The sequence below is a fragment of the Chlorocebus sabaeus genome, chromosome 2, assembly GCF_047675955.1.
Source record: "Chlorocebus sabaeus isolate Y175 chromosome 2, mChlSab1.0.hap1, whole genome shotgun sequence".
NCBI classification, from domain to species: Eukaryota; Metazoa; Chordata; class Mammalia; order Primates; family Cercopithecidae; genus Chlorocebus; species Chlorocebus sabaeus.
In genome coordinates, this window is record NC_132905.1 from 25,657,993 (window position 1) to 25,718,320 (window position 60,328).

The 60,328-nt window shown below is 47.0% G+C and overlaps 1 long non-coding RNA gene and 8 other non-coding genes across 10 annotated transcripts; 5 read left to right on the plus strand and 4 right to left on the minus strand.

Moving 5' to 3' along the window:
• Positions 1-971: 971 nt before the first annotated feature.
• Positions 972-5,139, minus strand: LOC103246238 (uncharacterized). 2 transcript variants are annotated; one of them, XR_012089447.1, is made up of 5 exons: positions 4,775-5,139; positions 4,193-4,350; positions 3,090-3,158; positions 1,446-1,552; positions 972-1,360 (listed from the first exon to the last, which is right to left on the minus strand). It is a non-coding gene; the product is annotated as an uncharacterized lncRNA (long non-coding RNA). The 2 variants fall into 2 exon arrangements; XR_012089450.1 differs by lacking the exon at positions 4,775-5,139 and having other exon boundaries at positions 1,446-1,627; positions 4,193-4,232.
• Positions 2,306-2,439, minus strand: LOC119618660 (small nucleolar RNA SNORA71). The gene has a single exon (XR_005235030.1). It is a non-coding gene; the product is annotated as a small nucleolar RNA SNORA71 (small nucleolar RNA).
• On the minus strand, positions 3,604-3,735 carry LOC119618662 (small nucleolar RNA SNORA71). The gene has a single exon (XR_005235032.1). It is a non-coding gene; the product is annotated as a small nucleolar RNA SNORA71 (small nucleolar RNA).
• A 4,438-nt stretch (positions 5,140-9,577) lies between the features above and the next one.
• LOC119618664 (small nucleolar RNA SNORA71) lies at positions 9,578-9,693 on the minus strand. Its single transcript, XR_005235034.2, has one exon. It is a non-coding gene; the product is annotated as a small nucleolar RNA SNORA71 (small nucleolar RNA).
• An 8,103-nt stretch (positions 9,694-17,796) lies between these two features.
• Positions 17,797-17,930, plus strand: LOC119618658 (small nucleolar RNA SNORA71). Its single transcript, XR_005235028.1, has one exon. It is a non-coding gene; the product is annotated as a small nucleolar RNA SNORA71 (small nucleolar RNA).
• Positions 17,931-22,023: 4,093 nt separating this feature from the next.
• Positions 22,024-22,157, plus strand: LOC119618659 (small nucleolar RNA SNORA71). Its single transcript, XR_005235029.1, has one exon. It is a non-coding gene; the product is annotated as a small nucleolar RNA SNORA71 (small nucleolar RNA).
• A 2,246-nt stretch (positions 22,158-24,403) lies between these two features.
• Positions 24,404-24,537, plus strand: LOC119618661 (small nucleolar RNA SNORA71). Its single transcript, XR_005235031.1, has one exon. It is a non-coding gene; the product is annotated as a small nucleolar RNA SNORA71 (small nucleolar RNA).
• A 2,045-nt stretch (positions 24,538-26,582) lies between these two features.
• LOC119618657 (small nucleolar RNA SNORA71) lies at positions 26,583-26,716 on the plus strand. The gene has a single exon (XR_005235027.2). It is a non-coding gene; the product is annotated as a small nucleolar RNA SNORA71 (small nucleolar RNA).
• A 3,340-nt stretch (positions 26,717-30,056) lies between these two features.
• LOC119618663 (small nucleolar RNA SNORA71) lies at positions 30,057-30,184 on the plus strand. The gene has a single exon (XR_005235033.1). It is a non-coding gene; the product is annotated as a small nucleolar RNA SNORA71 (small nucleolar RNA).
• The last annotated feature ends 30,144 nt before the right edge of the window (positions 30,185-60,328 follow it).

The following is a 60,328-nucleotide window of genomic DNA, read 5'->3' on the forward strand; positions in this document are numbered from 1 at the left end:
TACAGTGGTGTAATCTCAGCTCACTGCAACCTCCACCTACCGGGTTCAAGTGATTCTCCTGCATCAGCCTCCTGAGTAGCTGGGAATATAGGTGCCTGCCACCATGCCTAATTTTTGTATTTTTATTAGAGACAGGGTTTCACCATGTTGGCCAGGCTGGTCTTGAACTCCTGACCTCAAGTGATTCACCCGCCTCAGCCTCCCAAAGTGCTAGGATTACAGGCGTGGGCCACCGCGCCTGGCTTAGTCACAGTGATTTCTATTTCAACTGAAGGAATGGGACCAACAGACCCCCCACTTTCTCCCATGGCCTTTGGGAGCTTTCTTGCGTGTGAAATTTACCTGAAAAACAAGGACAGGGTAATATGTGCGGTGGTGACACACATACACACTAAGCACATCACTGCGATCGCTGCTACCAAAGAGAATCCCCAAAGACCAAATCTATCTCATGATAACAGAAGCCCCAGCGGCTGGCACTGCCTGCCGCACCCCCAGTGCTCTCCAAGGGCAGCTGTTCCTCATACATTCCACTCTCTCCTCTGCTCAAAACCAACTCCTACATTGACCTGCAATCCACCACCTGAGCTCAGGGCACTCTTACATTCCTCAAGGACTCCAGCCCCTGCCTCCATCCCTAAGTCATCCCATCATAGTCTTCCCTCCCAAAGCTCTGGCTCAAATGTTTCCCCCGCCAACTTCATCCTAACAGTTCCCCTTCTTTCCTAAGCCTGAACCCCTCCTCCAACCGCTAGATGCACTTAGGATTATGGTTCAACCCCAGTCCAAATCCCATGTCCCATCTCACATTCCCTAGGTCAAGCCTTGGGTGTGTGTCAAGGGGAAAGTCTTAATGAGTGAGAACCAGAAAACCTGCCCTTGTGACGTAGTCTCTATACCCAGTCTTGCTGGCACACGGAGATACTGATAAAAAAAACCAAATACACAAAAATGAAAGAACAAGCAGCAGGGCATGTTTCAAGATTTATTGAGTGCGTGAGAGGACAATGGTCCATAGCACAGAAAAAGTCAACAGGAACAAATTATTGGTTTTCAGAAGTCACACCAGGAGCAGGCGGGAGGACACAGAGGATGGCCACTGGATGGCCTGGCCTAGATGGAAGAAAACCAGTCTTCCTGGGCCATGGCACTCTGTGGCACTGGCAGGGCAGAGCCAGCTGAAGGGTCTTCGACTCTGGATCCCAAGTCACCAGAGCCACAGGGCTTTTCCTCTGCCCACCCACGCTGAGGGAAAAGTCAATTAGTGTTGTGCTGAGACAATAGGGGCAAGAAGGTCCGGCCATGTGTCATGGAGTGACATCACTCATCACTTTTGGTCTGTGATCAACCCTCAAACAATCTAAAAGAGAAGACAAATGAAGCCAGCGGCTTGGAATTTCCACCTGGGGAACATAGGCCGACTTAACCTCTTGGCATTCACTTACCATGAGGAGACCCCTTCAGGGAAGCTGGGACTCCATTGTCTCGAGAGGCTCAGTGCCTGCACCTCTTGGGGTTTCCTCCAACAGTCTCCAGACCCAAGGCGGCATCCCTGGAGTGAGGGGGGGGCCACAGAGCAGGAGGCTGCAAGTGCTTGGTCGCCAGTGTTCTGCCAACTTTCTTCAAGCTGATGTCAATGGGAATGCCCCCAGTTAATCAATCGGGTATGAGTTGCCAGTTTCTTTCATACCAAACTCATCTCAAAAAGGAATCTCAATGCTCCCAACGAATAGTCAAAATAAAAACTTAGGAGTCTAGCAAAACTGTCCTAAGAGTCTTGACAGGCAACCGAGCAGATGTGCAACTGGCAGAGAGACAGCTGGAGAGACCTCTCAGGGCCCCTCCCATAGATGTCCCACCTCGCCGTGCTGGGAGCCAAGGACCACCCCAGCAGCCATCCCTCCATACTCTCATTACTTGCCTACACATCTGTCTCACTCTTGCTCACCCCAGACTCAAAGACCTTCTCATGTTGCTACCCCTCCCTGGAATACCTTTCTATTGCCCATCGCATCCCACTCTTTGAAAGACCTGCCCAGGTCCACCACCTCCAAAAGGCTGCTTCTCTTTGAAAATCTTAAGGCAGTGACTGTATGCCACCCAACATCACACTTATTTGTTAAAAAAAAAATTCACACAGGCTTTTCTCACCATCTAGTACCCAAACCTTGACACTGAGAGAGACTGTTCTCTGATAACAGGAGGCTAAGCTGAAAAAAGCCACACTAAAGTGTCTCCCATCACTCACTCACACAGCATCCTGCAATGCTCCTGAGACCAGAAGGTGCTGGCAGGAGAGAAGGAGTGTGTGAAGGCGCCAGCATTTGAAAGGGACAGGTGTGAACCCTCCAAACACGGGAAACGGCTTTCAGCAATTCCTCTCCCTGCGTTATCGATGACCAGAGCACAGGCAGCCCGTGATCATTTTTGAATGCAGGTGTATACAAGGGCAGAGAGAGATGCAGGAGGAGAAACAGATGCCAGCAGCCTGTGGACTAAGTCCAGTCCAGGAAAACAATCCAGCCCAGCACAGGACCCCAAAAGTGGCTCTGCTTTCCTGTAAAAGCCCCATAGAACTTCCCTGCCAGGAGGAATCAAAGAGAAGTCACATGGGGCAAAAACAGTGGGAAAATATTGGTTGGTAATGATAGGAATCATGTGGTCTCAAGTACCACAAAAGTCACCTCTATCAGAACATTATTTTCCAAATGAAGAAAATTAGGTTCTGAATCAGTCCTTGACTGGGATAGTGGCAGAAGGGGATTTAAAGCCAGAGGACCAGAGTCTCTGAAGCCTAGGTCCACCCATTTTCCATTACAACATCCTGCTGCCCAGGGAGAAAGGGCAGAGACCTCTTATTACCAAAGTGGGACTCTGGAGGTTTCCGCCCAGCAGCAAGTCCTAAAGGCACATGAAGGGCCAGAGGTGATGTGGGTTGGCTGGGTGGACAGCGGATCTGGGGACCCACAGTGCCATTCTCATCTCACCTCTCAACTCCCCTACACCAACCCCAAAGCCCCTGGGAACATGTACAGGACTGTGCTAGATACAAGCAACCAACATTCCAGAGAATGAACCAGAGATCTTACCTCAAGGACACTGAGGTCTAGCATGTTCCCGACATGACAATTCCCATGCCTCTGCACACAGTGGACTATCTGCAACAGATAAGATGCCATGAGTGAGCGCCCCGCTTGTCCCTGCTCACAGCAGCGATGGCAAGCAACAGGAAAGGGCTTAGCACAGTAGTTACCAGACAGTAAACATTCCTAAGCAAACACACTATTTCCTCATAAAAGAGAAAATAGTTAACTCTACAGAGGAAGACAGTGGATGGTCTATGGCAGGGTGAGGGTGGCCAACGCTGATCAATATGTAGTTAATCAGCGAAAGATTGAAAGGAGATCAAAACCAGGTTTACAGGAGTGTGCCGTGGCTGAGAGGCAGTGACTCTGCTGGTCATCAAGGGAATTTAAGCAACACACCTAATCTGGTTCCCAACAGCAGGGAGCAGGAAGTGAAAGCTCTAATCATGACATAACACCCACGGCAGCCCCCAATCTCCTGGATGCCCCAGGTGTGTGCAGCTTTGAGAAGCAGGAGTGTAGGAAAGTTCCCAGGACAGGAAGGTGAAGATGTGGACCCTCCAAACACGACAACCTTTCCCACATTTTCTCTGCCTGCACTACCAATGACCAGGACATGGGCAGCCCGTGATCACTTACGAATGCAGGCACAGGAAAGAGCAGAGGGCAATCCAGTAACAGAGGCCAAAATGAGCTGCCTGGAGATTGCCAAAGCGCCAAGCCCAAAGGACCTGAGCGCTATCCACCTAATGCAGTACAAAGATCTCATCTGCCCCCATCAAGAAAGTCACAGAAGACTAATTTTTGGTTAAAAAAAAAAGCTACATTGTTCATTCATCCCACAAATATTAAGTATCTACGGGTAGCCAGACATCATGGGTTCAAAAAGGAAGAAAAACGTGCAAGATGTCCCCCTTACAGAGTTTTCGCAGTTTCATTACATTACAGAAAGTCAAGCTCAAGAGAATGAAAGAACTTAGCCAGGCTCTCCTCTGCACCCGGCTTTGCCAGACAGTTCTCGGAATTCATGACCATGCCCTCCGCTGGGGTCCCCCAGAAGGGAATCTGAAGGGTCCCCCAAGGTGCTCATGACCAGCACCACTTACCCAGGGACATCCTCACCGCGCGGACAGTGGGAGCCCCTCAGGGAGTGCAGATCAGGGTGCTGCAGGAAAAACGGGGACTCTGGCTGGTGCGGAACCAGCAAAGTCATCCAAGGGAGAGCTGTCATCTGTCTCCAGGAGAGCCGCACAGCCCACGAGGCCTAGGCAGGGAAAAGCGTAGGGAAGGGGCTTAGTACAAGGTCCTGGCAAAGGAGTCTAGAATTCGCCCCTCTGGGGCCCTGGGCGTCCTCTATTAAAACCTCAGCCAATTGGTCTGTAAAGTGGAGGTTTTACAGGTTATTGAGGAGAAAATGAGTTAACGGTTCCAAGGAGGTGGCACAATGACTGACACTCTGTAGGCAACCGACAAGCAGATTTGGGGGCTTCCAAAGTCAGGAGTCGGAGATCGGGGTCCGGGGAGTGAAAGTCGCGAGGTCTCTAGCGCCCCTCAGCCCGCGAGCAAGGCCCCGGGCTGCACGTTTCTCAAGGGGCACTAAGCCTCCCCGCATAGAGACTGTGCGGACCGGGGGTCTGACGTCCGCATGGGGTCGGCTCAGCCCAGCGAAGGCCGAGGGCGCGGCTCACCCGCCAGTCTCTTTCCCGAGGACACGCGAATCCTGAGGGGCCCACCCCGGCGGAGGGGACGGAGCACTGCACCAGGGGCTGGGCCTGACGTCCGGCCGGCTCTTCCCAGCCCATCGGGGCCTCAGTTTCCCCTTTTGTCAGGAAGGAGGTACACAGCACCGGCCTTGGGAGGCCACCGGGGGTTCTTGGGAAGACCACGCCTCGGGCGCTGCCCCTCAGTGACTCATCCCGGGCGTCAGGATGGATGGCGGCGAGTACAGGGGTAACCTCGCGGAGGGGGGCGAATGGCAGTCCGCAAACCGCAGCCACAAGACTCTATCTCTGGTGCTCAGCGCCAGCGGAAATACGGCTGGGGGCGCGGCTGCAGCCTAGAGCGGTGCTTCCGCCTGGCCCCTACCTGCGCAGACGTGCCTGCAGCGCCCCCTGGCCGGACGCAGCTGCAATTCTGTCCCTCTACTAACGCCCTTTATCCAAGCGTTCATCTAAAGGAGCGTCCCTTCCATGAGTTCACCCACCCATCCATTTACCCAGAAAATATTTGTGAAACGTCTGCTTCCATTTGAGGACACAGTGAGAAGACAGCCATCAGTCTATAAACCAGGAGGTGGGCCCTCACCACTTCCTGGTTTACCAAATCTACTGGTGCCTTTGATCTTGGACTTTTAGCCTCCAGAACTGCGAGAAATAAATTTCTGTTGTTTATAAGCCACCCAGTTGATGACGGCACTTTGTTACGGCAGCCCAGTCGGGGGTCGGCTGGCAAATAGGTCAGCTTGGACCATGGCCAGCCTAGTGTCCACACACCCTCCTCTCCAAGCAAAAAAATAGAAAAAAATCCGCTTCAAACATGCATCCCTTCTATCATTGGCAAGAGTGTGTCTGCAGTCTTGTTTTGTTTTTGACGTCAGCAGACAAAGGGTCAGTCATTGAGAACAGACTGTTCTTTGAATGCTGTAACAAAGGCTGTCACAACACACTTATTCAAGAACTCAACATGCTGCCCTGTTTGCTGGAATCCCTCACTACGTAGGCCAGTGTCACAGATGGGAAAGTCAACCTGGATAAGCAAAATGCCCACAAGGCTGTATGCAACAGCCAAACCCTCAGTGGAATTTCTTAATAACTGGCCATTTAGGACAAGTTAAGGAAAAGACTTGGGCTTTTAGATAGAATGTGTTGGTGATAGAAACCTAACTTATGCTTCAAAAATAAAATACATTATTGGAAACGTATATAAGCAAGCGAGGGGAAGGGCAGAGGTCAAGCTGGGCCTCCAAAACAACGAACACCAGAACTGGAATTCCATCCCTGTCCTGCACCTCTGCCTCTCTCTCTGGGTGGACTTCTGACTTCACACTCGCTCTAGTTTTTTGCTTATAGTGAGGGACATATGCCACATTTACCCAGGGGAACAGCTCCATCCTGCTTCCACTGAGGGTAGGCAGGACTGCCACATACAGTTGTGCAGGTCGTGTACTGCACTACTCCTGGGAGCACCATTCACATCATAGCCTATGGTTGAGAAGCAGAGATGCCAGGGATGCTTGGGCAAGCCGATGACACAGAAGACACTTGACTTAAAGGAGAGAAAGTGTTTTCCCTAGAGTGTTCTTCTCTGGTGCAGCAGAGTCACCCTGTGTCATACCATCTAATCCTTAAATGATGATCCTTCTAATAAAGGCCTTTGAAAATATCTCTGAAGGGCAACACTTTGAGGAATTTTTTCTCCAAGCTACTTGAGATCAAGCAGAAGAGTTTAATTAAACCTGTGACAGTGAAACCTGTGCAGGGTCATTAAAAAAAAAGAAAGATTTGTAAGCAGTAGCGGGGCTTTCTGAGAAATGCTATTCTGAACTCCACAAACTTTTTTTTTTGAGACAGAGCCTTGCTCTGTCACCCAGGCTGGAGTGCAGCGGCGCGATCTCAGCTCACTGCAACCTCTGCCTCCCAGGTTCAAGGGATTGCCTGCCTTAGCCTCCTGAGTAGCTGGAATTACACCTGGTGACTAATTTTTGTATTTTTAGTAGATTGCACCATATTGGCCAGGCTGGTCTTGAACTCCCAACCTCGGGTGATCCGCCTGTCTCAGCCTCCCAAGTGCTGGGATTACAGGGGTGAGCCACCATGCCTGGCCTGATTTTTACAACCTTTGACACTCAAGCTCTCAATTCTCAAAATTACCTTCTGGGCCAAGGATAGGCACTTCCACCCTTTCTGGAGCTCTTGGAGGAGTCACCCATCTCTAAGATCCCTTGTCTAATTTGTCTTGAGTGTGGGTTAGGACTTGTTGAGGCTGCACACCCCTCAGGGTGTCTATGCTTTGCTCGTTCATGGGATGCTTGGCCGAGTCCCCACTCCTTCCTGAGGAAGCTCACCCGACAGGCCCCATCCAGCATGGCAGGGTGTGTGGTAGGGGTGGGAAGGTGGGCTGCAACAGAGGTAAAGGAAGGAGGAGTAGGTGTCAGGGAGCCTGCAGGTGGTCACATCCAGCTGTCACCATTGATAGATGCAACTGATTTCCACTCTCGTGTCCACCTCTCCCCAGTGGTGGGGTCAGAAGGCATTCACAGGGCAGAAGCACCACTCCTGCCCTTCAAGGGCACTGGGACCAAGACTTTCCAACTGAAGTCTGCCAACTTTTTTTTTTTTTTTTTTTTTGAAACAGGGTCTTGCTCTGTCATCCAGCTTGCAGTGCAGTGGTGAAATTATGGCTCACTGCAGCCTCGACCTCCCAGGCTCAAGCAATCCTCCTGTCTCAGCCGCCTGAGTAGCTGGGACTACAGGAGCATGTCACCAGGCCCTGCTAATTAAAAAAAAAAATTGTAGAGATGGGGTCATACTATGTTGTCCAGGTTGGTCTCCAACTCCTGGTCTCAAATGATCTTCCTGCCTTGGTCTCATATTCAGTCCATAACATCCTCCAAGGGTTTTTGAGATGTTGCTCCACGACACCAACATACATTTCCTATTGATATACTTTCATGCTGGGATTACAGATGTGGTCCACCAGGCCTGGCCCTATGCTCATTTTCTGCTTTTGTTATTTCATTAATTTATTTGTTTTGTTTTTTTAGTCAAAGTCTTGCTCTGTCACCCAGGCTGGAGTGCAGTGGTGTGATCTCAGCTCACTGCAACCTCCGTCTCCTGGGTTTGAGTGATTTTTCCTGCTTCAGCCTCCCGATTAGCTGGGATTACAGGCGTCCGCCACCACACCCGGCTAATTTTTGTATTTTTAGTAGAGACGGGGTTTCACCATCTTGGCCAAGCTGGTCTTGAACTCCTAACCTCAAATGATTCACCTGCCTCAGCCTCCCAAAGTGCTGAGATTATAGGCATGAGCCACTCTGCCTCGCCCTAATTTTATTTTATTTGAATCAGTTAAGTTGTCCTGTTTTTTCTTTCTTTCTTTGTTCCTTCCTTCCTTCCTTCCTTCCTTCTTTTTTTTTTTTTTTTTTTTTGATAGAGTCTTGCTCTGTTGCCCAGGCTAGAGTTCAGTGTGGCACGCTAACTGCAATCTCCACCTGCTGGGTTCAAGTGATTCTCCTGCCTCAGCCTCCCAAGTAGCTGGGATTACAGGCGCCCGCCACCATGCCCAGCTAATTTTTGTATTTTTAGTAGAGACGGGGTTTCACCATCTTGGCCAGGCTGGTCTTGAACTCCTGACCTCAAGTGATCCACCTGCCTCAGCCTCCCAAAGTGCTGGGATTACAGGTGTGAGCCCCATGCCCAGCCTTTTTCATTTTTTTTTTTAAGCCCTCAGAGCCAAGAGCAGACGGACACAAGGAATTTTTCTTACATGTCAGAATTAAGTGAGCCCTCTCCTGTTGCCACAATGAACATTTCCCTTTCTTCTTTTGCATCAACATTTAAAGATCATCTATTACAGGCCACACAATGAGATGGGGAGATACTGCCCCCTCTGGTTCCTAACTTATCCACATACCAGCACAGGTGTCCACTCCCCATCCCTTCCTCCTCTTCAGCTTCAGAGTCTTCCTCTTTCTTCCCCCCAACCCTTAAGAGCCTTCCCATTGCAGCTTTAAAGGACTCCTATTTGAGTACTTCAAAAATCCACCAAGAGCCAGACACATTGGTGTGCACCTGTAGTCCCAGCTACTGGGAAGGCTGAGGCAGAAGGATCCCTTGAGGCCAAAGAAGCATATAGCAAGACCTCGTCTCCAAAAAAAGAAAAACCCACCAAGGTCCAAGCACGATGACTCACACTTGCAATCTTAGCACTTTGGGAGGTTGAGGTGGGAGAATCGTTTGAGCCCAGGAGTTGGAGACCAACCTGGACAACATAATGAGACCTCATCTCTACAAAAAAAAAATTGTTTTAATTAGCCAGGTATGGTGATATGTGCTTGTAGTCCCAGCTATTTCAGAGGCTGAGGCAGGAGGATCACTTGAGCCCCACAGGTTGAGGCTGCAGTGAGCTCTAATCATGCCACTGCATTCCAGCCTGGGCAACAGAGAAAGACTATGTCTCAAAACACAAACAGAAAACCACCAAAGCATACCACCTCCAAGAAGCCATCTTTCTTTGGAAATCCTATCATAATCAGGATCTATACCCAATTTTTGTACAATTCTCCTGGCTGGTGAATGTTACCTCTTCTGTGCAGGGCTCATGCTCTGTGAGCCTCAGCCATCCCTTGAGTAGTTAACCTCGTCCTGGGGAACAAATAGTCCCGGATATACACAGCCTAATGTTTGCCAAGAAGTCAAGCTGAGAAAGGCCAAACAAAATGACAGCGCACAATGCCCCAGAGGCTTGAGAGTGTTCACAGAAGAGAAGTCGAATGTGAGAAAAGCATCAGCGTTTCCAAACACGGAGAATGCTTTCTGCAGTTCAACTGCCTGTACTATCAATGACCAAGGCGTCAATAGGCAGCTGATGATCGCTTTCAAATGCAGACACAGAAAGAGAGCACAGCATGACACAGGGCGGGAGGCAGATGCCAATGGCCAGCATGGGAAAGAGCAGCCTGGTGAGCACGGAGCCCAGCAACGGCCACCCTGTTCTCCAAACCCGGGCAAATTTCCCTGCTGGGGAATTAAAGGGAACACGCTGCTGGTAAAAGAGAGGAAAAAAATCTTGGCTTTGGAAGAGATCAGGATTGTATTTATAAGAACAATGACAACAACAATAGTGGAAATTCCTTTCCCTCACAGCTTTGTTTTTGGGATGAGTAAATTGAGATGAAGAGCAGGGCCCAGAGCTAGATCGTGGCAGAGGGGATTGGGACCCGAGCATCTCTGATGCTCCTTCATTTTTATTTTATTATTATTTTATATTTTATTTTTAAATTTAATTTACTTTTATTATTTTATTTATTTTATTTTTTGATACAAGGTCTCGCTCTATTACCCAGGCTGGAATGAAGTGGCACAATCTCGGCCTGCTGTAACCTCCGCCTCCCAGGTTCATATGATTCTTGTGCCTCAGCTTCCCGAGTAGCTGGGATTACAGGTGCCCACCACTATGCCTGGCTAATTTTTCTATTTTTAGTAGAGATGGGATTTTACCATGTTTGTCAGGCTGGTCACAAACTCCTGACCTCAAGTGATCTGCCTGCCTTGGCCTCCCCCAGTGCTGGGACTACAGGTGTGAGCCACCTGGCCCAGCCCATCTACCTGTTTTCTATCACAGCATGCTGCTGCCACACTCCATAGATGCCCCCATAGTGCCCCCAGAGAGTGCTCATCACCCAAATGGACTCCTGAAAGACACAGTAACAGAGGAGCAGTAAGAAGCCGAGGAGGAGAATGGACAGATACAACGAAATCTGCAGCACGGTGGTCACTCTTGGCGCGGAGATGCGTCTGGAGCTCCCATAGGTCTTGCATGGTCAGTTGCTGACTTCTCACCTAGACTCTGGGCACCAACTCCTTGGAAGACGCTGTCCAGCCGGCCATGATTCCACCTCTTCTGGTGAAGGGGCTCCAGGCCCCGGGGATTTCTCAGCCACTATGAGGTCACAGACTTCCCGTGGTAGAACCTTGTCTTCTCAGCTACAGTCCAATCCTTTGCAACCAGTAGGTTGAAAGCAGGACTCCTGATATGTCTGCTTAGACTTGCTAAGTGGAAGTGTCTCTCCCCTATCCCTAGAAAAATATCAGGGAAAGCCTTATAATTTTTCTGATCATTCTTAGGTAATAAAAAGTCTTGCAATCACTAAAAATGGAAAACACAGTTTCCATTCAACAATTTTATTTTATTATTTTTTAATAATACACCAGTAGGGTCAGGTGTGGTGGCTCACGCCTGTAATCCCAGCACTTTGGGAGGCTGAGGCAGGTGGATTACAAGGTCAGGAGTTTGAGACCAGCCTGGCCGATATGGTGAAATCCCATCTCTACTAGAAACAAAAAAATTAGCCAGGTGTGGTGGTGCACACCTGTAATCCCAGCTACTCAGGAGGCTGAGGCAGGAGAAGTGCTTGAACCCGGGAGGCGGAGGTTGCAGTGAGCCGAGATCGCACCATTGCACTCTAGCCTGGGTGACAGAGCGAGACTCAGTCTCAAAAAAAAAAAAAAAAAAAAAGTCTGGGCATGGTGGCTCAAGTCTGTAATCTCAGCACTTTGGGAGGCCTAGGTGGGTGGATCACGAGGTCAGGAGTTCGAGACTAGCCTGACCAACATGGTAAAACCCCATCTCTACTACAAATACAAAAATTAGCTAGGCATGGTGGCATGTGCCTGTAATCCCAGCTACTCGGCAGGCTGAGGCAGGAGAATCGCTTGAACCCAGGAGGCAGAGGTTGCAGTGAGCTGAGATCACACCACTGCACTCAAGCCTGGGTGACAGAGCAAGACTCTGTCTCAAATAAACAAACAAAAAAACCGGGATTAGTTACGGATCTGCTGAATCCATTCAACAAGTTTAAATGTTAGTCTAATGCATTATTATGTTTTCAATGATCTTTCATAGGTAAGACATTTCTCCACCAGCTGGGGCGACGTACAGGATGGGCTGCTGTCTGCTGGGGTGGGGACATGGGCCTTCTCTCTTCATGTATCCAGATATGTTTCTCTTCAATAGGAATTTTCTGTCTATTTACCCACTCTCAATACTTTCAGGATCAAAACAGGTGGAGTAAAGGGTAAGGAGAGGGGAGACGTCTCATCTGGTGCTTTTGCAAGAAGCCCGCACCATCTCCAAGCTAGGGAGATGTTTAATCCTGATAATTTCTCTCTTTTTCTTTTAAGTTATCTCCTTCCTCAGTTCTGCATCTGGTCCAGCACCTTCTTTGGAAGGCAGCTGCTATTTTATCACGGAACCTTCAAAAACTGCCAATACTCAAACCAGTTTTTGCCTATCACAACAGCAATTTTATTGCATTTTAAATTTTCTTTCTTTTCTTTTCTTTCTTTTCTTTCTTTCTTTCTTTCTTTCTTTCTTTCTTTCTTTCTTTCTCTTTCTTTCTCTTTCTTTCTCTCTCTCTGTCTCTCTCTCTTTCTTTCTTTCTTTCTTTCTTTCTTTCTTTCTTTCTTTCTTTCTTTCTTTCTTTCTTTCTCTTTCTTTTTTTGGATGGAGTTTCACTCTTGTCACCCAGGCTAGAGTGCAATGGTGTGATCTTGGCTCACTGCAACCTCTGCCTCCTGGGATCAAGTGATTCTCGTGCCTCAGCCTCCTGAGTAGCTGGGACTACAGGCACCCACCACCACACCTGGCTAATTTTTGTGTTTTTAGTAGAGATGGGGTTTCACCATGTTGGCTAGGCTGGTCTTGAACTCCTGACCTTGTCATCCACCTGCCCTGGCCTCCCAAAGTGCTTGGATTACAGGCATGAACCACCACACCCAGCCTCATTTGTTTCTTGAGATGCAATTGTATATGGTTATTCCCTCTATCTTGGTGCCTCCTTTCTCCTTTCCTTGATGTGTCAGCTGAAACTTCCTTTTTTTTTTTTTTTTGAGATGGCGTCTCCCTCTGTTGCCCAGGCTGGAGTGCAGTGGCTCGATCTTGGCTCACTGCAAGCTCCCGCCTCCCAGGTTCACACCATTCTCCTGCCTCAGCCGCCTGAGTAACTGGGACTACAGGCGCCTGCCACCACGTCCGGCTAATTTAACATCCTGTTCCACTACTGTGGAACAAGCATCAACCACTCCTCTTAGGTGTCGATCCTGCTATAGGTACTGGGGCTGCAGGAATGAACCTGCCAAGGTTCCCTCCTTAGTGTTATGGGAATAAGGAGTTCAAAAGAAAATCTGGAACTACAGAAAATCTGCAGTTCTGCCTGTTCCCAGCTTTCTGAGGGCACCTTGGCCTTAATTGCTAGCTCAAAAGATTCAGCTCAGTGAGGCCTCAATCTGAATATGCAGGAGGCCAAGCCCTTTCAGGCTCATAGGTGGGGCGGCAGAGGCGGGCGTGGGTTGTGGTTGCACTCAGCCTCCTGTTTGCTGTGTCTCTTCCAGCTCCAAAGGGCTGATGAGAGCCAGATTGCCTTAGATCTGTGCTGGGGAGTAGAGCAGCAACTAGCCACATGTGGCTACAGAGCACTGGAAATGTGGCCAGTTGGAATTGTAATGTGCCATAAATGTAAATCACACACCAGATTCCAAAGACCTCATACAAGAAAAAGAATAGTAAATAGCTCATGAGTAATTATAAAATATTGATTACATGCTGACATGATAATATTTTGGTTATATTCAGTTAAATAAATTATTAAAATTAATTTTACTTTTACATTTTATCTTTTTTTTTTTTTTTTTTTTGAGATGGAGTTTGGCTCTTGTTGCCCAGGCTGGAGTGCAATAGGGAGATCTTGGCTTACTGTAACCTCCGCCTCCCGGGTTCAAACGATTCTCCTGCCTCAGCCTCCCGAGTAGCTGGGATTACAGGCACGCACCACCACGCCTGGTAATTTTGTATTTTTAATAGAGATGGGGTTTCTCCATATTGGTTAGGCTGGTCTCGAGCTCCTGACCTCAGGTGATCTGCCTGCCTTGGCCTCCCAAAGTGCTGGGATTACAGGCATGAGCCACCTCAGCTGGCCTACTTTTTATCTTTTTAACATGCTCTTGGCAAATGTAAAAGTACATATGTGGCTTGCATTATCATTATATTTATGTTCTTCTTTTTTTTTTTTTTGAGATGGAGCCTCGCTCAGTCACCCAGGCTAGAGTGCGATGGCATGATCTCGGCTCACCGCAACCTCTGTTGCCCAGGTTCAAGCAATTCTCCTGTCTCAACCTCCCGAGTACCTGGGACTACAGGCGCAGGCCACCACGCCCGACCAAGTTTTGTATTTTTAGTAGAGACAGGGTTTCACCATGTTGGCCAGGCTGGTCTTGAACTCCTGACCTCAGGTGATCCACCTGCCTCAGCCTCCCAAAGTGCTGCGATTACAGGTGTGAGCCACCGCGCCCGGCCTTGCATTATATTTCTATTGGACAATGCTATCTTTCTCTTTTTTTTTCTTTTTTGAGACAGGGTCTCAGTCTGTCAACCTGTCTGGAGTGCAGTGGTGTGATCTCGGCTTACCGCAGCCTCAACTTCCCAGACTGAAGTGATTCTCCCACCTCAACCTTCTGAGTAGCTGGGACTACAGGACTGCTCCACCATGCCTGGCTGACAATGCTATCTTAGAGTTTTCAAACACAGCACATTTCCTCTGCTTCATAAATAATCCCAGAGTCCTTACAGTGACAGAAGCCCTCAGCTTTCTCAGAATACTACAATATAGCAACTACTAGGCCTTGGATATTTGTTCTGTGCTACGGTCTTGATATAAATCACTTCATTTAATTCTCACAGTAACGCTATGAGCAGGGAACTATGACTGCCTATTTTCCGTAACTGGAAACTAAGGCTGGGTAGAGAAGTTAGGTTATTTAGCCAAAGTCACATGGAGAGTAACAGCAAGAGTAGGAGGCAGAAGAGGACACCAGGGTTGTGTGGCCACAAGTGTGCACACCTGACCCCCCTGCCCAGTGTCCTCTCAGTCACAGCATCTGTATTAGTCCATCCTCACGCTGCTATAAAGAACTGCCTGAGACTGGGTAATTTATAAAGGAAAGAGGTTTAATTGACTCACAGTTCAGCATGGCTGTGGAGGTCTCAGGAAACTTACAATCATGGCAGAAGGGGAAGCAAACATGTCTTTCTTCACATGGTGGCAGCAAGGAGAAGTATAGAGCAAAAGGGGGAAAGCCCCTTATAAAACCATCAGATCTCACCAGAACTCACTACCACAAGAACAGCAGCATGGGGGTAACTGCCCCCATGATTGAATTACCTCCCACGACAGGTGGGAATTATGGGAAGTACAGTTCTAGATGAGATTTAGGTGGGGTCACAGCCAAACCATAGCAGCATCCCACAGCCCCCTCCCCATCACAGGGACTCCCAATGTTCTTACAGTCTTGGAATCCCATAGGCCTCTCCCAGGTACAAAATATGGAGCAGATCTCACTTCAAGGACCCCATTTCCCTCATGATCGCATAGGTCAGGCCTGGATTTTCTTATCCTTCTGACCTATTGAGTACCAAGAATCTGACTGGAGCGGAGTGTGTGGGCTCCTCATCAGGCCCAAGGGTGGGCTGCTTGCACTCCAGAACATGGGCAGAGTCAGTAGCAGGGCTGTCTCAGGCCCAAGAGGCACACCCTGCCCAGGATGCAGACAGTGCCAGTGCTTATGAGAATTTGTGGGCCATTAAGTCCCCTCCCAAGATTGTCTCCAGTATGCTGCAGAGAACATGGGACATCTGTCTATAGTCTCTGTCACTGTGCAAATCTGATCAAGTTCCTCAAATGCAAATCTTCAAGTTCAGAGACTCTTTCCACCCTCCATCCCGTGTACTTTGAGGCTGGAGTTTAGCAAAGCAGTTACCCGCTGTGCTCTTCTCTTGGCTCATCTTCTCACCCTCACATTCAGTCTCTGGCCATGACTCAGTCATCTCGGTCTGACATTGTTCAGAAAAAAATGAATGGGGTGGGGGTGGAATTCATTCATTCAAGGGTGCTAGCCACTGAACTGGGTACTGAGTACAGTGGTGAATCAAAGACAGACGCCTTTGAACCCTTGCAGAAAGAAGTTCAAACTAAGCACAGTCCCCTCGTCGTAGTAACAGCTCCTATCATGGAAAATTGGCCATTCCTACAGATTAATAAGAGTCAGTGACCAAGGAACATCTTCAGAACAAACAGAAAAGCAAAGCAAGTGGGAGAATATTACCTCTAAACTTCCAGGCTGTTTTCGAAATTTATCCCAAGTCCTCCAAGAGTCTGGAGTTGAGCTCCGCTCCGCCAGGGGACGCTGTAGGGCTGCTCGCGTCGGTTCCTTCCGCTCTAGGCCGCAGTTCGCGCTCTCGTCTGTATTTCCGCCAGCGCGAAACCAGTGTGGCTTTCTAGTCGCGTGGCCTCGGTCTTTCGCGGTCCCTCGCCATCGCACGCCATCACACACCATCACACACCATCGCAAGCCACCGCACCTCATCGCTCGAAATCTGCAGACATCTTGATTTTTCCCGCGCCGTCTGTCAGCTCTCCGCCGCCACTCGACGCCAGGGCGCCGGGTGAGTCCACAGCAGGGCGCATGGTCTGCGACACTCTCACCATCGGGGAAAACTGAGGCCCCAGGGAAGGCGGCCAGAGAGGTCAGGCCCGGTCCCTGGTGCAGTGCCTCGTCCCCTTTGCTGGAGTGAGCCCCCTGGGATTCGCGTGTCCTCGGGAAAGACACTGGCGGGTGAGCCGCGCCCTTGGCCGCCGCTGTGCGGAGCCGGCCACGTGCAGACGTCAGACCCCTTGTCCGCGCAGCTACTCTGCGGGGAGGCTTAGTGCCCCTGGATGACGGGAAACAGGACTCGGCGACTTTAGGTGCCCGCCCCCGACTCCTGGCATTGGAAGTCCCCAAAGCCACTTGTCTTTTGCCTACAAAGTGTCAGTCATTGTGCCATGTCCTTGGGACCGTTAACTCGTTTTCCCCTCAATACCTTTTAAAAGGTGTTAGAACCTTCATTTTACAGACCAGTTAGCTGTGGTTTAAATGGAAGACGCTCCCAGCACCCCAGTGGGGCAGAGTCTGGACTTCTGTCCCCGGGCCTTGTCCTAAAGCCCCTTCCCCGTGCTCTTTCCCTGCCTAGGCCTTGTGGGCTGTGCTGCTCCTCGGAGGGCTTGGCACCAGCCAGCGCCCCCTCCTGCAGCACTCTGATCTGCATCCCCTGAGGGGCGTCCACTGTCCGCGGGGTGAGAACGCCCTGGGTGAGTGCCGCTGCTTCTGCGCACCGTGGGGGAGGACCCTTCTGTGGGACCCAGTAGAGGAGATAGTCAATGAGCTCAGCCAGTTCTGAGTTCTGAGAACTGTGTGGCAAAGCGGGTGCAGAGCAAAGCGTGATTTAGGAGACAGGGACTGGATTTGGGGGTCACATCCTGGCTAAGTTCCTTCGTTCTCCTGAGGGTGACTTTCTGTGAAGTAGGGAAACTGCAAAAGCTCTCCGAGGGCAGAGGCCTTGGCTGTTTTTCTTTTTTTTTGAGACGGAGTCTCGCTGTGTCCCAGGCTGGAGTGCAGCGGCCCGATCTCGGCTCACTGCAAGCTCCGCCTCCCGGGTTCACGCCATTCTCCTGCCTCAGCCTCCCGAGTAGCTGGGACTACAGGCGCCTGCCCCCGCGTCCGGCTAATTTTTTTTTGTATTTTTAGTAGAGAGGGAGTTTCACCGTGTCCACCAGGATGGTCTCGATCTCCTGACCTCGTGATCCGCCCGCCTCGGCCTCCCAAAGTGCTGGGATTACAGGCGTGAGCCACCGCGCCCGGCCGGCTGTTTTCCTTGATTTTAAACCCATGGTGCCTGTCCACGTGTAGATGCTCAGAATTGGTGGGCTGAATGTACAGCCGAGGCATTTTTACCAGAAGTCGGTTTTCCTGTGGACTCTGGGTGGGGACAGATGGAATCTGCCTGTGAAGTGATGATGGCTGTCAGGGTCCTGAGTACCTTTCTCTTCCCTGGGGAGTGAGCACCCCTCTGGAGATCTGGCAGCTAACACGCGAGCGTGGGCTCACCTGCCCTTTTTTGCACCTGTATTCGAAAGTGATCGTGGGCTGCCTGTGCCCTGGTCATTGATAGTGCAGGGAGAGAAATCGCTGAAAGCGCTTCCCCGTGTTTGGAGGGTCCACTCCTGTCCCTTCCAAACTCTGGAGCTTTCTCACACCTCCTTCTCACCATCTTTCAAATGCCTCCTGGTGCTTGGTGTCTGATGATTATTGAGTGTTCCCTGTGCAAGGCTCAGTGCAGGGGTCTGGAAGGCGTTCACCAAGGTGTATGAGGGTGTGTCCCTGCCTCAGGATTGGTGGTGGAACCACAGTTACAGCTCTGCTAGCCACACCCTGTGGCAATTACTGGCTTGATTGTCTTTGCCTCTCTATTGTGACCTTGAGGGCAGTGTCTTGAGCTTTTGTTTAATATTTTATTGTATTTGTTTAGTGACAGGGTCTCACTCTGTTGTCCAGGCTGGGGTGCAGTGTGCAGTGGCGTGATCATAGCTTGAACTCCTGTACGCAAGTGATCCTCCCACCTCAGCCTCCCAAATAGCTGGGACAGACAGGGTCTCGCTATGTTGCCCAGGCTGGTCCTGAACTGGCTTTAAGTAATTTTCCCTCTTTCTTCCAAAGTGCTGAAATTACAGGTGCGAACCACTTCGCTTGTCTCAGTATCTGAGTCCTGTCTCTTGACTTACCTGGTGCTTGACAGATGGTTGATTTTCAGCAGTTAAGGAACAAATGAAAAACAGGAGATGGGCCGAGCACGGTGGCTCACACCTGTAATCCCAACACTCTGGGAGGCCAAGCCGGATGGATCACTTGAGGCCAGGAGTTCAAGACCAGCTTGGCCAACATGGTGAAACCCCATCTCTACTAAAAAATACAAAAACTAGTAGGTTGTGGTGGCACATGCATATAATTCCAGCTACTCAGGAGGCTGAGGCACACCAGAATCGTTTGAACACAGGAGGTGGAGGTTGCAGTGAGCCAAGATCATGCCCCTGCACTCCATCCTAGGCGACAGGGTGAGACTATGTCCCTAACAAAAAACAAAACACAGGAGCTGGAAAAAGACAATTGTGGCTGGCCGTGGTGGCTCACACCTGTAATCCTAGCACTTTGTGAGACTGAGGTGGGTGGATCGCTTGAGCCCAGGAGTTGAAGACCAGCCTGGGCAACATGGCAAAAACCTGTCTCTACAACACACACATACACACACACACACATAGACTGGCCAGGTGGCATGCGCCAGGAGGTGGAGGTTGCAGTGAGCCGAGATTGTGCTACTGCATTCCAGCCTGTGCTGCAGCCTGGACTGTATAACAGCCTAAAGACTTAGAATTGTAAGGCAACAGGGCTTTGCATGTCACCTTGTTGCATGTCAGTGGAATACTTTTGAGCGAGGCAGCCTGTGTGGGGGTGGTCAGAGCTATTTCCCACTGGCCCAGTGGTCATCCCATGGTGTTCCCCTTGACGGTCTTGTCCGTGGGCCACCAGGATGAATTTCCCCACAGGATTGTCATTGTGATATCAAGAACCAAAGCCAGAGGTATAGGTAGGCATGGCTGATAGAAGAGTGAGATGTGTAATCAGCCCTGACCCACAGATGACAGATGGGCCATCCTGCCCGAAATAGCCCTTACTGTGTATGCCAGACTCCGCCACGCTGGTGTGCCACACCAGAACCTGTCCTAGGTTCAGAGTCCCCTTCAGTGTACTGCTTTAGGATCACAAATTCAACAATATGTGCATAAGATGAGACTTAAGCTGTCCCTGATGTGTGGTTCTTCTCTAGACGAACTCTTTTCGTGTTGCTGAGACCGTGAACCACTGTTAACACCAGCCAACTTTTAGGAAACGTTTACCACCTGGTTCTGTGCCAGTATTCTCCTTGTCCTTTCCAGAACAGGTTTGACCAGGTGACATCTAGATAGCTCATCCAGGGCTTCTTGATTCTGGCAGAGGAGGTTCATTGGTGCAGAGGGGCCCATGAGAGGTGTCTCCGCCCTGCCAGGAAGCAGGTGGACCATGGTGTTCCACGGGGTCTGTCCTCTGGAGATCTGGGGCTTTGTGTCCCGCAAGAGTGGGTGTGTGCAGGTTCCCTGGGCGTGACGTCTGGGAAGTAGAGAGAAGTGAGGTGAGGGTGTCTTTGTGCTGGCCCCAGTTTTACTCTCTTTGGGGCCATCATGAATGCATTGGGTTTCTCTTGTGCCTGCTGAGGTTTAGTGTCTTCAGGGATCCTTTATCATTGTTGTGTCTTGGAATATCTGACTCAAAAGCTGGAGGGCTTTGGCCTCAAACCTACTTGTATCCTGGTCCTGAACGCCTTACCACCACTCCCTAGCTTTGGTTCTTTTTATGATCCTCAGTTTCCTCATCTGGAGAACAGGAGTACACTGAGGTGATTTTTCTTAGGATCACACAGTCCCTGTCTTCCACGTCCGAAGAACTCTGCCAGCTTCTTATCTGGAGGGTCTTTCCTTTACCTCTCCTGGTTGGGGCAGGTTCCATTTATGTGGGACAAGACGGAAGCTGCTTCATCCTGTGCTCTGCTGTGCCACTGTCCCGGCTCAGGCCATTTTCCAGGCTTCTGACACTGGTCTCCGATTTCAACAAGCCCTGGATCTTTTTCTGCCCCTGTGTGCAAAGTGATTACAGGCTGCTTGTGTCTTGGTTATTGGTAATAAAGGAAAAGTTACAAGGTTTTCCTCTTGTGGAGAGGAACCATTGTCCATTTCAGACGGGACGACCTCAGGGGACTGTGTCAGTGACCCAAGATGGGCTAGACAAGCTGTCAGTACATTCGCCTCCTGAGACCCTGATTCCCCAGGTGTGTTTTCTGTGGGTGAATGTTGTGGTTTCCTGGACTTGCCATAAGCAGTGTCAAGTGCATCAGTCACATCTTGGCTTCTTGTGCCCTGCAGGAGTGTCACACGACTGCTGCCCCATGTGTGTGAGAGGTGTCCTCTGGGAGAGCATGGATTCTGAGGTCCCAGGTAAGTGGGGTTCTGCTCGGTTCTCTAGAGCTCAAGTTCTCTGCAGGCTGTGAGGCCAGAGGTGGTTGGGTGCTGAGGGGTGGGGAGCGAGGGCACAGGTGAAGGCTGCTTCGCTTTGCTCCCGTCTTTGCTTCCTCAGCAGGCAGGGACAGGTTTGGACCCTCTTCTGCCTTCAGGGGCTGCTGCCGAGAAGGTGCTCCCTGAGCTTGATTTGGGCTCTGAGAGTCCCTGAGAAAGACCCTGTGATGTTGAGAGGAAAACCGTGTGTTGGAATGGACAGAGGGGCTGCGTTTCTGATTCAAGCCTGGATTCATACCCAGTGGCCGGCTGAGTGGTCTTCTGTGAGCCTCAGTGGAACAGATAGCCAATGTTGCTACCCTCCAGCCCTGTCTGTTTGTTTGTTTGTTTGTTTGTTTGTTTGTTTATTGAGACAGAGTCTCGCTCAGTCGCCCAGGCTGGAGTGCAGTGGCGTGATCTTGGCTCACTGCAACCTCCGCCTCCCGGGTTCAAGTGATTCTCCTCCCTCAGCCTTCTGAGTAGTTGGGATTACAGGTGCCTGCCACCACGCCTGGCTAATTTTTTGTATTTTTAGTAGAGATGGGGTTTCACTGTGTTGACCAGGCTGGTCTCGAACTCCTGACCTCTGGTGATCCACCCGCCTCAGCCTCCCAAAGTGCTGGGATTACAGGCGTGAGCCACTGTGCCCGACCAATTTTTATTTTTATTTTTATTTTTATTTTCTTTTGAGACAGAGTCTCTCTGTGTCACCCAGGCTAGAGTGCAGTGGCACAATCTTGACTCACCGCAACCTCCGCTTTCTGGGTTCAAGTGGTTCTCCTGCCTCAGCCTCCCGAGTAGCTGGGATTACAGGTGCCCGCCACCATGCCTGGCTAATTTTTTTTTTTTTGTATTTTTAGTAGAGTTGGGGTTTCACCATACTGGACAGGCTGGTCTGGAACTCCTGACCTCAGATGATCCACCTGCCTCGGCCTCCCAAAGTGCTGGGATTACAGGCATGAGCCACCGCGCCCAGCCAACCCAGTCTTTGAGAAGAGCCCCGGGATTCTCGATATTTCTGCCCGTGTTTACCTTCCTTTCAGCTTCTGGCAGGGAGTGGTAAGTGATCTCGGGGAATCAGAAGTCGCACCTGTAATCTTAGGCTGTAAGTCTGCTCGTTGCAATGTCAGCGGTTCTGTTCTAGGTAAGACCATTGCCCAGAATGCTGGCATTGGCCTCCTTTCTGGGCTTGCCCTCTGCGCTTTCTGACCCTGCATTCGAAAGTGATCATGGGCTGCCCGTGCCCTGGTCATTGGTGGTGCAGGGAGAGGAACTGCCGAGAGCACTTCCCCGTGTTTGGAGGGTGCGCTCCTGTCTCTCCCAACCCCTGGAACTTTCCCACACCTCCTCCCTCCCACCACCTCTTCGATGCCTCCTGGTGCCTGGCATCGTCTACTGAGTTGTGTTGCTCTTCTCCCTGGCCCAGGGCAGGTTAGTGTGAGACATGAGGGAAGGGTGTGAGGTGATGGGTTTGGCCTCAAGGAGCAGAAGGGCTGGTTGCGGAGCTGAGACTGGGCAGCCCTGCTCCTTCCTCCCGGAAGCTTTCTCTGCCTCCACACCTCTCCTTCCGCGTCCTTATCCAACCCCCTCTGCACCAAGCTGACCCCGTAGAAATTGTTGCCTGACTTGTCTCCTGGCCCTCTTTGCTGTGGTCTTAAGGGTAGTGTCTGAATTTTGTTCCCTACTTTGTTCTGTCTGCCAGATGGTCAGTATTCTGACAGTGTGGGACAAAGGGTAAACTGCAGCCTGAGCAACCCCGCCTCTATAAGAACTAAAAATTGGCCATGCGTGGTGGTGCCTGCCCCTGTAGTCCCAAGTACTTAGGAGGTTGAGGCAGGAGGCTCTCTTGAGCCCAGGAGGTCAAGGCGGCAGTGAGCCATAAATCGTGCCACTACACTCAGCCTGGGCAACAGAGTGAGACCCTGTCTCAAGAAAGCAAAACAAGAAAGGGAGAGTCCCTCCATTGTTAGGAGATGGGTTCATTGCATTTTGTGGTGTTGGAGAAAAATACTGAGTCAGCACCTATGTGGGATTGGTGGGAGCAGATTTGGTGTTTTCCACCCCTTCAGAGGATTCTGAGGTGACTCAGTTCTGTTGACCTTGACCTTATATGGCCACTGGGGAGGATTTTCGCCCCAGCTTGTGGGGAAAGAAATCAAGGACCAGAGACAGGCAGGGGAGAATATCACTGAGGGATTTATGGCAGCAGCCTCCACACGGCTTCCCCACTGCCTCCTCGGGTGCTCGTCAGACGCTGCTGGAGAAACAGCACAGTCAGTCCCAAGAACATCATGGCCCCAGCATCCTCTTGAACTTAGTGGCAGTTGGCCTGACAGAGGAAGCGGTTGTCATGCCTGCCTTAGAAGTTCTCCAGCCCCTTTCTTAGAGATGAGCTGCTGCTTCGTTCCGGCTATTCAGGTGAACACAGTTTAGTCGGCATTTTCGCAACACTGTGTAGAGAGGCTTGGTGAGAGGTGTTGGGACGCCGGAGAGTGGCAGACCGCAGGGCCCAAGGTAAGGTTTCAGGTCCATCTCTGGAACTTTGGCTTTTTCTCCCTGTAAAGTCATGTTCCCTTTTTTCTGGTGCTTTGGTGGTGATGTAGGGAGAGGTGAGGATGAGAAGAGGGGCCGCATCCCATGGATTCCCAGATCCAGACTCCTCTTCCCTGGGAAACCTGGATTGGAGCTGGCCCTCCTGTGCCTTCAGGGACTGTGGAGAAGGAGGCCCCTGCAGGGACCTGCCTGGGGCGAGCGCTGGGGCTTTTCCTGCAGTGTATCAGCAGCAAGTCATAATGGAAAATGGCTGGATTAAGGGCTGTCCGTATCTGGCCCTTAGTTCTTCCTCTACCACCACCTGGCTCTGACCATTTTCTTGCCAGTTGTAATCAATGGTTTAGATTTATCCTAGCGACATTGTAGGGGTCCACAGCCAAATGACTCAGGAAAAATGATGCAGATTGAGTCTGGAGGAATCCCTGTGCTGGCTTCCTCATGCTCTCTCCCTGCCTCAGAAATCACGTGGAACCCACTCTCCCCTCAGCAGTGAAAATGCATTCGGCCTGTGTGCAGTGTTTCTGCCCAGGGAAGCCCAGTAGGGACTCCATGCCCAGGGTTTTTACTGGGAGCTGGTTATGTAGACACCATCGGCCTAGCATGCACCAAAATTCCAGGCTTCCAGGAGGAAAACAGGCGCCTGTACCACATTATTTGCATAGAGAGACTGTGTCCAGTGAACAGCTCTGATCAGTAAACTGTTAACTGAGAACATCTCCAGAGCCAAATTCCCAGATACCAGCAAAGGGCCATCTGACCTGTTTGGAATCTCAATTTCCTGATAGAGAAAACAAAGGTAGGGCAGAATTGATTTTTACAGATGTGACCTCATGATCCTGCTCTCTAGTCCCCAGATTTTTCCAGGGCTTTTGTCAGTGGTGTCTCCCCTTTGACTCCCCTTGGTGGTTAGGTTTTATGGGATTTTGCAGGACAGATGGCAGCTGCAGGAGTCTCATACTGTCCCTAACTTGGGTCATCCCACAGGCCCTGGTGCCATCCTCCTGCTCTTCCTGACTCTCCTTGGGTCCTTTTCTGCTCCTGCATCCGAAAGTGATCATGGGCTGCCTGTGCCTAGGTCATTGATAGTGCAGGGAGAGGAACGCTGGAAGAGGTTGTCTCCGTGTTTGGAGGGTCCACCCTATCCCATCCAAATCCTGAAGCTTTCTCACACTCCTGTTTTTCTCCTGCCAGCCCTTGAGGAGTCCGGTGCTTTCTTGGCTGTCACATGAGTGTCAGTGCTGGGGGACATCATGCTTAGGTCTTTCTCAGCTTGACCTCTCTTTGCAGAAACCAGGCTCTGTGTATTGAGGGGTGGATCTGGGTTGTAGAGCATCAGTCCGGCTCATGGGAAGGGAATGTGATGTATAGTGAGTCGTGGTGCATCGCGGTGGATAGCACAGTTTTGAATGAGTGCAATATTGGCATGTACAGTGATACCCACAGAATTTCCATGAAGTAACTTCCTGAAGGTGGTTTCTATAGCACTTGAATAGGAGGGGAGGTGAGGAGCACATGTACGAGGGAAGAGGGGACAACATGAGGGAGACTTTGAGGTTGGGGTGAGCAGGGCTGACCGTGTGTATGTGTGTAACTTGGGGACAGGATAGGGTAATATCTTTACATCTTTACATGTCATTGGCCTGGAATAGGGGGTCCTGAAGGGTTTGTCATAAGAAAGAGAAAGTGTTCATTGCTGCAAGGGTAGCATAGCCGGGTTCTGAGAGACAAAACACTTCCCTCACTTCCCACCCAAGAGTTTCGCCTGCTTTCTTGCCCCTCTGAGGTGTGCGTTGGTGTCACTCACTGGCCACCGTTCCAGCTCTTAATTCCTCTGCCTTTTGTGCTAGCCTTCAGGGCTCTCCTGAGGGTGACTGGTTCTCAGGTTGGCTGGAGGAATGGGTGGAGTTGTAAGATCAGGAATAAAGCTAGAGAGGGAGGACCAAGCGGAAGTCACTGATGCAGCCGCCTTCTAGCCTACCCGACCCTAATTGAGAGGTCGCTTTTTCCTGTTGAACATGTTGGATAGTGGGATGTGTTATAAGAAGTGATGTGTGTGGCTTCTTGTCATTGCAGGATTGTCAGCTGACCTCTGTCCTGTGGGCCAGGTGGCCCCAGGTCACATTTCTTCAAGAAGAGGCTGAACTGTGGTGCTTGTAAGGTATGAATCTTGGGTGCTTCTCTAGAGAATGCACTGGTGTTCAGGCTGCAAGGACGAAGGCTTTGAGGTCACTAGAGGGGAGGCAGAGGCTGCTTCCCATTGCTTGCTCCTCCACTGAGGCCCACAGGGACATGTGACACCCTCTTTTCCTCCTCTGCCACTCCACTGTGTGAAGCACGGTGAGGTTACAGAGCTCCCCTTGGGCTTTGAGTCATCCTAGTGTGGATTGGCATCGTTTGTTGAAGTGGGAGGAGTACTGCATTTTGGAGGCAGGCAGTTAGCTAGTGGTTTTCTCTGGACTTGGTGGCAATCTTTGTTATCAAGTGATTTATGGATTTTTTTTTTTTTTTTTTTTTTGAGACAGGGTCTCACTGTCACCCAGCCTGGAGTGCAGTGGTACAGTGATGGCTCGCTGCAGCCTCGACCTGGGCTCAGGTGATCCTCCACCTCAGCTTCCCGAGTCGCTGGGACCACAGGTACATGCTGCTGCACCCAGCTAATTTTTAAAATTTTTCCGTAGAGGCGGAGTCTCACCATGTTGCTCGGGCTTGTTTTGAATTCCTGGGCTCAAGCAGTCCTTCCACCTTTTCTTCCCAAAGTGCTGGGATTATGGATAGTAAGCCCATGCCTGGCCGACGTATGGATAGTAGTATCACACAATCCTAACTTCCTAAGCCAGTGAATTCACAGCATTTCACCCAGAGTTGATCTTCCCTCTCATTATCTTATGAGGGACTGTGGTCCCAGAACCAGGCACCATCCCTGTTACTTGGGAACTTGTAAGAAGTGCAAGTGCTTAGCCCTGTCCCGACCTACTGCATCAGAAGTTTTGGGGCTGGAGCCAGCAATCTGGCTTCACATGCTCTCCAGGTGATTCTTACTCATGCTCAAGTTTGAGAAATCAAACCATGTTAGAAATCTTTGAGAATCAGAAGCAGCTGCTGCAATTCTAGGCTGCGAATCTGGTCACTGACTTGTTTCCAGGTCTCTTAGTTTGGGTTCTTCCTAAGCTGCTGGCAATGCCTCCCCTCTCAGCTCACTCACTGCCCTGTTTTGCCCCTGTATTCGAAAGTGATCATGGGCCGCCTGTGCCCTGGTCATTGATAGTGCAGGGAGAGGAATCAATGAAAGCGCTTCCCCGTGTTTGGAGGGTCCACTCTTGTCCCTTCCAAACTCTGGAGCTTTCGTACATGTCTTTATTCTCATCAGTGATGTTACCTCCTGGTTCCCGGTTGTCGTGCCAGACCCCTGTTTCCTCATTAGGGATGGCGCCAGGTTCAACAGGCCGGAGAAGAGAGCCAGTGAAGGAAACAGGATTTGGGGGAACTTAGAGGGCAGTCGGCAGTCTAGTGGTGGTGGTGCTGGATGGGAGCACCTCATCCGCTTGTAAAAAGCATGCAGATTATATAGCACCTTCCCCCAGTAACCTCCACATGGCAACCTTCGTTTCCTAAGGAGCCATTGTTATGTGCATCTACCATACACTGGTGCTGTATGGCTCAATGAGTGCCTCTTGTGCCCAGCATGGTGGAGGGTACTCAGAGGCTAAAGGAAAGGACGGTGAAGCAGAGACCTGCCTCACTGAGTTTATGTCTCTGAGCTAGTTTGGGAGCCACAATAGTGGTTACCCCTTCCTAGAGCTACACGCAGAAGCTCTCTCTGCCTCCCCATCACACTCCTTCCCACCCGTCAGCACTGGTCACACTGTCTGGGGATTCTTGGTTTGCTTCTCATGTCCCCTCTGCTGTGAGCTTCCTCAGGGCAGTGCCTCTGTCTTGTTTCACGTCATGCCTGGTAACTGACATGTTGCACCTGGACACAAAGTAAATGAGAAGACACATTGTTGTAAGGTGACAAGGCTTATCCCATTGAGCAGTGCTGGGGTTAAAAATGTCCTAGAGCAAGCCAGCTGTTACAGTCCACCTTCAGTCCTGGCCGTGAGCAGCGTCCGTGGTCCACCAGGGGTGGATTTTCCCTCTGGCCTTAGATTACAGTGGCAAGGGCTGGAGTAGTAATTGAGGGAGACAATGTGCGGTATAGTCAGATGTATGAACACAGCTCTTACACACTAGATGGTAGGCGTGGGGCTCTCCCACCCCACCTGTTCGTTACCCATCCCAGGTCTGTGCTGATCACTGCCAGACATAGCCTGCTCCAAAAGCCTTCTGGCCTCGGCATCCTTTTGTTTTTAATTTTTATTTTTAAGACAGTCTCGCTCTGTTGCCCAGGCTGGAGTGCAGTGGTGCAAACACAGCTCACTGCAACCTCTGCCTCCTGCGTTCAGTGATTCTTGCGCTTCAGCCTCCCGAGTAGCTGGGATTAAAGATGTACACCACCACACCCAGCTAATTTTTGTATTTTTAGTAGAGATAGGGTTTCACCATGTTGGCCAGGCTGGTCTCGTGTGATCTACCTGCCTCCCAAAATGTTGGGATTACAGGTGGGAGCCACCACACCCAACCTGTTTTTAAAATTTTTATTGTCTGTATTTGAAGTTTACAACATGATGTTATAGAATAATGGGATGGATATAGATAGCATGGTGGTTACTGTGGTGAAGCCGATGAACATATCTGTCATCTCACATAGTCACCGTTTTTAGTGTGTGTGAGGAGCAGCTGAAATCTACTTAACAGAAATCCCTTATGTTGTGCATGAGCCCTCTAAACTTACTCATCCTGTATATCTGCTACTTGGTGTCCTTTGACCTACATCTCCTTATTTCCTCCAGCTCCTGCCCATGGTAATCGCCATTTTATTCTCTATCTGTGTATGCTTGACCTTTTAAAATTTTTTTTTTTAACATTGCACACATAAGTGAGATATGCACTGTTTGTCTGTGTCTAGTTTATTTTGTTTAACATAGTATCCTCCAGGTCCATCCATGTTGTGGCAAATGACGGGATCTTTCTCTCTCTATTTTTTTTTGTTGTTGTTGTTGAGACAGGGTCTCCCTCTGTTACCTGGGCTTAAGTGACCCTCCCACCTCATCCCCTGGGTAGCTGGGACTGCAGGTACATGCCACCATGCCTGGTTAATTTTTGTATTTTTTGTATAGATAGGGTTTCGCGATGTTGCCCAGGCTGGTCTCCAACTCCTGGGCTCAAACCATCCTTCTGCCTTGGCCTCCAAAAGTGCTGGGATTATAGGCATGGGCCACCATGCCTAGCCCAGGGTCGTCATCATCGTCTTCTTTTTTTTTTTTTGAACTAGAGTTTTGCTCTTGTCGCCCAGGCTGGAGTGCAATGGCGCAATCTCAGCTCACTGCAACCTCCGCCTCCCAGGTTGAAGTGATTCTCCTGCCTCAGCCTCCCGAGTAGCTGGGATTACAGGTGTGTGCCACCTCGCCTGGCTAATTTTTTGTATTTTTAGTAGAGATGGGGTTTCACCATGTTGGTCAGTCTGGTCTTGAACTCTTGACCTCAGGTGATCCACCCGCCTCAGCCTCCCAAAGTACTGGGATTACAGGTGTGAGCCACCGCGCCCGGCCAAGGGTCTTCTTTTTATGGGTGAATAATGTTTTGTTTTGTGTGTGTGTGTGTGTGTGTGTATGCCACATTTTCTTTTTCCATTCATCTGTTGATGGTGACTTAGATTGTTTCCGTATTTTGGCAATTGGGAGCAATGCCGCAGTGAATATTGGAATGCAGATGTCTTTGTGAGGTGTGATTTGATCTCTGTTGAGTATGTGTCCAGAAGAGGGATAGCTGGGTCTATTTAGTGTATACTGATAAGCAGCACACAGCAGGCACATTGGATAGCATAAATGCCATTTCTCTCACAGTCTGCTGACCCCTTCCTAGAGTTAGGTTTTTCTTGTTCCTGAGATAATAATGTGGCTGTAAGTACTAATAGAGACAGTGGCATTTGTGGGATGCTTATGATCTGCCAGCCCCTGTGTTAAGTGTTCTCTGTGTCTGTTTCAGGTGGGTCCGCTGTGTGCAGAGGCTCCATGGGATGTGTTGTCTTCATAGCAGCAGGGCGCTGGACCATGGGTCCCTAAGGTGAGATTTTTAGACTGTTGTCTGGAATATGTTTTTTCCCATCCTTCAGAGTCATATGCTATTCCTGGGGCTTGGATGATGTAGGGGAAGCAAGGTAAAAGTGGTATCCCGTGGTTCCCCGTTCTGTCCTGCTGTGAGGCTGTCTCTCACATGCCTTCAGTGGCTATTGCAGAGGAAGGGCCTCCAGAAATCTGGATGGGTAAAGTGAGTTCCCTGGGGGAACCTTCCTCCCTGCTTGAGCGCTGGTGTGTCCGCAGTATGCTGTGATCTGGATTAACCGTGAGTTTTTCTTTCGGGGTGTGTGTGTATGATGTTAGGACCACATGCTCCTGACCTTTTCCCACCCAAAAGCATTTCCATTTTTTAAATGCTGGAAGTGTCTTGACTCCTTTTGGGGTCTTAGAAGTACACATGGTGGCCGTGGCTGGGCCTCTGCTCAGCTCACCTGCTCTCCCTGTCTCAGGCCATTCCTCAGGCCCTTGACACCAGCCTCCCTCCCTTACTGGCTCTCTTCTGTCCTTCCCTGTTCTTGTATCCAGAAATGACCATGGGTTGCTTGTGCCCCGATCATTAATAGTACAGGGGTAGGAGTGCTAAGAGGCGTTTTCCCTGCGTTGGTCCAGCCTTCCCTTTCAAACCCTGGAGCTTTCCCATGCTGCAGCCTTTTTCCTGCCAGCCCTTCAGAGCTTGGGCCTTTGTAGGCCTGTGTGATACGGTGACTAGACCCACCCGCTGACTTCTGAGGGTTTTTGTCTTTTCATGTTAGGGATCCTCCTGCCAGAAACCAGTCTGCATTTCTCTTTGGGCCCCATGCTGGAATGAGTTCAGATAGCAGTGAAGGGCACATGTGAGAATTGTGAATCATGGACTTTGCTTCATGAAATGTGAAATCCATATTGTTTCTCCAGGCGCCATCAGTAATGTCGAATAAATGGAGAAAGTTGTAGGTGGGACTAGGAAAGCTGTATTCCTGTGGATCACTCTAGCTGGTCATTTGCCCCGATTGTGAACTGTTTGAAAGAAAAACAGAACTAAGATGTTTGTCCTTTTGTGTCCTTTCTGCTGGGATTTTTAATTTGGTGTGCCTGAATGAGGAGCTTGGCCCTGCTTGAATGGGACCCCTCTCCGTGGTGTCAGCTTGGGGAGGAGGAGATGGCCCTGGAGACTAAATACTTGTATGCTTTCTTACCCTCTTAGGTCTCAGCCTTAGATTCAAGGACAGTCCAAGGAAGTCCTAAGACCATGGAGTTGGTGACCTGGGATCTGGGTTTGCTGATATTTCTCACCATGGTGAGTTGATGCCAAGAACCGGCACCCACAGCCAGAGGCCCAACTGGTCTGTGCTTATGCAGATGGGAACTTCGAATCACTGGTCTCACTTGTTCTCTGTTGCAGAATCTCTTGGTTGTGTTTATGGACACCAGAGGGGCAGAGAATAGAGAGTGAGGCTACCACATGAAGCGTCACCAGAGCTGCTCCCTGCTGCCTGCTCAGAGCACCTCAGATCCACTGTTCAATCTGCACAAGATTCGGGGTCCAGACATGGGAGACTTCAGCTGCCTCGGAGGACCGTGGACAGGGAAGGCCAGCCCCGCATCCCTCTGGCCATGCCTGGAATGACTTTAATAACTAAGAGTTTTATTCTTGAATTTGTAGCTGTCGTTCACTTTTTACCCACCCATTCAATAAACCTTACAGAATTGCTCCATCTGCCTCTTAAATCAGTGACAACCCGTGAGCCTGCAAGACTGGCTTTGGAGAAGGTAGGCCATAGGCCAGATCTGATTTTCACTCTTTGAGCCTTTCCTATTCTTAATGCATATATTCTGGAAACTTGACTCAGGTTATTGTTCGAGGTGTACATTTGGAACTAGGAGGTGAACAAGTGCTGGTAGTTGGTTCACATTTAGGCATTTAGGACCCATGAGAATTGAGGGCATTGCAGAATAGTCAAGGTAGATTATGGAGTGAGACAGGTCTGATGTCATTCAGGAAGGCTGGAGTGTCCTGGATGACCTGGCTCATAAGTAAATGCCTACTTGTGAGATCAACTATCCCAGTTTGCCTGAGATTGAGGGGTTTCCCAGAAAGTGGGTTTTTCATTGCTAAACCCAGGGAGATCCTGAGCAAACTGGGGCAAGTTGGTCAGCATGCGTGGGATGTAAAATCCATGGTGTCAACTTGAGAGCCAGGTTAATGGGGTAACAGTGGGAGTAGGGTGAACATGGAGCAGCTGCCATTGATGGAACTGAGGGGTGCCCTTACAGTCAGGCTTTGGAGATTAGGGTACAGTCAGTTATTGCAAGGGCTAGGCATGGTGCCTTGTGCCTGTATTACTAGCACTTTGGGAGGCCAAGGTGGGATGATTTCTTGAGGCCAGGAGATCAAAACCAGCCTAGGCAACAGATCCCGTCTCCACAAAAATTAGCCAGGCACGGTAGTGCACTCCTGTAGTCCCAGCTACTCAGGAGGCTGAGGCAGGAGGAGTGCTTGAGCCCAGGAGTTTGAGGATTCAATGAGTTAATGATGGCACCACTGCAGCCCAGCCTGGGTGGCAGAGTGAGACCTGTTTTTAAGAGAAAGAAAAATTGCAACAATGACATTATCTAAGGATGTGCATGTGTGAACTCTCATCTCTTGATTTACAGAGGGAGGAATCTACACATGTCCCAAGGGCCATGGTGAAAAGGTGCAGTTAATCTCCCCATTTGAAGTTAAAACCACCTTGGCTGGAGCTGGGGCAAAAATCAGGCTGGTAAGCCTGTCTTGATGAATTTGGCACATTAATGGTCTGCCAGGCATTCTTTTTTTTTTTTTTTTTCCTCCTTGTTGTTTTTTGTTTTTGAGACAGTCTCACTGTTTCCCAGGCTGGAGTGTAGTGGTGTGATCTTGGCTCACTGCAACCTCTGCCTCCCAGGTTCAAGCGCTTCCTGTGCCTCAGCCTCCTAAGTAACTGGGACTATGCGCATGTGCTGCAACGCCCAGCTAATTTGTGTATTTTTAGTAGAGACGGGGTTTTGCCTTGTTGGTCAGCTGGTCTTGAACTCCTGACCTCAAGTAAACTGCCCGCCTTGGCCTTTCCAAAGTGTTGAGATTACAGATGTGAACCACCATGCCTGGCCTAAGAGGCAGGCATTCTTGATGTTTAAAGGCACCACACCACCAGTCGGTTCCCTGCAGAAGGATCCAGAAATCACAGGTCCTTTTTCTGCGTTGGCCTTTGAGGACCATCCTCTGACTTCTGTTTGCCACCTTTAGCTGTGTTTGCTTGAACAGATGCCAGGGGAAGGAATCTGGGTCCACTTGAGGAAGCTGTAACTGATGACTGATGTCTGCCACAGTGGAGGGGATAGCAGTAGAATACAGGCCAGTACCTAAGTCTGCATATTTCATCTGGCATTAGATCATCATGTGTGCCTCTTGCCACTGTTGCATGTGAGGCAGGAGCCATCCCAGGTCTTTAGGGCCCGAAGAACTCTGAGAAGGGCAGTCCATTGACCAAGGTGGCCCAAGAGCCAGGATTAGGTCAAGGAGGCGTGGCCTTGCTGGGCTGTGTGCCGAGTATGAGGGCCTGGGGAAGCAGCTGGTGGGAGACTCCACAGCAGAACTGAGAGGAGAATGGAAAGCTGGGAGAGTGAGGCTCATTCGCTCAAAAAGCATTGTGCATTTACTTGGGAGCCAGATGCTAAGCTAGAGGAAAGGATACTAGGTGAGTAAGGCAGTTTGTGACCTCAAGGAGATCCCAGCCCAGATAAGTATATGTAGCTGTATTTTAGAGGCTTCGTTCCAGACCACTGCAATAAAGTGAATTGCACACATTTTCTGGTTTCCCACTGCATTAAAGTTATTTTAGCCAGGTGTGGTGGCACATGCACCTGTAGTCCCAGCTACTCTAGAGGCTAAGGCAGAGGATTGCTCGGGCCCAGGAGTTCAAAGCCAGCCTGGACAACATAGTGAAGACCCTTGTGTAAAAAAATTAAGTTTATACTATAGTGTAGTTTATTAACTGTGCAATAGCATTATGTCCAAAACTATAAATACCGTAATTTAAAAATATGAAAGAATGCTAATGGTTGTCTTTAATCTCAACTGCTTGGGAAGCTGAGCTGTGCACCAACATGCCCAGCTAATTTTTTTTCTTTTTTTGAGATGGAGTCTTGCTCTGTTACCCAGGCTGGAGTGCAGTGGTGCGATCTTGGCTCACTGCAACTTCCACCTCTTGGGTTCAAGCAATTCTCTGCCTCAGCCTCCCAAGTAGCTGGAATTACAGGCACTCATCACCATGCCTGGCTATTGTATTTTTAGTAGAGATGGGGTTTCACTATCTGGCCAGGCTGGTCTTGAACTCCTGACCTCGTGATACACCCACCTTGGCCTCCAAAAGTGCTGGGATTACAGGTGTGAGCCACCATGCCCAGCTGCTTATTAATTTTTGTAAGAGACAGGGTCTTGCTATGTTGAGACCCTGTCTGGTCTCAGACTCCTCCTAGGCTCAAGCTATCCTTTCACCTTGACCTCCAAAGTACTGGCATTACAGGTGTCAGCTACCACGCCTCGTCCCCTTTCTGGAATTTTAATGTCTCCAGTCCTTTGCCTCCAGAGCTCTCCGATGCCTTTAAAACGATGGTTTTCTATTTTATCCACCCTTTCCAGTTCTTAGCAGAAACATTGGCCTGTCAACTACTCCCTTCTATTTAGAGGCAGAAGTCTTGACATTAGCAAATTTTATTTAAATTTTTTTTTTCTTTTTTTTCCTGTTTGGAGAATGGATTATACCAGGGCAAGAGTGGAAGCAGGGTGACCAGTTGGAAGATTATGGCAGTTGTGTAGGTGAGAGATATTGGTGACTTGGACTAGGGAGATAGAGGTAGACAGCAAGATAGATATCTATGTTCCAAGAGAGAAAGGTGAAGATACAATTTTAGGTGAATGAAGCTCAGAGCAGGGAAGTATGTAAAATGTGATATACCATTTTTTTTTTTTTTTGGTTAAAAGAAGATTTATTTGAAACCAGCCTGGCCAACATGGTGAAACCTCATCTCTACTGGAAATACAAAAATTAGCCAGGTGTGGTGGCGGGCGCCTGTAATCTCAGCTATTCGGGAGGCTGAAGCAGGAGAATCGCTTGAACCTGGGAGGTGGAGGTTCCAGTGAGCTGAGATCGTACTATTGCACTCCAGCCTGGGCAACAGGAGTGAAACTCCATCTCAAAAAAAAAAAAAAAAAGAAGATTTGTATGTATATATGCAAATTGGGGTGATATATTTTTTATTTTAACATGGCTTTCTCTTTTTTCTTTCCCAGAACATCATAGTTTCTCTAATATACTGTGGGCCTCCTTTTGGCTAGGGGGAGATTTGAATGCCAAGGAAGGCCACAGTGTCAGTCAGCCTTTACCATTCAAAAATAGGATTATGCAATAGGACAACAGCCTTGCAAGTCAGGGTTCTTCAATTTTTTTTTTTTTTTTTTTTTTTTTTTTTTTTTTTTTTTTTTGATTATTGCTCCTTTATAACCAGTAAGCAAACTTGGAGAATCTATTCCCATAAAATTTTTCAGGGATGTGAAGTAGACACTTTTGTCTACCATTAAGGCTTAGCTGGAGTCAGAAAGAATAAAGATATAATTAGGGATCACAAAAGGTTTTTACCTGATGCTTTTTTTTTTTTTTTTTTTTTTTAAGGGATTAAGGAAGAAGAAGGGGAACAGAGAAGCAGATGACAAGAGGCTCACATGGGTGTCCCAATTTCCCTTCTCTGGACTTTGACTTGGAGAGGGTGCAAGTATATTAGCGAGAACACTGAGAACAAGAGAGGAGACCTTGACTTTGCTTCCCATTTAGTACTGTGCAGGAGGCCACCTCTTGAATTGCCCCCTGCCCTAAACTGGTATAGCCATGGCAACGGGACAGCTTGGTGTGGGTGGGCAGAGGGAGGTATCTTCGCCAGCTTGGGCTGCCATAACAAAATTCCATAGATTGGGTGATTTAAACAACAGAAGTTAATTTTCTCAAAGTTCTGGGGGCCAGGAAGTCCAAAATCAAGGTGCTGGCTGATTCAGTTTCTGATGAGAGCTCTCTTCCTGGCTTGCAGATGGCCGCCTTGCTGTGTCCTATGGTGGAGAGAGAGAGAATGGCCTCCCTGGTGTCTCTTCTTATAAGGGCACTAATTCTATCAGATTATGGCTCCACCCTTATGACCTCATTTAACCTTAATTACCTCCTTAAAGGCCCTATCTATAGATACAGTTACATTGAGGGTTAGGCTTTGTATTAGTCTGTTCTCATGCTGCTAATAAAGACATACCCGAGACTGTGTAATTTATAAAGGAAGGAGGTTTAATTGATTCACAGTTCCCACATGGCTGGGGAGGCCTCACAATCATGGGGAAAGGTGAATAAGGAGCAAAGTCACGTCTTACTAATGGTGGCAGGCAAGAGAGCTTGTTCAGGGGAACTCAACGTTTATAAAACCATCCGATCTCCTGAGACTACCACGAGAACAGTATGGAGGAAACCACCCCCTTGATTCAGTTGTCTCCACCTGGCCCTGCCTTTGACACATGGGGATTATAATGCAGGGTGAGATTTGGGTGGGGACACAGCCAAACCATATCAGGTTTCAATATGTGACTTTTGAGGGTACAAAGTTCCATCCATAGCAATTCAGTCCTTTGGACTTTAGCATCCCGGAGCTGCCCTGGGATCCTGAATGGTCTATGTCAACCCAGAGGTGGCTGAGGATGTGGTTGAAGAGTTTCCTAGCAGGGACTACAGTACCAGAGTGAGGTACCAGATCTGCACCCTGCTTAAAAATCCAGCATGTGCCCTGGCGAATTGCTGGCACTTGGCAAATATTTATTGAAACGAGCCGTTGGGCTGTATCTTCTTTTTGCATGTATTATAGGAGTATCCCTTGTTCTCCACCCTTCAGAAGTCACCCTTTCCTTGAACATATTCTGAATATCAGCCCCAGATGTGTAGGAAGTCCGTTTGAGTCTTCAGTAAATGCTGATATGTTCTCTTTTTCTTTGAGATGTAGTCTCACCGTTGACGCCCAGGCTGGAGTACTCTGGCGTGATCTTTGCCTACTGCAACCTCCACCGCCTGGGTTCAAGCGATTCTCCTGCCTCAGCCTCCTGAGTAGCTGGGACTACAGGCGTGCACCCCACACCCAGCTAATTTTTGTGTTTTTAATAGAGACGAGGTTTCACTGTGTTGGCCAGGCTGGTCTCGAACTCCTGACCTCAGATGATCCTCCCGCCTTGGCCTCCCAAGGTGCTAGGATTACAGGCGACAGCCGCTGCACCCGACCAATGCTGATGTGTTCTAACAAATCCATCCTGGTGGCTGTTTGTTGTATTTTTCTCTGAATAGCTCCATTGCTTCAGACCTCTCTGTGGTATCCTATGGCTTTCACCTTTTCTCCCACTGCTGTTCTTATCCTATGCCATTTTGCCCCAAACATTCTTATGATCAATTAAAGCTGGCCCCAGGACAGCACAGTCTCCACATTCTGGCCCGGATTTGTTTCTGCCTCAGAAATACGTGCTGTCATGGTCATCAAGATGTCTCCTAGCTCATCCAGGCAGGTCTGCTTTCAGAGGTTCCACTGGGAGAATTTAACAGTGTTCTGGAGCTTGATCATCTCCCACCCTGGTCATCTCTCAAAAGATGTTGCAACCCACCTGAGTGCTTAGATCAAATCCCAGTGGCTTCTGAGAAGGTGTTGCTGGTTTGTGAGGGAGATGGGATGGGAGAGGATGGTGAGAAAGAGAAGATGCTAGGAAGTGAAATAAGAAGAAAAGAGGAAAAGATATTACCACTTAATTCAACTCAGGGCTGGGTGCAGCAGCTCATGCCTGTAATCCTAGCACTTTGGGAGGCCGTGGTGGGTGATTTGCCTGAGAAGACCAGCCTGGCCAACATGGTGAAACCCTGTCTCTACTAAAAGTACAAAAAAATTAGCTGGTGTGATGGTGTGTGTCTGTAATCTCAGCTACTCGGGAGGCTGAGGCCCGAGAATCACTTGAACCCAGGAGGCAGAGGTTGCAGTGAACCACAATCATACCACTTCACTCCAGCCTGGGTGACAGAGTGAGATTCTGTCTCAAAAAAAAAAAAATTTCAGTTCAACTCAAACTTGAGTATGCATCCAAATCACCTACAATGCTTGTTAAAGCACAGATTGTTGGGCTACTCCCCTGAGTTTCTGATTCAGTAGATTTGGGATGGGGACTAAGCATTCTGACCTCTTTTTTTTTTTTTTTTTTTTTTTTTGAGACAGAGTCTCGCTCTGTTGCCCAGGCTGGAGTGCAGTGGCGTGGTCTCGGCTCACTGCAACCTCTGCCTCCCGGGTTCAAGCAATTCTTCTGCCTCAGCCTCTGGAGTATCTGGGACTACAGGTGCTTGCCACCACGCCCTGCTAATTTTGGTACTTTTAGTACATACAGGGTTTCGCCATATTGGCCAGGCTGGTCTTGAACTCCTGACCTTGGCCTGCCTCGGCCTCCCAAAATGCTGGGATTACAGGTGTGAGCCACCGCACCCGGGCTCATTCTCCTTTCAAACAAATTTCCAGGGGATGCCGATGCTGCTGTTCAGAGGACCACACTTTGAGAACCACTGATGTCACCCCCAAACCAGCTTGGAGATGATGCACCCTATCCCAGTATAATATTTTAGTCTTCATAATGGGTAGGCAGACCTGCTTTTTCCAAAATATCCTTGCAGCCAGCAGCCAGGTCCATCTGTTTGTTCATACAGTGGCAAGATGTCCAACAACTCCCTAAGGAACTTAATGAGCAACTTGGATCCAATTCTTCATTGTCCGTCAGAGGAAAGGAATCCACGCTTGGTAATGAGCCTTTGGATGCTCTACCAGGCTCTGTGGCCAGAACAAAGTGCCTTGTTATCTCCCTGACAAGGAACCTACTTTATGGTGTTGGACAAAGCACCTAGCACGTCACATTCTCCCAAACAGCACAAACTCATACCCAGTGAAACTGGGAGAGCAGTGGGTGGTCTTTCTACTCTCAGAAACCTGTTTATTTCCATCTTGGTGGTATGGAGAGGGTGTTGTGTGTTCCACATTGTGCAAAGGCCTGGGACATGATGGCCACTGCTCCCACTCACCCATCTCATCAGTGTGTTGTAGACACCTGCAGAGTCGTACACTGAACTGAGCATGCTGGGGAGTGGAGGGTGTCAATGATGCAATGCATCCAGAACCTGCTTCAAAGCCAGGCCTCTGACACAGCTGCAGACTAGATGTATAGCGAAGGCTCAGGAAATGTCGGCCATGATTCTTTTGTTTTGTTTTGAGACAGAGTCTCGCTCTGTCACCCAGGCTGGAGTGCAGTGGTGCGATCTCAGCTTACTGCAACTTCTGCCTCCCGGGTTCAAGTGATTCTCATGCCTCAACCTCCCCAGTAGCTGGGATTACAGGTACATGCCACCTTGCCCAGCTGATTTTTGTATTTCTTTTTTAGTAGAGATGGAGTGTCACCATGTTGGCCAGGCTGGTCTTGAACTTCTGGCCTCAAGTGATCTGCCTGCCTCGGCCTCGCAAAGTGCTGGTATTACAGGAGTGAGACATGGTGCTCTGCCAATTCTTAAGGGTATGATTAAGAAGAGTGTCCCAATCACAGCCTGGGATAGAACACTTTCGTGATTACAATTCACAACCTCCTTCTGGGAGGACATGAGCATTCCTGACAAATGCTTAAGCAATTTTCTGATAAACTTTAACAAGATTAAAACCTCTTTGGGGAAATTAGCTACCCAAACACTTGGATGATTATCACACATTCTTTGTCTTGTATTCAGTTTAATAATGATTATCCAACCTTTCTCTTTTCCTTTGAAATATCCGTAACAAAAGGGAACTACTGACTTGGCTTTGTGACAAGCTTAAAACAAAACTTCAACACATGCTTATAACTAATTTTTGTGAAAAAAATGTAAAACAGTCATTATGGAGATAGGACATAAAAATAGTAGCTAAGACCAGTACTTGTTGCTTGTCAGATGTTATTAAATGCCCAATAACTCTTTATAATGAATTGGGTTATAATACCTCTGTTTGACTTAAAAGATGCTGATATGGTTTGAATATTTGTCCCCTCCATATCTCATGGTGAAATGTGATCCCTAATGTTGGACATGGAGCCTGTCGGGAGGTGTCTGAGTCATTGGGATGGATCCCTCTTAAGTGGCTTGGTGCCCTCCACATGGTGATGAGTGAGTCCTTGCTGTTAGTTCGCGAGAGAGCCGGTTGTTTAAAGGAGCCTGCACCTCCTCCTCTCTCTCTTCACTCCCTCTCTTGCTATGTGATGCACCTGCTCTTCCTTTGCCTTCTGCCACGATTGGAAGCTTCTGAGGCCTCACCAGAAGCTGAGCAGATGCTGGTGCCATGCTTGTACAGCCTGAAGAACTGTGAGCCAAATAAACCTCTTTTTTTTTTTTTTTTTTTGAGACGGAGTCTCACACTGTCACCCAGGCTGGAGTGTAGTGGCGTGATCTCAGCTCATTGCAAGCTCCGCCTCCCGGGTTCACGCCATTCCTCTGCCTCAGCCTGCCAAGTAGCTGGGACTACAGATGCCCGCCACCATGCCTGGCTAATTTTGTGTATTTTTAGTAGAGATGGGGTTTCACTGTGTTAGCCAGGACGGTCTTGATCTCCTGACCTCGTGATCTGCCCGCCTCGGCCTCCTAAAGTGCTGGGATTACAGGCATGAGCCACTGTGCCCAGCAATAAACCTCTTTTCTTTACAGATGGCCCAGTCTCAGGTATTCCTTTATAGGAATGCAGAACAGACTAACACAGATGCTAAGAAAGGCCGAGTGACTTGCCCAAGATCAGACAGCCAGTGATGGGTAAAGCCAGGTTTTGGATCCAGGCCTGGCTGAGTCCCCAGCTGGAGCCAGCTACAGCTACACTCTTCTGCTTTGCCAGGAGAATTGCCGCAGGAGATAAAGAGTGGGATAGTCTGCTGGATGCAGCGGCTCACGCCTGTAATCCCAGCACTTTGGGAGGCCGAGGCAGGTGGATCATCTGAAGTCAGGAGTTTGACACCAGCCTGGCTAACATGGTGAAACCCGTCTCTACTAAAAATACAAAAATTAGCTGGGTGTGGTGGTGTGTGCCTGTAGTCCCAGCTACTCGGGAGGCTGAGGCAGGAGAATTGCTTGAACCTGGGAGGCGGAGGTTGTGGTGAGCTGAGATTGCACCACTACACTCCAGCCTGGGCAATACAGTGAGATTGTGTCTCAAAAACAAAACAAAACACTGGGATGGTCCATGAGAAAGGGACAGGTATAGGGCTGTGGAAACACAGAGCAAGGAGAGTGTTCTCCCAGGTAGAGGGCTTGGGAAAGGGACATGGGGGAACAGATAGTCCATTCCAGAACAGGAAGTAGGAGAGGGACTGGTGGAGACAGTGAGCAGGACATGCCAGGAGCAGCAGAAGGGTGGGCAGAGGCATAGCAAAGGGCCAGGGACATTTGAAGGTGGTTGTAGAGTTCAATCTGCAGCCATGGGACCGGTCCCCAGTCCTCTGAACAGTGCGACCCTGCCATCCAGTGTTGTGGACTCTACGTGCTGCTACTTGGACTTTTTAAATTACTCTGGATTCAGAGAGCACAGCCACCCAGTTTCATTACTTACTGGCTGTGTTACCCTGGGCAAGTCACTTCACCTCTCTGAGCTGAAGATTTCGTCATTGAAAATCGGGGGTAATGATAACATCTCCTCATAGGATTGCTGTGAGGATTCAATGAGATAAACCTCAAATTAGCACATGCCTGGCACCTACCGAGGGCTCCATAGAAAGGTGGGGTATTACTGTCTTACTGTGTAATTGAATGGTGGCATTATAACACTATTTTTCAGGAGGCTTGGAAAAAATTAACTTCTCATTAAAAAAATAAATTTAGACTTTAGAAAAGTTGCAAAAGTAGCACAAAGAATTCCTGAATACCTTTCACCAAGATTACAAATATACACATAAAGACATAAAGAAAAAAACAGGACCGGGCACAGTGGCTCATGCCTGTAATTCCAGCACTTTGGGAGGCCAAGGCGGGTGGATCACGAGGTCAGGAGATCGAGACCATCCTGGCTAACACGGTGAAACCCCGCCTCTACTAAAAATACAAAAATAAAATAAAATAAGCCAGGCATGGTGGCAGGCGCCTGTAGTCGCAGCTACTCAGGAGGCTGAGGCAAGAGAACTGCCTGAACCTGGGAGGCAGAGGTTGCAGTGAACCGAGATTGTGCCACTGCACTCCAGCCTGGGTGACAGAGTGAGACTCTGTCTCAAAAACAAACAAACAAACAAAAAACCCCAAAAAAACAAAAAACAGAAAAAAAACACAAATATATACATTGACATATATGTACACACATAGAAACATATAAACATGTATATACATATTTCCCCCTGAACTGTTTGAGTCAAATGCAGACTTGTTGGCCCTTTACCCCTTAATACTTCAGTGTGCATTTTTTAAAAGCAAGGACATTCTCCTATATACAATTATACTATAATTATACAAATGTAGTACAATTGGTACAAATTAGTACAAATATACAAATATAGTAAAATTATCAAAATCATGAAATTAACATTGGTACAGTACTATTATCTAATGATCAGACCGTATTCAGATTTTGTCAATTTTCCTACAATGTCCTATATGACAAAACAAAATCTCTGATCATCTCTTGCATTCATTTGCCCCGTCTCAGAGTCTCCTTGAGTCGGTAATATTTCCCCAGCCTTTCTTTGTGTCTCATGACCTCGACGTTTTTTAAAAGTGAAGACTAGTCACATCGTAGAAAGTTCCTTTTTGGGTTTGACTCATGTTTCCTCATGGTTAGATTTGGGTTAGGTGTTTTGGGGCACCACAGTGACCTATTCAGTGCATCACAGCCTTGTGCACATTTTTGTTGACAACTGTATTTATTTATTTATTTATTTATGTATTTATTTATGTTTTTTTGAGATGGAGTATCACTCAGTCGCCCAGGCTGCAGTGCAGTGGCACGATCTCAGCTCACTGCAACCTCTGCCTCCTGGGTTCAAGCGATTGTCCTGCCACAGCCTCCCGAGTAGTTGAGATTACAGGCATGTGCCACCACACCCAGCGAATTTTTGTGTTTTCAGTAGAGACGGGGTTTCACCATGTTGGCCAGGCTGATCTTGAACTCCTGACCACCCTGGCCTCCCAAATGCTAGGATTACAGGCGTGAGCCACTGTGCCTGGCCTGTTGACAACTTTAAAATAGGGCTTCCAGATGCGGGGAGGTAAGGGATTACTGAACGACGTACACGTGAATACCCGGAGGGATATGACAAACATGTGAATCCTCCAAACCTGCTGAGTCGGTACCTCTGAGAGTATGCCTAAGAACTTGCAGGGTTCGCCAGCATCCTAGGTGACCAACTGCCTACAGTGTTCCTTCCAGTTGTGACATTCCCAGGCATGGCCAAAAGATGGCGCTGCAGGCTGCACTTTCAACGGAGTTTCCTTTCTGGAGAAGCTCACAGCTGGGCTTTGGTGAATTCAAGCTCACATCTACCAGGAGTACTTGGTACCTCCTCTTTCCTCCTTGGAATTGGGCCTTTCACCACCGCTATCCTCCTACCACTTCATAGTGACTTTTCTGGATGCCCCAAGACCTCACAGGAGTTAGAATTCACTTTGGGGTTCCTAAACCAGAGATGGTTTACTCTTCAAGGTGAAGAGAAAACCCCGCCCCAGTTTTCTGAAGAGCAAACCAAGAACTATTAAAATAGTAATAGGCCGGGCACAGTGGCTCATGCCTGTAATCCCTGCACTTTAGGAGCTGAAGCCAGAGGATCACTTGAGCCCAGGAGTTCCAGACCAGCGTGGGCAACATAGCAAGACCCCATTTCTACAAAAAATAAAATTAGCTGCACATGGTGTGTGTCTGTAGTGCCAGCCAGGTGGGAGACTGAGGTGGGAGGATCGCTTGAGCCCAGCAGGCAGAGGTTGCAGTGACTGCAGCCAAGACTGTGCCACTGCATTCCAGCCTGGGTGACAAGAGAGAGCCCCTGTCTGAAAAACAAAATAAAAAAATAAAGAGCAGTCACCATTCTTAGGACTAAGAAAAAGTTCCCCCCAACTCTCTACCCCCATTCTCGCAAGGCTGAGATCCAGACTTCGTTGCAGAGGGCACAGCTGTGGTTCCCGGGATGGCAGAGAAGCCACTGTGGTGTTTGCTGGTAGAATCTGCTAGAAATCTGTCCCCTGGAACTTTTCAGGAAACTGTCTTCTATGGAGTGAGAGAAAGCCATTCACAGAACAGTGCCTCACTAGAGGCACTCTGCTACAAAATCACCAAAAAAAAAAAAAAAAAAAAAAAAAAAAGGACACTGCAGGAAGCTGCTGGCCTTGTAGTGCTGCTGGCTGCCAAGCACTGCAGGAACTGGGTCCTGGAGTAGCTGCCTGCATGGTAGGAGGTTGCTGAGCGACCACGCCTGAATCAGGAAGAGGTGGGCTCCTGGAAAAACGCTTTAAAAGGGATTAGACTTGTCTAACTTGTCCATTTTGCTCTTAGATCTTCTCTTTCCTTCCTTCTGGAATGTGCATGATGACTGGAGCACAGCATCCCCCTTGTGAGCATGAGGAAGAAAGTCACATTCTCAGAATGGCGGAGAGAAAAGCCAGAAGGGACTGGGTACCTGATGTCCCACTGGTGCTGCCCTGTTAGCTCTGGACTGCCTTTCTTCATATTCCTCATTAAGAAAAACAATCTCTTGACTGAGACACTTTTATTTGTTTGTTTGTTTGTTTGTTTTTGGTTCCCTACAGTTGAATTTAATTCCCAACTGATATAACTATTTAGTGGAAAGGCTCGGCTGGATATGACTGTCATAAGATCACTTCAGCCAATAAACAGAAATTGTTGTATGTATATATAGCGATGGTCTCACTGCGTTTGCCTAGGCTGGAGTGCAGTGGCGCAATCATAGCTCACTGCAGCCTCAATCTCCTGGGCTCAAACCATCCTCCCACCTCACCACAAAGCACTGGGATTACAGATGTGAGCCACCACGCCCAGCCAGAAATCACTTTTCATAATTTACACACATTGACTTTCTTAGATGACAGGTAAGTAATGATTATAAAAACAGCATTTCTGAGCACTTTTTACCCAATATATTTTTTAATAGTTTGATATCTAACACATATACAAAAATGCACAAATCATATGTTGTACAGCTCAAAGAATTTTCACAAGATGGACACAAACATGTAACCACCCAGATCAAGAAATAACATTACTTGCACCCTGGAAGCACCCCTTCAATCTCTCATTCAGTCAGCACTCCTACAAAGGAAACTGCTAACTGACTTTTAATGATCTAGATTAGTTTTGCCTATTTTTGAATGTTACATAAATGGCATCATATAGCATGTGGTTTTTTGTGTCTGGCCTCTTGTCAACATTATGTTTGTGAATTCCGTTATGTCATTGCCCTGGGAAGACACAGGCCAAGCTCAAATCCAGAGAAGCAGCTGGAGGGAAACGGTGCATGTGAGATGAACAGGCATTGCTTTTCACTGGTGCATGCTGGGAGGAAGTGATCCATGGCCAGGTTGAGTAGCTGCTAGCCCATCTCATTCCTCAGGAAGCTCATCTGCAACTCCGATACACAGAGCCAATGCCCTGGGGTCAGAAGGACAGCTGAGATTCTCTAGACAATAACTATCATTTGGACTCACAAACCTCTTGAATCATTGTAATGATCCTCTGGCACTTTGCAGAAAATAAGATCTACCCTCTGTACATAAAAAGATATGTTCGATCAGGCATGGTGGCTCATGCTGGTAATCCCAGCACTTTGGGAGGCCATGGCGGGCACATCACTTGAGGTCAAGAGTTCGAGACAAGCCAGGCCAACATGGCAAAACCCCTTCTTTACTAAAAATATGAAAATTAACTGGGTGTAGTGGCGTGTGCCTGGAATCCCAGCTACTTGGGTGGCTGAGGCAGGAGAATCGCCTGAACCCGGGAGGCAGAGGTTGCAGTGAGCCGAGATCGTACCACTGCACTCCAGCCTGGGTGACAGAGTGAGACTCCGTCTCAAAAAAGAAAAAGCAAAAAAGAAGAAAAAAAGATGTGTTCAACTCAATATGGACCAGCCCTTTGAGTCATATTCATTATAGTATATACTGATGTTTTATGCACTTTTCTGTATGTCTGTAATATTTCATAATAAAAACACACATGCAAGGGACAATGAAATAAGTGCAAGGTTAATGCAGAGATAGTAGATTGCTTATTTGTTCTTCTGGTAGATTGCATTATTTGTTCAAAACCTTTGCAGCCACTCCATATCAGTCCTTCTTACTGGACTTTCACTACAAATCATCCTTGGTGGAGGATTCTATTTCCCATGACGTTGACATTTACTTTAGCCAATGAAAGATGAGTGGAAGTGGACTGGTGCTCCTGAACAGAAACTTTAAGAGCGAGAGGATGGTTCTGCCGTTTCTCTTTTCCCTCTGCCAGGATAATGTCAATGTTCCAGGTAACAGCTGTTCCTGTGTAGCTACCATCCTTCATCAGAAAACTTCAGCACAAGTGTATTACATTGTATCCCTCTCCTCAAAGTGGGGGATAAGGAAGGAGACCACTACTACTCCTGCTGCCCTCCTCCCCCCACCTTGCCTAGTTCACAAGACAGGAGGAAAGAGAGAAAGAAACAAAAGTAAGATAAACAGCCGGACAACCTTGGCACCACCACCCGGCCCTAGGAGTTAAAAAAAAGGTAATAATAATAACATCAACCCCTGACCTAAACGACTTGTGTTATCTGTAAATTCCAGACACTGTATGAAAAAAGCATTGTAAAACTTTTTGTTCTGTTAGCTGATGCATGTAGCCCCCAGTCACGTTTCCCACGCTTGCTTGATTTATCACGACCCTTTCACGTGGACCCCTTAAAGTTGTAAGCCTTTAAAAAGACCAAGTATTTCTTTTTCAGGGAGCTCGGCTCTTAAGACACGAGTCTGCCAACGCTCCTGGCTGAATTAAAAAAAACCTCTTCCTTCTTTAATCTGGTGTCTGAGGAGTTTTGTCTGTGGCTCATCCTGCTACACCTGCAGCCTGGATCCCAGAATGAAGAGGTCATGGGGCAGAGCTACAGCTGATGTATAATGTGAGTGAAAAATAGGCCATGGTGGTGGGAAGGTGCTAAGATCTTGGGACTGTTTGTCTTGCAGCATAACTGGGTGAAACCTGACTGATACACATATGGAAGGTTTTCATATCATAATTACCAGTTAAAATAGATAAGAGTCCTCTGGGCTAATACCAACTTCTATAGATAAGGAGGTGAAGGGAACAATGAACAAACACCTACCTTCAAGTTTCTCCTTTGTAAAGGGACTTCAGAATTAACTAGAAAAATTGGGGTAGGGTGCACTCTGACTTGTAGCCATATCAAAAATTAACTTGCTGCATGGTCAAGTATCAGATAAATTTAAGCCCTCTAGCCTGTTTTATAATAACACATAATTTAAAAACATAGATGTTTTTGTAAAAGACAGACTGAGGAGGAAGTAAGAATTATAATGAAAGGCTGGGCTCAGTGGCTCACACCTGTAATTCCAGCACTTTGGGAGGCTGAGGCGGGCGGATCACAAGGTCAGGAGATCGACAGCATCCTGGCTAACATGGTGAAACCCCATTTCCACTAAAAATACAAAAAATTAGCCGGGTGTGGTGGTGGGCACCTGTAGTCCCAGCTACTCTGGAGGCTGAGGCAGGAGAATGGTGCAGTGAGTTGAGATTGCGCCACTGCACTCCAGTCTGGACGACAGAGCAAGACTCCATCTCAAAAATAAATAAATAAAATAAAAGAATTATAACGAAAGAGCTAATAAGGTCTTGTTTGAGGGAAAGTGGAGTCATAAAAGCACCTCCTGGACATTAGAAGTACTGGTGCTTACAAATTTTTACAGGATCAGGAGACAGAATAAAAAGAACAAAATGGAAAGGAGAAAGTGAAACGTAAAACATTAAAGGAAAAGCAAGGACATTTTGAAAATACCATGTTTAATTTTTAACTTTTTTTAAGTTAAAAAATTTATAAATTATTTTGTAGAGATGGGGTCTCACTATGTTGCCCAGACTGTTCCTGGACTTCTGGGCTCAAGTGATCCACCACCTCAGCCTCCCAAAGTGCTGGGACGACAGGCATAAGCTGCCATACCCAGTGAGAACACTGTATTTATATACAACTCAATAAACTCCCTGATGTTGCAGAGGAAGCGAAAAGGAACATCATTAAACCGGTAAAGCCTGGCTGCTGCTCACCTGGAGGCCACGCAGAGTCGCCCGTGTGAGACACAACGGGGAGCATCTCTCTCTTCTTGTGACTTATGATGTGAAGCCACTGCGTTCTTTCTCCACCACATCTTAACACGCTTGCCTAGTGTGTCGTCACCAGCAGGCACACAGGCCTCCTGCTGAACTCCAGTTTCAGAGTGACCTTTGAGGTGTTCCAGCTATACACAGAACGAATGGCATTTATTTTGAATCAGACGATTCAACACACAGTCTCTCAATTTGGTGAGAATCCAGCTGTCAACTTTCATAGAATGTGACAACAGTCAGAAGCAATTGGCAGAGATAAATATGAGGACAAAAAGATGGCAGAGTGAGACCCCACCCCACCCTGTTTTGTTGCAAGCAGCAGCAGCAGCAGCAGCAACAACAACAACAACAAAATAGCAGAGCAAATTATGGAAGAGCATCTCATCTATAATGAATGTGGCAGATTTGTGCAAATTGGCAAGCATATCTTTGCAGACTCAGGGATATTTGCGAAAAACTTAAGGAAGATCTCAACTGCCCCTATTTACTCCCCAGATCTCAAGTGGACACAAGATCCTTAAAAGTAAGTGGCAGGGTCCTGAAGGGTCTGGCCTACATCTTTACCTGGAAATATGATAACTCAGGGCAGAGGTGGGCTTGGAGAATCAGAGAAGGTCACTCCCTGAGCCTATCTTCAAGCCCCAGCATGGCAGGAACCCGGGCTGTCAAGAGGCTCCAATGATCTTGTGCCCTTATGTTGTCTGAGCTAGGCTGCTAACCCAAACGAACAGCCTGAGGGGAAGGTAGAGAGAGGAGAGATGGGACCACACTCTGACATCACCTTTGCACAAGGCCGGCTGAACAGAGGTAAATGAACTGAACCACATTGGATAAAGGGAGGCCCAAGGTTTTAGCATAAGCCACAGGTCACACAGTAATACGGAGGATCTGAATCAAATAACTCATCAGATTGATGTAAGAGATAATATTGCATTGTGTATCCCTCAATCAGAAAATACACCTCTGGGTTGGGTGTAGTGGCTCATGTCTGTAATCCCAGCACTTTGGGAGGCCTAGGTGGGTGGATCACTTGAGGTCAGGAGTTTGAGACCAGCTTGGCCAACATGGTGAAACTTCATCTCTACTAAAAATACAAAAATTAACTGGATGTGGTGGCACACGCCTGTAATCCCAGCTACTTGGGAGACTGAGGCAGGAGAATTGCTTGAACCCAGGAGGTGGAGATTGCAGTGAGCCAAGATCACACCACTGCACTTCAACCTGGGTAACAGTGAGACTCCATCTCCAAAAAAACAAAGAAGAGAAAATATACCTCCTATTGAAACACCCATGAAAGCATTGATAAAAGTTGACTGCGAAACTGTGGTTAGGTTTTGTGTTCCCACCCAAATCTCGTCTTGAATTGTAATCCCCATAATCCCCACCTGTCTAGGGAGAGAGCTGGTGGGAGGTGATTGGATCATGGGGGCGGTTTTCCCCATGCTGTTCTTATGATAGTGAGTTCTCACAAGATCTGATGGTTTTATAAGGAGTTCTTCCCCCTTCACTCCTCACTCTTCTCTCTCCTGCCACCATGTGAGAAGGTCCAAGCTTGCTTCCCCTTCGCCTTCTGCCATGATTGTAAGTTTCCTAAGGCCTCCCCAGCCTTGTAGAACTGTGAGTCAATGAAACCTCTTTCCTTTATAAATTACCCAGTCTCGGGTATTTCTTTATAGCAGTGTGAAAATGGACTAATACACTACGGCTATAAAGAAAATATTAGTAGCTTTCCCCATAATAGAAATAGTAGAGGCCTCTGACCACCAAGCAATAAAACCAGAAATTAAGAGAAAAGTAGAAATGAGACAAAAACCCAACCACATGAAAGATTTAAAACCCCCTCTTCAATTCCATTTAAGAACAAGAGTAAGTCGAAATTACCAGTTCAAGCCAGATTGAGGAAAAAAAGGAAAACACTATTTGTCAAGTGATGAGATAGAGCTAAAATCATATTGAAAGGAAAATTCAGTATTAAACAATTATATATTTTTTCTTTTTCAAATTGAATATTTCTTTAACATGGTAATTGTCTTAGTAACATGTGCACACATGCTCGTACACTAAGAATGATCGGCCTGGGGGGAAAATATTAAATACGCCTAAAGGGAAAATGAAAAATAAAAAATTAAATAAAAATCTTGTTTTTAATTATTGAAGACAATTATTTCTATTGACTGATTGAAACAGGGTCTCACTCGATCACCCACGCTGAGTGCAGTGGCACAATTATGGCTCACTATAACCTCTGCCTCTTGGGCTTAAGACATCCTCCCACCTCAGCCTCCCAAGTAGCTGGGACTACAGGTGCATGCCACTATACTCGGGAAATAATTTTTGTATTTTTTGTAAAGACAGGATTTTGCTATATTGTCCAGGCTGGTATCGAACCCCTGAGCTCAAGCAATCTACCTGCATTGGCCTCCCAAAGTGCTGGGATTACAGGCATGAGCCACTATGCCCAGCCAACTATTTCTAATATCACTTACAAAGCTGTTGCCAAATCTGTCCAAGGAACCAGGGGTTGAAGGGGGAGGAAAAAGTCCTGGGAAAAATTCAACAGTTAAACATGTATTTCTGAAAAGTAAAAGAAAAAGATAAATGAATCAAGCATTCAACTGAGAAAGATACAAAATGAGCAATAAAATAGATCTAAGAAAAGAAGAACAAATGAAGGCATGCAGAAATTAATGAATCAGAAAACAAAATAAAAGTAGAATTGATCAATTGAAGGGCTGACCCATAGTGGAAAAAAACCACATAGTGGAACAGATTAGGCCACTATCTAGCCTAATCAAGGGGGAAACACACACACACACACACACACACACACACACACACACACACACACAGGCGGAGAAGGCACGATTAGAAATGAGAATAGAAAAATAAGCATGAGAAGAGAACATCTTAACATGTATTTCTTTGTTTTCATACCTACTCCCACAAATGTTATTTCTTAATTACATTAATAACACATGGATATATGTGTATAAGAAAGAAAAGTCAAGTAAGAAATAATAGAGCAAAAAGCCAAAGTCCTCTGTATTAGTTTGCTAGGACTGCCCTAACAAAATACTTAACAAGAGAAGTGGCTTAAACAAGAGAAATTTATATTCTCAGAGTTCTAGAGACTTGAAGTCTGTGATAGAGATTGGGAATTTTTCCGGGGCCTCTCCTTGGCTTGTGGATGGCCCCTGTTTTGCTGCCTCTTCACAGGGTTGTACCTCTGTACACAAGTCCCCTGACATCTCTGTGTGTGCCCAGATTTCCTGTTCTTATAAGGACATCATGTCCAGGCACGTTGGTTCATGCCAGTAATCCCAGCACGTTGGGAGGCTGAGGCAGGTGGATCGTTTGAGGTCAGGAGTTCAAGACCAGCCTAGTCAACGTGGGGAAATCTCGTCTCTACTAAAAATACAAAAAATAGCTAGGTGTGGTGGTGCGTGCTTGTAATACCAGCTGCTCAGGAGGCTGAGGCACAAGAATCACTTGAACCCCGGAGGCAGAGGTTGCAGGGAACTAAGATTGCATTAGGACCCACCCTAGTGGCCTCACTTTAACTTAATCACCCCTTTAAAGGCCATAACTCCAAATACAATCACATTCAGAGGTACTGGGATTTAGGGATTTGAGATATGAATTTATAATTCGACCCACAACACCCCTTTTCTCCTGTTTCCCCTCCAGTCCCAACCTCTCCCCAGAAGTAACATGATTAACAAGACATGCTTGTGACATTGGTGGGGCAATCAAGCTGAGGCTGGGTAGGTTTAATGTAATTCCTACATTTGTCTAGATAGTTTCTGTAAACCCAGCTAAGGAAGAGTTGAATAAAAATGTTCTATCCTCCTGTCTGGACAAATATACCTTCATAATGAGCTGGAAAGCCAGATTTGGATTTAAACTGTCTGGACTCTCCCCCAGTTCCTTGCCAGGATATGGCAGGAAGGCCTCCCTTTCCTTCCCACACCCAGCTCTGTCTGTACCACGATGGCCTCCTTAGGCACCGGTGTATGGAGACTCCAACCTGCACATTCAAATTCCTCCACACCCTCCTCAAACAGCCACCCATTAGTTACCAGTTGGGCCTAGCAGTGGTCACGACAGTGGTGCGCTCCATTCCCAAGAGGACATACCTGAGGTGAGCCCCTCACAGGCCCTGGGAAGGAATTCTAGGGTTCCGGGCACACGAAGCCTGGTCTGGGAGGAGGGTGGTGGCTGCAGACAGGCATGTCCCTCTGGCATATCCCCTGTGGGATACGGTGCATCTGGAGGGAACTGGAGCAGGTTCCAAAAATCAAAGCCCAAGGCAGGGATCCTTCTGGTTTCAGTCTAAAGATGATACTGCTATCAAGTATTCGTGGGTATCTTTTCAGACCCCTTTACATCAATTTTGTATATGGAAATCAGAGTTATAATTTCAAAATAAGATTTTCTGTTGAAAAATTGATTCTCTGGTTTTCTGAAACGTGCTTTTAAAAATTATGTCTTGTGGATCTTTCTATGTCAGCACATATAGATTCACTTTTTCTTTTTAACTGTTGCATGATATTATACAGCATAAAGATAAAGGGGAGAAAAAAATTGTAAAAACATATTTAACACAATTCATGTTAGTCCCCTTGAAAAGTAACTTGATTTAAAACCATAGTAAGCTTAAAAAATACAAATTACCAAAACTGACTCAAGAAGAAATAGAAAACCTGAACAGATCAATAACTATGGAATTAGTTGAGGAAGTCATCCAAGAGGACTTCATAGTTTCTTTCAATAAGGTAATTCCAAAGCTCATCAAAATTCCAGAGCATAGAGAGAAATAAGATAAACTGCCTAGTTATTTTTATGAAGCTACAAATATGCAAACCTGACAAGATAGTAGAAAGAAATTCACAGGCTAATTTCATCTATGAATATTGAAACAAAACTTTTCTATAAAAGATTAATAAATGGAATCCAGTAGCATAGTAAGAGAATAACAAATTATAGTAAGACAGTGAGAGGTTGACATGCAAAAATCAGTCATATTTCTGTAAATTAGCAATGAACAATTGCAAACTGAAATTAATAATGCAGTGCCATTTATAATAGCTCCAAAAGATGCAGCACTTAGGTATAAATTTAACAAAACATGTACAGCATCTGTGTGCTGAAAACTATGAAGTGCTATGAAATCAAAGACCCGGATCAAAGGAGAGACAATCTGCATTCACAGATTGGATGACTCAATGCAGCAAAGATGAGAGTCCTCTCCAAAGTTATTTATATGTTTAATATAATTCCTATCAAAGTTCCAGCAGGAGTTTTTGTAAATATAGACAAGCTGATTCCAAAGTGTACTCTTAAAGAGAAAAGAGCTAGAAACGTTAAAAGAATTTTGGAAATGAAGAATAAAGTTGGAGAAATCACACTACTTGATTTTAAGACTTACTGTATAATAACAACAGCAATGAGGACAGTGGTATTGGAGGAACAGACTCACAAATCCAGGGAAAAGAGTAGAGAGTCCAGAAATAGATCCATGCAAGTATGGGCAACTGATTCTTGAAAAAGGTTCAAAAGCGACTCCATGGAGAAAGAATAGTGCCCCCCAAAAATATTGGTGGCATAATTGGACATCCATAGGCCAAAAAGTAAACCTTCACCCAAACCGAACGCTGTATGCAAAAATTAACTCCAAAGGAATCATAGATCTAAATATAAAATGCAAAACTATAAAACTTTTAGAAGAAAACACAAAAGAAAACCTAGGTCTTAGTAAAGATTTCTTAGATATTACACCAAAAGCACAAGCCATGAAAGAAAAATAATAAGTTGGACTTCAGCAAAATTAAAAACTTGTAATCCATGAGCAACCTTGTTAAGAGAATGAAATGGCAGGCCACAAACCGGGAGAAAACATTTGCCAATTCATGTATCTGACAAAAGACTTGTATCTAGAATGAATATATATATATATACACACACACACATACATATACACACACACACACACACACATAACCTCTCTAGACTCAACATTAAGATAATAAATAATCCAATGAGAAAATCTGTAAAAGACCTGATTAGATAATTCACCAAAGATGTTCAACATCATTAGCTCTTAGGATAATGTAGATTAAAGCCACAATGAGATACCATTATTCTCCTGTTAGGATAGCTAAAATTAAAAAATATATATAATACCAAATGCTGGCAAGCACACCTTTTTGTATAGCCTTGCCTGTCAGAACCATAGTAATGTTTCACATGCCCAGTAAGCAAATAAATCATCAAAACCAACCAGGATATGTGGGAGAGACCCCAAATGGCATATAAGCTATAGCAAATGAACCTGTGTTACAAATGAATGAGATAATCCCACTGAAGTGTGTGGGGAATAAAACAACTAAGCAACTTTGGAAAACAGCATTTTGACTGTATATTGTAAGGCTAAAGATAAAAAGACTTGCATACAAATATTGTGCTCTGTTTAGTCAATATGTGTCTGTTTGGATTGAACAAAAAGGAAAGCAGATTGTGGATAATTAGAGCCAGGGTTCTCACTGTTGGAAAAAAAGTTAGAAATAAGGAAAGAGCTAGAATGAACCCTGTGTGGTGCTGGATGAGAATCAGAAATATCAGTATGAACCCATGGTTTTGAACATTTATACAGATGCATAAATATAGAAGTAAATATGACTGTATGTATATGCTTGTTAGTAATCGTCCTATGTAAAGGTTCTAGTTCTGTCCTCTCAGAAGGCCTAGAGGCAATGGCATCCCAGTAGCAGTGAGCACATCTAGACATCTAGCACCCAGATCTTGGTTTCCAAATACCATTTTCCAATAAAAGGAACTAGAGCTCCTTGGAGATTGCAAGTCTTGAGCAGGGGAAGTAAAAGATGAACCTGGCACACGTACTATGGTGCTAGAGTGCAGAAGTGCTCAGAAAATGATGGGGCCTGATATGGTTAGGCTTTGTGTTCCCATTCAAATCTCATCTTGAATTGTAGTCCCCGTAATCCCCGTGTGTTAAAGAAAAGACCAGGTGGAGGTAATTGAATCATGGGCGCAGTTTCCCCCATGCTGTTATCATGATAGTGAATGAGTTCTCACAAGATCTGATGGTTTTATAAGGGGCTCTTCCCCTTTCGCTCACACTTCTCCTTCCTGCTGCCTTGTGAAGAGGTGCCTTGCTTCCTCTTTGCCTTCGCTCACACTTCTCCTTCCTGCTGCCTTGTGAAGAGGTGCCTTGCTTCCTCTTTGCCTTCTGCCATAATTGTAAGTTTCCTGAGGCTTCCCAAGCCATGCCAAACTGTGAGTCAATTAAACCTCTTTGCTTTATAAATTACCCAGTCTTGGGCAGTTCTTTATAGCAGTATGAAAACAGGCTAATACAGGGACATAGTCAAAGGATGTAGGGGCCATCCTGAAGTTATTTCTAATGACTAAAGCTGGGAGTATTTGAGCAACAAAATGGATAAAGATTGGATTATAACTGTGCTGTATTTTCTCCCATAACCATTATCATCTCTTAACCTACTATCTAATTAACTTTTGTTCTCATTTATTGCCTGTCTCTTCCCACACTAGGATGTAAGGTTTATAAAGGTGGGAATTTTTTGGGTCTGTTTTGTTTACTGGTAAATCCCAAGCACAATTGACAGCACTTGGCATACAGTGCTGGCTCAATAAATATTTATGGAATGAGTGTATTTTCTCTCCCCACCTCCCAAGAGCACATAGATTGGGGAAACCGAGTGTTCTAATGGAAACAAAAAGAATTTATCCAGACCATTGGGCACCAAACATCAGCAGCCACTACCATCTGATTTTCGGTTTCAGCACATCTGAGACTCGTACAGGCAGCAGGGAAAGTCCCAAGGGAGCTGAGTCTGGAACATTCCCTCCAGAAAAGGGTTTGGCAACCTGGGAGCCCATCTCCCAGAGAACACTTCTAAAGGTTTTCCTCTCAAAAGAATACTTGGAACAGCTGCAGTTATTTTGGAAACTCAGTGAGAAGCTGACTTTTGCATGGCTAACTTAAATCTTTATTTCAGCTAAAATCCTCCCACTCTTGAGAGGTTGACATTAGGTGCCCCTTTATGGATATGGGAAAGGAAGCATGGATAAGGGAAAGTAAGTGTATTTGTTTTCTTGGGCTGCCATAAAAAATACCACAAACTAGACCAGGCACAGTAGCTGATGCCTGTAATCCCAGCACTTTGGGAGGCTGAGGTAGGAGGGTAGCATGAGCTCAGGAGTTCGAGACTAGCCTGGGCAACATAGGAAGATGCTATCTCTACAAAACACTAAAAGCTTAGCTGGGTGTGGTGGCACATACCTGCAGTCCCAGCTACTCAGGAGGCTGAGATTGGAGGATTACTTCAATCCAGGAGGTTGAGGCTGCAGTGAGCCATGATTGCACCACTGCGCTCCAGTCTGCTAGATGACAGAGTGAGACCTTTTCTTAACCACCCCCCATCCCCACAAACTGGGTTACTTAAAACAACAAAAATGGATTGTCTCCCAGTCCTGAAGACTAGAAATCAGAAATCAAGGTGCCCACAGGCCATTCTCCCTTTGAGGCTCTGGGTGGAATCCTTCCTTGCATCTTCCTAGCTTCCAGCAGCCTCACACATCCCTGGAATGGCAGCTGCATCAGTCCAATCTCAGCCACCAGTATCACACGGCTGTCTTCACATCACCTCCCCTCTGTGTGTAGCTGCGTCTGTGTCCAAATTTTCCCTTTTTATAAGGACACAAGTCATATTGGATTAGAGCCCACCCTAATGATTTCATTTTAATTTGATTACCTCTATCAAGAGCCTATTCCAAATAAGATCACATTTTGAGGTCCTGGAAGTTAAAGCTTCAGCATATCTTTTTTGTTATTTATTTATTTATTTATTGAGACAGAGTCTTGCTCTGTCGCCCAGGCTGGAGTGCAGTGGTGCCATCTCGGCTCACTGTAACCTCCGCCTCCCAGGTTTAAGCGATTCTCCTTCCTCAGCCTCCTGAGTAGCTGGGACTACAGGTGCCCACCACCACGCCTGGCTAATTTTTATATTTTTAGAAGAGACAGGGTTTCACCATGTTGACTAGGCTGGTCTCAAACTCCTGACCTCAAGTGATCCACTTGCCTTGGCCTCCCAAAGTGCTGGGATTACAGGTATGAGCCACCCCCGCCTGGCCAGCATATCTTTCTTGGGGGTACCACAACTGAATCCAAAGCGAGATGTAACTACAAATATTGGACTGTTAGATTGACAGGGACTATTTCATTTGAAACCACGCCACTCTCTACTTGTTCTCTGCAAGACCTCAACCATGTCCAGGCTCTTCGGAAATGGGAAGTTGTTAAGGAAACTCACCAAAGTGTTAACTACAGTAAAGGTCACCTCAACCTGCCAGGGCCTCCCTTCCCTTTGACCCTTGAGCACCCTGCAAAATGGAGGCCCTCAAGGTCCTCTCTTACTTCCTGCTGCCCTGGGTTTCCACCCTCCTGGATTAACATTTTGTGGCTCATTTACCTCCCAAGTACCTTTCAAAGCCCCAGTGGACAGCTTAGAACCATCAGCAGTGAGAACAGGGCAAGATATCCTTTGCGGGCGGCTCTGGGATCTGAACAGGAGAAATTAAAGTGAAAGGTGGGGACAGCTGAGCATGCACAGGAGCGCAGCGGCAAGGATCTGGAGATAATTAACAGCCGGCTATAAATTGAAGGAGCTATATGATAAAAGCCTAGGGCAGCCCATAACTTGGGAAAAGATTGGAGCACTAGGTTAAGTGACAAGAGACTTCAAATCAAATCACCATATACATATTAAGTGCCTGACTCAGTACTGCATTGAGCCGTGGGTGATACAAAGACATGTAATATCTGTTTCCTGCCCTCAAGGCAATTATAATCTATTTAGGGATGTTAGACATAAAACCAGGAGAAATTAGATAGCAAAATATTTAAATAGCAGTCGAAAATACCACATGATCAGTTGCCAATTGAACTGTGGAGCTGAGTTCTGAACAAGGAGAGATTATTTGGTTATGTATGGTGTTTGATAGGTACATATTTTCTTGCTTAGGGAAAGGAAGAGTTAACTGAACAGGACAAACTAGAAAGGCTCTGGCAGGGGAAGCAGGGGAGAACCCTGATGTCCAAGAAGTGTGTTACTAATAATAATAGTTTCCATTTGTTGAGCATTTACTGTAGATTAAGCAACTTACAAACCTTAATATACTTACATACATTTAAGTAATTCAACGGTCTCATGGGTTGCTATACTTTCTGTACCAATTAAAACTAACACTAGCTCCTCTTTAATGTTTAAATCCCCAAATCTCAGTGACTGTGACAGGTTTATTGCTGCTTTTGTAAAGCCCAAATGCCAGAGTTGGGGATGGGAGAAGTTCTGCTCCATACAATCATTCAGGGACCTAGACTGCTGCTGGAGGCTCTGCCATCTTCAACACATTTATCGCAAGTCACCTTGGGTGTCAACATATCGACATCCAGCTGGCTGATGGGGGGGGGGGGGAGACAGAGAGAGAGAGAGAGAGAGAGAGAGAGAGAGAGAGCTAGCAGGGGATCATACAGGTGGTGTTTACGGATTCGTCAGAACTCAGTCACATGGGCCACAATTAATTGCAAGAGGTGCTGGGAAATGTAGTTCAACCATGTGTCCAGGTGGAAAGAGAAATGGTTCAGTGGACAGCCAGCTAGTAAGACTAATGCACATTTATGACTTTTTTAGATGTGGTAACTTGGGCTCAGAGAGACCCACCAAGGTCACACAGTGAGTAAAGGGAAGTCACATAGGTATAGTTGATAGAGCACAAAATATGTGTGAATGTATTATCTAAAATTACAAACATACCAATAGAGAAACAAAAAATATTATGTTACATAGTATTTTGAGAGAGGAAAGGAAAATGGGGTGACAAGCTAAGTCCTCATGTACTCAGCAAAGTTTTAGAAAATTGGTAAATTTAAAAAATAATGTAGGAACATTATTTGAGATCTTGAGCTATCCATCAAAGGAACTAAAACCAGAAACATTTAAGGAATTAAAAGTGGTACCTCCAAGACCACTGCTTCTTATGATAAGCCCTTTTGCACATTTGATTTTTTTAAATGTGTGCCTAAATTGCTTTGATATACATTTGTGGTAGGTTGAACAATGGGCTCACCAAAGATGTCCATGTCCTAATTCCCCGAACCTATGAGTGTGTTATCTCGCATGGTGAGCGGACTTTGCAGGTATGATTAAGTTAAGGATTTTGAGATGGGGAGATTATTGTGCATTATTTGGGTGGACTCAGTGCAATCACAAAGGTCCTTATGAGAGAAAAGCAGAAGAATCAGAGTTAAAGAAGATATAAGGCCAGAAGTAGAGGTCAGAGAGGAAAGAACATGCTCTGCTGCTGGTTTTGAAGTTGAGGGAAGTGGTCACAGGCCAACAAATGTAAGCAGCCTCTAGCAGCTGGACAAAGAAGGGAACAGTTTCTCCCCCAGAGCTTCCTGAAGGAATGCAGCCCTCTTGACCCCCAAAACTAAAAGATAATAAGTTCATGTTGTTTAAATTTACTCAGTTTGTGGCTAATTTGTTACAGCAGCAATAGGAAATGAATACATTTAAAAATTCATTTTTAAATTTTATTTATTTTTATTTTTTGTAGAGACAAGAGTCCCCCTATGCCACCCAGGATGGTCTCAAACTCCTGGACTCAAGCAATCCTCCCATCTTGGCCTCCCAAAATGCTGAGTGTGAGCCACTGAATTTGGCCAGAGAATTTACTTTTAAGGAGTAGTATTTGCTTGCTTAAAAATATCCAAATAATGTACGATGGTACAAGAAAGAAAATAAAAATTTCCCAGCCTTACCAATGCTTCTTTTCCGTTCTCCAGAGGCAACTTCTGTTTCAGTATCTTAGGTAACCTCTTAGTAATTTCTTGTACACATATAAGCATGCATGCATGTGTCTATATCTTTTTAAAGTAAAGAACATAATACTGTACCTACTGTTCTGAAGCCTACTATTTCCACCTAATAAGTCTTTACATTCTTCTATGTCTGCACACATAGATGGGCCTCATTCATTCATTCTTTTTAATGGCTGCATAGTAGTCCTTTGCATGGCTGTATACCATGATATAGCTACCAGTATCCTATTAAGGACCATAGAGGATTCTTTCATTTTTGCTTTGTTATTATTTTGCCATTACAAACAATGCCATAATAAGCAGCTGTACACAATGTAAATCTTGATATATTTGGATGAAAAAAATCTAAAAAGTGGTGCTTTGTTTATTGTGAGCTTAAGTAGTCAAAGACACTATAAGGAGTCTCATAAATACAGACATACTCTTCAGATAGATACTTTTATTTCGAAGTATGACATATACA